This window comes from Protopterus annectens, chromosome 3.part1 (assembly GCF_019279795.1).
Source record: "Protopterus annectens isolate FY-2018-M chromosome 3.part1, PAN1.0, whole genome shotgun sequence".
NCBI lineage: Eukaryota > Metazoa > Chordata > Ceratodontiformes > Protopteridae > Protopterus > Protopterus annectens.
In genome coordinates, this window is record NC_056732.1 from 932498448 (window position 1) to 932570536 (window position 72089).

The window sequence follows — 72089 nt, forward strand, 5'->3', positions numbered from 1 at the left end:
TTAATTATTATTATCAACATAAAAGAACTCAACTAAACAGTTCTGCTTCTTTCATTATTTTTCTTTTATATTTACCTTTTATCCCCACCCTTTCTTCCACAACCATCTTTTTATTTCAGCTAATACAGTATCCTCTTCAATTTTCTTGTTATATAACAAATTCACACGTCTTTTTCCACAGCTCCCATATTGCACAGATAGTACTTTATCCCATTCCTCAATATCACATTTCTTTACTTTGTCATACTTCCCATATAATATCATATTTGTTTTATACATTTAAACCCTTCCTATCTATATTCATTTTTAAACGTTTCTCAAAATCCAGAAGACAATGTTTTGTTATTTCTTCCTCACTACAGTCAACACATTTTCTTGCCTCCATCACTTTACATTTCATGTTCTCCTTCACTAGTAAGTTGTCATTCTTGACAAAAATCTTCTGATTCATAAAAATGTTCATGCATTTCTTTCATCACATATATTTTTTTAATTTCAAGTATTTTACTACATACACAAAATTTTTACTCATGCACATCCAAATATGAACTCTTAAATTGTACATTTATTTTTTTTTAGTTGCAGCCCCAAGCTCTGAAATAGTCTTTCCATGGTACTACTGCATTTCTTTTCTCAGTCTCAGTCATAAATTGTTCCAGAAAGTTAAAGCTTTCAAATGTTCAGCTCCCTATGAATTAATGAATGAATTATGCCTTTAATTTTAAATCCTAATGGCAAAATAATATTATCCATAATGTCACACCTGTTCAAACTGCCATCACTTTTACTTTTTATTCTTACCACTGGTCATCTTGTCTGAGGCCATTGAGAAACTGCAAATGCTTGTCTCCTTTCAGTACCTCCTTGCTTTGCTGCATCTGCATAATTTTACTTCTCCTGTAACAAAACCCTGTTGCAGAGGTAAACCCTGAAAACTGTCTACTTTTGCAAGCCAAGAATACCTCCATTGTTTTCCCTTCACCAGCAGTTGTTTGTGTTTCCAATCCCTCAGTTTCTTCTCTCCACCATGTCACTCCATCTATCTTCCTGTCCTTCCTTTGGCTCTGCCTAGTTCATTAACTTTTACCTGCACTTGTGCCTCTAATCCTCCCATTTTTCCAGATGTGTAACACTTATTTCATCCCCTTCTCCTTCCTTCAGTAAGTTTTCTCCTGCTCTTGTCTCCAGCTCTGCTGCACTCTCCTCCATGACATTCGCGGAGTAGCAGCTCTCCAGTAGCACTTAGAAGCTCCAGAGAGTGCTTTACTTCAACTCCTTCAAAGAGTAGGAGAAGTTACTAGATACCGTGGTCAAATTTCCCCTTGTAGTATAAATACCACCTTGGGTCTCCCCTGAAAGCTGGCTACTAACATAGTGGGACTAGCACAGTCAATAAAGGATAAATACATTTTCTAGGATAATTCAATGAGAACCAAGTGATTCTGATTGAAGAGGCAGTACTTTCAATTTCATGACAGACTAGCCATAAGGAAAATTCACAGTCAGTTGACTTGACCTCTATGGAAGATGGATACAGTTTTATAAAATTTCATTGGGAAGATGACACATTGATTATAGGTAAATATAGCTAACGTTATAAGGAAAAAAATGTAAAAAGCTCTTCCTACTTCTTACTTATAGTTTGAGTTACAAAATGAAGTAGTATGCCAATTGTTGATGAAAAAGCCATTCAGAAATCTGCTCAACTGAGCCCCTAGTCATTGGCTTGAAGGACTCTTCGGAACAGACAGTAAAGCAAGGATCATAGCAAGGTCTTACTAACTAAAAAAAAAGTTAAGAACTTCTGTTGTGGATGCTTTGCTTGCACCCAGGTTGCATTTATTTATTTTTATTTATTTGACATTGTTTACTGGGAAAGCCTGACTGGGTCAGAAAGTGTCCATTTTCAGTGGAGGTCTGGGGAGAAAAGCTCCACAATCACAATTTTTCAAAAATCAAGTACAGATGTTTTAAATCACAAATTATCATGTTACATTGCAAAACATAAGAGTGAAAAAATCTTGTAATGAGAAAAACATAGAACATATGTTTCATAGTAGAGTGCAATGAAAAACAATAACATGAGTTGGAGAAAATATGTGAAGAAAAACTCGACAGTCATATTATTTGTTACATAGACTAATACATGAGATCTGAGACAATTCTAATAAGATATTTAAAGAGATATTAGAGATTACACGATTAGATACGGTGAGGGGACATTGAGTGATGTCTTAGTATGAGAGATGGTGTTCATATTGTGGTTATAGAAGGAAGAAGGAAGGACAGAAGGGGATTATAAGAAGAGTTCAAGGTATGGTGACTTCAGGTAGCTTAGTGAGTAGGGAGGAAAGAGAAAGAGGTAGAGGAAAGCTCTGCAAAGATGAAGTGGGTAAGGAAAGGTAGCGGGAGAAACAAAAGAAAGGAGTGGAGTAGGAGTCTGGAGAAGTTTGTGAAGTGTGACTTATGTTGAAGGGAGTGAGAGAAGTATAGTGAGTAAGTGAACACCATCTGTCATACTAAGACATCACTCAAAAAATACATCTCATTTTTCTCAATGAATATCAGAAGCAGTAGTGTACTCAATAAAACAAGTGATTTCCATGCATGGGTTGCTAACCATACCCCTGATGTCATTGCTCTGACTGAAACCTGTCTGAAACCTTCTATCCCAGATAGAGACATTCTTCCCCAAGAGTACAAAATATTTTGCCTTGATTGCCCCGCAAAAAGGGGGAGGAGTTGCTCTTATCTACTCTAACCATCTAACCTTTAGTCATCTTGATGAACCCTTCCCATCTTTCTCTCCTGCAGAAATCATGACAGCTAACTTAAAACTAAACAACTTCACTACTATTACTGTAGTAGCCATTTATATTCCTCCAGGGGAGACTACTCCTCTAGTAGAAAACGTACTCTCTTGAAGAACACTACTCAAATAAAATTATCCTCCTTGGTGATGTAAATATAAATTGGCTACCTCTAAATGACCCTAACTCCGACTCTCACATTAACTAACATGGCTTTACACAATGTATATCAGAACCTACACACTTTAACAACTCTCAAATTCCTAGTACTCTAATTGACTGAATACTAGTCTCAGACCCCACCAGATATCACAACCCTGAAACCTTATCCAACTCCCTTACTGATCACTCTCCTATAAAAGTTACTAGATTCACCCCTCACTTTACCAGACCTCATAGATACATTACCTGTCGAAAACTATCCAACTTCTCCCCTGAAGTTTTTAACACCTTTCTCTCCAGAATTAACTGGAGCTACCTTAAAGAACTTACTCTAGATGAAGCAGTCCAATCTTTTAACACTATCTTTATTGACATATTAAACTCCCTTGCACCTCTTCGTACTGTCAGAATAAAATCCAAACTATCTCTATGGCTCTCTAAAACAACCCGCTTCCTAATGAAAAATAGGGACAGGTTGTGGATAACTTGGATAAAGTATAAACTCTCTTCTGACTAGCAGAAGTATAGAGAACTTAGAAACCACACAAAAAAACAAACAAATTGCTAAGGATAAAAAGGAATTTTATTTGAACCCTCCTACAGCCCTAAGATCTAATCCCAAAAAAGTCTGGAATTCAATCAACCATATATTGCACCCTGGTAACCCTTCCTCCCCCAATCCCTACCCAAACAACACACCTGAAAACACTGCCACTATCTTTAATACCTTTTTTCTAGAAACTGTTACTAAGATGGTCAAAACAGATCCCCTCTTAACAAATGACACCAATCACTCTGTCCTACCTTCAAGTCCCAACTTCTCTAACCCCTTTTTTTTCCAACCTGTATCTATTACTTATATTAAATCCTTACTCTCCAAATTAAAACCACGCTCCACTTCTGCTGATAATATCCCTTCCTTCTTTCTCCAGCTTGCCGCTGATACACTTGCCCTCCCTGTTTCTGTACTCATTAACCGCTCTATTACTGAATCTAAAGTTCCATCTATCTGGAATGAATTCTACTCATTACCTATCCCACAAAGAGGAAATTCCCAGGAAATCTATAATTTTAGACCTATAGCCATCCTGTCTCCCCTCTCAAAAATACTTGAAAAATGCATACATAAGCAGACACTTCAATATTTACTACAAGAAAATCTACTGACTCCTACCCATCATGGATTCCGCCCAAAACACAGTACAACCACTGCACTGATCTCCTTTACTAACACTATATCCCTTGCTCGTGATAGCAACAAACTTGTCTCCTGTCTATTCTTAGACCTTTCTAAAACCTTCAATACTGTTTCTCACTCTCTTCTTCTGACCAAACTAGCTAATCTTAATTTCTCCTCTGATACTATCACCTGGTTTTCCAGCTATCTCACTGACCAATCACTATCAGTAAAGTGGCTCTCAGCACTCCCCCCTTCTCTCCCTATAACAATGGGTGTACCCCAAGGCTCCATCCTTGGTCCACTGCTATGTAATATTTTTACAGATCTACTCTATATTTCTTGCCCCCAGTCATCTCTTGTACAATATGCAGATGACTCCACAGTAATTGCTATCTCTGACCCCCCCCCCCCCGATTTTCTCTGTCAGAGTCAAGCTGCTTTCACATCAGTAGAATCTTGGCTTACCACCAACCAACTTATCTTAAACCCTAAACAAAACAAATTATTTCTCTTTTTTCATAAAACTCTTACTCATCTCAAATCTACATTTAGTATAATGTTTCACAACAAAACTCCAATAGCAGCTGAAGCCAGTACCAAACTCTTAGGTGTCACTATTGATGACCAATTTAAATTTGATTTGCACATCAATAGCTGCATCAGGAAGACTCATCAAAAACGAGGCCTCCTTTATAGAAATCAAAAGTTTCTCACCAACAAATCAAAGGTAACCCTATCTCATACCTACCTATTACCCAGTCTTCTCTATGGCTCTCAAATACTTATAAACCTCAACACCACACTTCTAGCAAAACTTAACTCAACTTATAACAAGATAGCTAGATTCTCTGCCCAAGATACTTATAAAACGCACCACTGTCTCACTTAAACACCTAAACTACCAGTCACAAAGAAGGCTGTACTCTTTGTCGATGATTTAAAACTGTATAGCTCATCAAATGAGGAACTGAAAGCACAACTGCAAGTTGTCAAAACTTTTTCAGATGATATAAGAATGTCATTTGGTCTTGATAAATGTGCAAAAGCAACCTTTAAAGCAAGAAAACTGCAACACCAGGAAAACATCAGATTGAGAAAGAACTTGAGCAAGAAGGAGTATATAAATATTTGGTAACTGATGAAGGATCAACAATAAAACATGAACAAATGAGAATAAAACTTAGTAAGGAATACTTCAGAAGACAAATTAATCCTGAAAACAGCACTGACATCTAGGAACAAAATCCAAGCTATAAACCAATTTGCTCTTCCTGTCCTAACTTATAGTTTTGGAGTGATTGACTGGCCCCAAAACATGTTGGATAGATTAGATATTAAAACAAGAAGGATGCTTCATGCTCACCAAATGATTTATAAAAATCAGTGTATAGCAAGATTATATATTACCCATTCTGAAGGAGAGATAGGCCTCCTTGATTGATTATATGTATAGATCTGCAATCGTGAGACTCCACACATATCTCCTGACCTCACAAGACCCAAACACAGTGAAGGTTTTAAAACATGAGGAGAATAAATCTAAGATGACTTCTCTGCTTAATCTAGCAGAAGCTTATCGGCATCAAGCAGGAATGGAAATCAAACTAGAAGTAGATAAAAATCAGGCAGCAACTGAATGTGCCAAAAAACAAAAGAAAGTATATAAGGTGAAGGATCAGATGAGAAGGCAAGAAATGTGGAAAAAGCATAAATATAGTTGCAAGTATAGAAAACTTCTGGAAGAACCTCATGTTGATCAGGAGCAAACAGAAATGGTTAAAGAGAGGCAAATTCAAACCAAGAGATGAAAGGTTAATATTGGCAGCCCAAGATAGTGGGCTGGTAAAAGGTTGGTTTATAAAGTCCATTGAACATGTAGGAGAAACAGACAAATATAGGTTTTGTAAAACCAAATTGGAAACAGTTACACACCTCATTGCTGGTTGCAACATACTAATGGCAAAAGGACTGTATACTAAAAGGCATAATAATGTGCTGAGACTGTTGCATTAGGGTTTGTGCAAACATTATGGTACTGAAGTGGCTGAAAAACACTGGAAACATGATCTACAAAGCATCATAGAAAATGAAGAAGTCTACATCACATGGGATCATCCATTACCAACAGTTCAAAAGATAGATGCTAGAAACCTGGATATAATGGTCCAGGAAAAGAAGAAAAAAGTAGCATTGATCATTGAAATTGCTACACCCACTGACTACAGTGTCCTGCATACAGAGAGACACAAAGTCATAAAATATCAGGATCTGCAGGCAGAAACAAGAGCAATGTGGAAGAAAGAGTTCCAAAAGTAGTAGGAGCAATGGGTCTTATAAAAAAGAATTTACAATCGTATTTAGATATGCTACCAATACATGTAACTCAGAACAAACTGCAGAAGGAGTCATTACTAGGCACATTGTGGGTGCTGCGAAGAGCACTACTGGCTGACATCAAAGATTGAAACAATACTAATTTCCTGAACTTTAATCATACTTTGACTTAGGAATGGGGTCCATTCCCGTCATGGTATTAACCCAAAAGACTTGGAGAAATTTAAAAAAAAGTGAAGGAGTTAGTGTAGAACATGTAATTCAGAAAGCACTACAAAAGGACAGAGCAATTGAACTCCAAATTAAGGGGAAACCAGTAGAATGGGAAGCAATTGGTGAGGTGCCACATGAAGGTATTTTGGAGCCTTCCACAGGAAACAAGAATAAACATTCACTTGAAGCTGGACGGCAAGGGAAGGAACAGGAAACTGTGCAAACTCTGACACAGTTAATGTTGAAGAGTGATAGGCTAGTGAGCACAGGTGGAAAAACCTAGAAGATACACAGATAAATATAAAGAAAAATTATAAAATAAACAATTTATTGATGACCCAAAAAAGTTTTATAGAGAATTGGGAAACAAGGTAAAAAGAATTGAAAGACCACTAAAATGAAGACATAGATACATTTTGGAGAAGTATCTATGAAGATCTTGTGGAAGATAAGAAGGATGCTAAATGGATAGAAGTAAAAGAAATAATAAAAAGTTTAAATGTACAGGATATGAAATGGGATGAAGTAACAGCCAGAGAGATTAAAACAAAATTAAGAAAAGCCTCAGACTGGAAAACCCCAGGCCCAGATGCAAAATCTAACTTCTGGTTAAAAGCATTAACATGTTTGCATGAAGATTTAGCCATGAGTAAGAACTGTTTATATGCTCACCCTGAACAGACACCAACCTGGCTAACAACAGGAAAAAACAATGCTCCTACTTAAGAGTAAGCCTGCATTCTACACTAAAAATTATAGACCAATAACTTGCCTTCTGAAGATGTATAAACTATACATGGGAATTGATGCCAACAGCGTCTATAGTCACTTAAAAGAAAACCCAAATATGGTAATAGAACAAAAGGTCAATAAAAGAAAGTCAAATGGAACAAATGATTATTTGTTGTTAAATAAAGTCATAGTGGAGAACTGTAAAAGGGGAAGAATTTATGTATGGCATGGATTGACTACAAAAAACATTTGATAGTATCTCACATTCACGGATAAAAGAGTGCTTAAAATGTATATGATACACACTACACTGAATAACTATATTACAGAGACCATGAAACAGTGGCAGACCACTTTGCAATTAAGCCACGATAAAGGACAAATAATTATTTCAAGGCTAAAAATTAAAAGGGGGATATTCCAGGGTGACTCTCTGTCACAGCTTCTATACTGCCTTGCCCTTAACCCATTAAGTTGTCTACTTAACAGCTTAGGCCATGGCTATAATTTGGCTCCTAGAAAACAAAGTGTAAAGACTTCTCATCTTCTTTCTGTTGATGATTTGAAACTGTGTGGCTTATCAGATGAGTAACTGAAAGTACAACTGCAAGTTGTCAAACCTTTTTCAGATGATATAAGAATGTAATTTGGCTTTGATAAATGTGCACAAGCAACTTTTAAAGCAGGAAAACTGCAACACCAAGAAAACATCAGTTGGGGACAAGAATGTGATATAAAAGAACTTGAGAAAGAGAGAGTGTATACATATTTGGGAATTGATGAAGGATCAACAAAAAAACATGAACAAATGCAAATAAAAGTTAGTAAGGAGTACTTTAGAAGACTTAACTTAATCCTGAAAACAGCATTGACATCTAGGAACAAACTCTATGCTATAACCAATTTGCTCTTCCTGTCCTAACTTACAGTTCTGGAGTGAGTGACTGGCCCCCAAATGTGTTGGATAGATTAGATAGGAAAACAAGAAGGATGCTTTATGCTCATTAAAATAATTTATAAAAATCAGTGCATACTAAGACTATATATTCGCCGTTCCGAAAAAATTATGGGCCTCCTTGAAATTGATTATATGTATAGATCTGCAATTGTGGGACATCACACATATCTGCTGCCCTCACATGACCCAAATGTAGTGAAAGTTGTGAAACATGAGGAGAATAAATCTAAGATGACTTTGCTGCTTAGGCTAGCAGAATCATATTGGCATCAAGCAGGAATGGAAATCAAATCGCAAGTAGATAAAAACAAGGCAGCAACTGACTGTGCCAAAAAACAAAAGAAAGAATATAAGGTGAAGGACGAGATGAGAAGGCAAGAAATGTGGAAAAATTGATAAATATAGTTGCAAGTATAGAAAGATCTCTGGAAGAACCTCATGTTAATCGGGAAAAAACACAAGAATGGCTAAGGAGAGGCGAATTCTAACCAAGAGATGAAAGGTTAATGGCGGCACAAGATAGTGGGCTACATACACATTGGTTTACAAAGTCAATTGAACATGTGGGAGAAACAGACAAGTGTAGGTTTTGTAAAACAGAATTGGCAACAGTCACATACCTCGTTGTTGGTTGTGTCATACTAATGGCAGAAGGACTGAATACTGAAAGGCATAATAATGTGGCAAGACTGTTGCACTGGGGATTGTGCAACATTATAGTATTGATGTGGTTGAAAAACACTGGAAACATGAGCCACAAAGCATCATAGAAAATGATGAAGTCTACATTACATGGGATTACCCATTGCCAACAGTTCAAAAGATAGATGCTGCAAAACTGGATATAGTGGTCCATGAAAAGAAGACAAAAGTAGCATTGATCATTGAAATCGCCACACCCAGTGACTACAGTGTCCTGCATACAGAGAGACACAAAGTCATAAAATATCAGGATTTACAAGCAGAAATGAGAGCAATGTGGAAGAAACATACCCAGATAGTTCCAATAGTAGTAGGAGCAATGGACAGGTCTTATAAAAAATAGTCTACTATCATATTTATATATGCTACCAATACATGTAACTCCATACAAATTGCAGAAGGTGTCATTACTGGGCACATTGCGGGTGCTGCGAAGAGCACTTCTGGCTGTCATCGAAGACTGAAACAATACTAATTTCATGAACATTAATTGTCTTTGACTTAGGAATGGGGTCCATTCCCATCATGATATTAGAAACTCAAAAGATGTGAAGAAATTAAAAAAAAGAAAAAAAAGGATCTGTTTGGAAAAAGAAGCATCTGAGGAAGTACAAAAATGTAAACAACAAAACCTAGAGATTTTTGAAAAGCATAAAAAAAGAAATATGGACATGGGAGAGAAAGAGAGATTTGATATGGTGCAATACTTAATCAAAGTCAAAAGCCAAATGAATCAATATAAAAAAGGCAGTCCCAAAGATATTCAAAGGGAAATACAGGAAAAGGCGTCCAGATATGGAAAATTTGACAATAAAAAAAATAATATCACAAAGAGAGAATGTTGAAGAGAAGATTAGTAAAGTAGAAGTTAAAACATAGAAGTTGAAGTTATGGAATGCCTGAGAAGTGGAAGATTTGGTGTAGAAGGCCTAACACAGGTTACATCACAGCATGATGGAACAAGTCCCCAAAGTAAGGAGAAACAGGAAGATCAGGAGACATCTGAAGAATAAATATGGAAATGGAAAAAAAAGAGATTTAATATGGTGTAATATTTATGTAAAGGAAAAATCAAAACTAATCAATACAAAAAGAGCAGCACCAAAGATATCTGAGGAGAAATACAAGCAAAGGAATCCAGACATGGAAAACTTTACAATACAAAAAATAAGAAAAAAATAAACAAAATTCACAGCAGCTTCCAAATAAAACTTGTAATCTACAAAATGAAGCAGCTTTTCAGGCAAAACAATAAATCCCTGAGCAGGGCAAGCTTAGAAATTTGTGAAAAAAACCACAGATGGCTCAGCACACTTCAGTTCACTTTATTCCACAGAAACACAGCACATTAACACTCCACCATACGTTTTTGTTTTAAAAATCACTTCCTCAGATGTGGGCTCTTCAAACTACTAGTGCTTTTATACCATTCACTTAATTACATTGATTAGGTTAATGAATTAATTGAAAGGTTAATTAAGTTTAAAACCAAAAACTTTTCTTGTTGCATCTCTCTGTGTTGCTACAGTTAAAACACTTTTAATGTTACAATGTTTGATGAATAAATATGTAGAAATAAAAATATGTTTTAAATAAAAATCCTTAAAACACCTGACTACAAAGAATAAATTATAAAGTTAAAATACTATTAGAAACACATTTAGTAGGACTCAATGGTTAAAATTACCAACTTGAATATTTGCTTTAAATGAACTTGATCCTCCATCTAGTGGATGATTCATGAAATTACAGGTATTATAAAAATTGCATTGTAAACCAAAGGCAAATTGTATAGCCTCACTCAGTTAAAAGAATGTTAAAAACAGGAAAATATAAGGAAAAAATAAGTTCAATACCTTTGATAAATGAGTGTAACACTAAACTAACCAAACTAAACTAAATTAACCTTTCAATTAATTCATTAACCTAATCAATGTAATTAAGTGAATGGTATAAAAGCACTAGTAGTTTGAACAGCCCACATCTGAGGAAGTGATTTTTAAAACGAAAATGCATGGTGGAGCATTAATGTGCTGTGTTTCTATGGAATTAAGTGAACTGAAGTGTGCTGAGCCATCTGTGGGTTTTTTTTCACAATTTTCTAAGCTTGCCTTGCTCAGGGCTTTATTGTTTTGCCTGAAAAGCTGCTTCATTTTGTGGATTACAAGTTTTATATGGAAGCTGCTGTGAATTTTGTTTTGTTTTTTCTTGGTTTCTGATATTCATGGAAGGTGAAACAAGCTTGAGCAGTGAAGGGCGGCATGAAAAGGAGGAAGTGGGGCAGACCAGGAAGATGATTGGCCAACTTATACAACTGATAAATCTGTTAGTGCCCCTCAGTCAATCAATGATGACAGTAGCATCACAGATGCAAGGGCAGCTGAACCAGGAAGCTGCTGCTTGCAATGGAGTGAGAGGGCGGCAGAAAGAAAACAATGTCAATGTCAATGTGATACAGAATGGACATGGTACGCGCAATATAAATGGAAATAAAAGCCCAGGTGCAAGTTTTTCAAGCACACTGAGGCTTTTAAGGAACTCTAACCAGGCTTGTGAGTCCAATAACAACAATTCAACTGGTATAATTCCAGGACAAGGTTCAGGGGCTGTTAGGGAACTACACCTAAACGGACAGACCTAAAGGAATGGTTACAGGTCAGTTTTTCAATGAATTTTTGTGAAAAAGTAGTTAAACCTGCACCAGTTACTGACTCTTACAAAACCAAACTTTATAGACTGCAAAAATTGTTATACAAATACAAAAGTTTGGATATTGAAAATAGTTATTTAAATGAATGTATAGGTGAAGGAATAGTCCCAAAGGGGCTAAGGGTATTTAAATACCCTAACAATGTGATTGAGGGAAATATATTTCACAAAGACCTTTTAGAAGTTTTTAACAGATGTGGGCTAGATATATTAAGATGTATGATTGAAGAAAATGTTAGGATTAAAGCTGAACTGTTTAAAGAGATTGATATTTTAAATGAATGCATTAAAAATGACTTGATGTTTACAATTCCTGAAGAAAGAATGAAATATGACAATATTTTTATTGACACAAGTAATGATTGTGATAATTTAGTTAAGAGAAAAATAAAAAAGCTAGAAAGGGACCTTAATTAGTATAAAAATAAGGTAAGTTACCCAAACCCAAAGAAGAAGGGAAGGACATGGGGTAACAACAATATGGAAGGAACAACAGATGATGATAACCAGGATAATGCAGTAGTTAGTGAGCGGGTTACAGACTTAGATGATGTCTCCAAATACCCCCCCTTGCATAGGTTCAACAGACTAAGGAATAGGGAGGGTTATGAACAACAATATAGGTACACAAATTTTCGGGAGGGAGCAAGAATAGGGAGGGGGAGGTACTAGGACAACTCAGTACCAATCTCCCCGACTTGGAAAACAATTCCATTCTGCAAGACGAAATGAACCCCTATAGATATACTTTAGAAGATTTTAGTATATACAATTTCAGTCATATTTCCTTAACCAAAGAACATTTTAGTCTCTTATCAAAGGGTACCAAGTTCATTCCTAGTAGAAGGGGAGATTTAACCAAAACAATTATGGATGTTAAAACCTTTACTAGGAAAATTAATTTCCAGATTATATTTGATCAGTATAAAAATTATGAACCAGGAGATCTGGTAAAAAGAAGTACATACAATCCCCCACTGCACCCCCAGATAACAAATCTAGAGAATATATTCGAGAATGAAATAAGAAAGAAGTATGGGAAAGTACACTATACAAGGAACTTAAGCCAGGATGAAAGCAGTGTTCTTGATGAATTAAGAGGGGATTCAGGCTTAAGAATTATGAAACTGGACAAAGGTGGGGGAATAGTATTGATGAACAGCTTTGACTATGAGGGGAAAATTAATGAAATCTTAGGAGACCCTAACAAATACACCACAGTTTCAAAAAAATGAAGCAAATATTAGTTACAGAAGGATAGATGTGGCCTTAGAAAGTTTATTTTTAGATGGATTGTTAGATAGGAAGACATATGAATATTTAAAAGTGGACAAACCTAAAATTCCTACTATTTTTGTAATTCCCAAAATACATAAGAATGGAATGGATCCCCCTTTGAGGCCAATAGTTTCGGCTGAGGGTTTCAAAACTTTACCGCTAGCCAAATTCGTGGATGTTAAGCTTCAGAAACTGTGGCTTAAGAGAACCAACATTTTGAGAGATTCTTGGGATCTTCTAAGGACATTGAATCATGACTTATACAATGAGAATTTATGTTTCTTAACAAATGACGTTGTAGATTTGCTCTCAAGCATTCCCCACAGTGATGGACTAAGATACCTGGAAGAACTAATTTTTGAGGATGAGACTTTAACCCACGATGAGTGTACTGTGGTGATGGAGCTTATAGATTTGGTTCTAAAGTTCAACTTCATTTACTTCAAAGGTGAATTTTTTCACCAGAAGAAAGGAGTAGCGATGGGTGCCGCTTGTGCACCCACCTATGCCAATTTGGTCTTAGCCAAATGGGAAGAGAAGATGGTAACCAAATCAATATACAGTAACAACTGGTCACTTTATAGAAGATTCCTGGACGACATATGTATCCTATGGGAAGGGCCAAAAGAAGAGATAGAAAAATTTATTGAATATATTAACAACAGTACTAATTTTCTTACAGAATAAATTATGAGAAGTTGGAGTACTTGGATATAGAAATATACAAGGAAAACTCTTGTTTTAATTCCAGGGTGTATAGAAAGAGTACCTATTCTAACTCTTATTTGCACTTTGAAAGTGCTCACCCTTTATACACTAAGAAAAATATAGTTAAAGGACAATATATTAGGGCCTGCAGGATGACGTCCAGAGATGAAGACTTTGAAATGTAAAAAGGGTTAGTAAGGAAAATGTTTAGGACGAGGAAATACCCAGATGACATGATAGACAAAATTGAGACAGAATTGACAGGAAGGAGACCAAATGACTTTAAGCCAATATTAGGATTACCAGTATTTGATACGGTAGGCCCAGTAAAAAAGGCAAATCACAATTTTGGCAGTGCACTCATCTTGGAGTATAAAGCTTGTGCAAAAATGGTAAGACAAACTATAGATAAGGAATGGAATACATGTTTAGCATTTACTGACTTAGAGAAACTAAAGAATGAAAAGCTAAGAGTAGTTTATAAGAATTCAAGTAACTTAAAACTTTTATTGGAAAATGGTACAAACCAAGAAGTTCAAAGACGGAGAAAAAGGAAGGGAACGTTTAAATGTGGACATTGTCAACAGTGTGCATGCATGAGCAATGCAGAAAGTGTGTATTTGGAAAGCAGGGGAATCACCCTGGAAGGCAAGGATTTTAATAATTGTGATTCCTTTGGGCTTGTATATTTAGCGAAATGTCAAACCTGTGAAGCATTTTATATAGGGAAGACAGAAAGCAAGCTCAGGAGAAGGGTATACGAACATATGTATGACCTAGAAACAAACAAACAGACTAATGCATTGTATGAACATAAACAAAGCTGTGAAAATGCATACTATACATTTTTTTGTGATAGAAAGGGTGGAAAAGAGTGGCAGAGGGGGTTTATGGGAGGAATGTTTGGAGTACAGAGAATTATGGTGGCAGATAAGTTTGGAGGCCAATAGGCCATCGGGTCTCAATTAACATATCTCCATAGCCCCATTATTAAAATTGAGGACAGCAAAACTGTGATATGCATTTGCGCTTTATGTGAATTTTATCACGTTTTTACCCATGTTTTCCAATAGTTACAGTAGGCCTTTAAGCTTTTTTGTATTTGTATTTTTATTAAAACGTTGGGTTTGTAATATGTTATGAACACAAGTGTTACACTCATTTATCGAAAGTATTGAACTTATTTTTCCCTTATATTTTCCTGTTTTTAACATTCTTTTAACTGAGTGAGGCTATACAATTTGCCTTTGGTTTACAATGCAATTTTTATAATACCTGTAATTTCATGAATCATCCACTAGATGGAGGATCAAGTTCATTTAAAGCAAATATTCAAGTTGGTAATTTTAACCATTGAGTCCTACTAAATGTGTTTCTAATAGTATTTTAACTTTATAATTTATTCTTTGTAGTCAGGTGTTTTAAGGATTTTTATTTAAAACATATTTTTATTTCTACATATTTATTCATCAAACATTGTAACATTAAATGTGTTTTAATTGTGGCAACACAGAGAGATGCAACAAGAAAAGTTTTTGGTTTTAAACTAAATTAACCTTTCAATTAATTCATTAACCTAATCAATGTAATTAAGTGAATGGTATAAAATCACTAGTAGTTTGAACAGCCCACATCTGAGGAAGTGATTTTTAAAACAAAAAAGTATGGTGGAGCGTTAATGTGCTGTGTTTCTGTGGAATAAAGTGAACTGAAGTGTGCTGAGCCATCTGTGGGTTTTTTCACAAATTTCTAAGCTTGCCCTGCTCAGGGCTTTATTGTTTTGCATGAAAAGCTGCTTCATTTTGTGGATTACAAAAAATAAGAAGACAAAGAGGCAAAGTAGAAAATAAAATTAGTAATGGAGAAGTTAAAGAAATAGAAACTGAGTTTACAGAGTATCTGCAAAGTGAAGTATTCAGTGTAGAAAATCTAACTCAGAAAGCACCACAGCAGAATAGAGCAACAGACATCCATATTAAGGAGAAACCAGTGGAACCAGAAGCAACTGTTCAGTTGCCATATGAAGATATTTTGAAGCCTTCCACTGGAAACCAGTATAAATATTCACTTGAACCTGAACAGCAAGGGAAGGAACAGGAAATTGTGGCAACTCTGATGCAGTCAATGTTGCGGAGTGATAGGCCTGTGAGTTCCCATATAACAGAGCAACAGATGACACAGGATGAAATTGAAGAGAATGTGCCAAAGGAAGATGCTATAGAACTTTCGATAGAATGCCCTCAGAAAATGGAGAATAAAAAATATACCCTCAGTTTAGATGAAAATGAGCTAAGAGAAGAGCTACTTGATTTAATAGAGATAGACATATTAAGATCAATGAATGAAATAGACTGCAGAAGGTCAATAAAACCCAATGCATTAGAAGTTTGATAAAACAAATGAATACAGTAATTAGGACTGTCCATAGGGATCCATGCGGTATAACAGAAATAAACAGGATATATTCCTGTGCAGCTAAATTAATAATAAATAAAATTCTACCAGAAGAATACAGTGTAGTAAGGGAAAGGAAGGGGAGAAATCGAATACCATCATGGAAGTACTGAATAGAGAAAACTATAAAGCAATTAGGACAAAAATTGTCATTGCTGGAGAAGTTTAGAAGAAGGAATAGATCAATAAAAATACTCAGAAAGATAAAAGTGATAAAAGCAATGAAAAATATTATAATAGATCAGGATTTATCATGAATTATTGCAAATAATAAACTAAAAATATCAGCACAGGCAGAAAAACTTAGAAGATACACAAATAAATATAAAGGAAAAGTACAAAACAAGCAATTTATTGATGACCTAGAAATGTTTTATAGAGAATTGGGAAGCAAGGTAAAAGGAATTGAAAGACCACCAAAAAGCACATTTTGGAGAAGTATTTATGAAGATCCTGTGGAACATAACAAAGATGCTAAATGGATAGAAGAAGTAAAAGAAATAATAAGTTTAAAGGTACAGGATATGAAATGGGATGAAGTAACAGCCAGAGAGATTGAAACAAAGTTAAGAAAAGCCTCTAATTGGAAAACACCAGGCCCATACACAGTCCCTAACTTCTGGTTAAAAGTGTTAACATCTTTGCATGAAGATTTAGCAATGAGTAAGAGTTATTTATATGCACACCGCAAACAGACACCATCCTGGCTAACAACAGGAAGAACAATACTCCTATTTAAGAGTGGACTTGCAAGCTACCCTAAAAATTATAGACCAATAACTTGCCTTCCGACGATGTATAAACTATAGACCAGAACTGATGTCAACAGAATTTATAGTAATTTAGAAGAAAACTCAATTATGGCAATAGAACAAAAGGACAATAAAAGAAAGTCATATGGAACAAAGGATCATTTGTTGTTAAATAAGGTCATAATGGAGAATTGTAAAAACTCTGTCACCATTGCTGTTTTGCCTTGCCCTTAACATTTTAATCTGTCTGCTTAACAGATTAGGTCATGGCTATAATTTTGCTCCCAGAAAGCAACAGTGTAGCGACTTTTCATCTTCTCTTTGTTGATGATTTAAAACTGTACAGCTCATCAGATGAGAAACTGAAAGCACAACTGCAAGTAGTCAAAATTTCTCAGATGATACAGGAATGTCATTTGGTCTTGATAAATGTGCAAAAGCAACCTCTAAAGCAGGAAAGCTACAACACCAAGAAAACATCAGTTTGGGACAAGAGTGTGATATAAAGTACTTGAGCAAGAGGGAGTGTATAAATATTTGGGAATTGAACAACATGAACAAATATGAATAAAACTTAGTAAGGAATATTTTAGAAGACAAATTAATCCTGAAAACAGCACTGACATCTAGGAACAAAATCCAAGCTATAAACCAACTTAATCTTCCTGTTCTAGCTTACAGTTTTGGAGTGAATGACTGGCCCCAAAAGGTGTTGGATAGATTAGACAGGAAAACAAGAAGGATGCTTCATGCTCTTCAAATGATTTATAAAAATCAATGCATACCAATATTATATATTCACTGTTCCGAAGGAGATATGAGCCTTCTTGAAATTGATTACATGTATAGATCTGTAATCATGAGACTGCACAGATATCTGCTGACCTAACAAGACCCAAATATAGTGAAGTATTGAAACATGAGGAGAATAAATCTAAGATGACTTCCCTTCTTAGTATAGCAGAAGCATATCGGTGTCATGTGGGAATGGAAATCAAACCAGAAGTAGATCAAAACCAGGCAGCAACTGAATGTGCCAAAAAACAAAACAAAGAATATAAGGTGAAGGATCACATGAGAAGGCAAGAAATGAGGAAAAATCTATACTTGCAGGTATAGAAAATTCCTGGAAGAATCTCATGTTGATCAGGATCAAATGCAGGAATGGTTAATGAGAAGTGAATTCAAACCAAGAGATGAAAGGTTAATATTAGTGGCACAAGATAGTGGGCTACTTACACATTGGTTTACAATGTCCATTGAACATGTGGGAGAGACAGACAAGTGTAGGTTTTGTAAAACAGAATCGGAAAGAGTTGCACACCTTGTTGCTGGTTGTGATATACTAATGGCAGAAGGGCTGTATACTGCAAGGCATAATAATGTGGCAAGACTGCTGCACTGGGGGTTGTGCAAAACATTATAATATTAAAGTAGATGAAAAACACTGGAAACATGAGCCACAAAGCGTAACAGAAAATGATGAGGTCTACATCACATGGGGTCACCTATTACCAACAGTTCAAAATATAGAAAACCAGATACAGTGGTCCATGAAAAGAAGACAAAAGTAGCATTGATCATTGAAATAACTACACCCAGTGGCTACAGTGTCTTGTGTTCAGAGAGACACAATGTCATAAAATCTGAGGATTTGCAGTGAGAAACTAGAGCAATGTGGAAGAAAGATACCCAGACAGTTCCAATAGTAGTAGGATCAACGTGTCTTATAAAACAGAATCTACAATGATATTTAGATATGTTACCAATACATGTAACTCCATATGAATTGCAGAATAAGTCATTACTGGGGACATTGCTGGTGCTGCAAAAAGCACTTCTGGCTGACATCAAAGATTGGAACAATACAAATTACATGGACTTTAATCATACTTTGACTTAGGAATGGGGTCCATTCCTGTCATGGTATTAGAAATCCAAAAGTTTTGAAGAAATAAAAAAAAAAGAAAGAAAGAAAAAGAATGGAAATTAAACAAGAAGTAGACAAAAAAATCAGGCAGAAACTGAATGTGTTAAACAACAAAAGCAAGACTATAAGGAGAAGGATCTGATGAGAAGGGAAGAAATGTAGAAAGGCATAAATATAGCTGCAAGTACAAAAAACTCCTGGAACAACCTCATGCCAATCTGGATCCAACACAGGAATGATTAATGACAGGTGAATTTAAACCAAAATATGAAAGGGTAATACTGGTGGCCCAGGACAGTGGACTACGTACATGTTGGTTTACAAAGCTCATTGAACATGTTGAAGAAACAGAAAAATGCAGGTTTTGTAAAACAGAATTGGAAACAGTCACACATCTTGTTGCTTGGTGTGATACACTAATGGCAGAAGGCCTGTAAACTGGAAGGCATAATAATGTGGCAAAACTGTTGTACTGGGGATTGTGCAAACATTATAATATCAATGTAGCTCAGAAGCATTGGAAACATGAGCCACAAAGTATTATAAAAATGATGAAGAGTTTATCACATGGGATCACCCATTACCAACAGTTCAAAAAACAGATGTGAGAAAACCAGCTGTAGTAGTACAGGAAAGGAATATAAAAGTAGCATTGATCATTAAAATTGCTATACCCAGTGATTACAGTGTCTTATGTACAGACAGACATAAAATCATAAAATAACAGGATTTGCAGGCAGAAACAAGGATAATGTGGAAGAAGGACACCCAGACAGGTCCAACAGTAGTTGGAGCAATGGGTCTCATAAAAAATGTATAATCTTATTTAGATATGTTACTGTTACATGTAACTCCATGTGAATTGCAGGAGTCAGTTCTGGGCACATTGCGGGTACTGTGGAGAGCACTTTTTACAAACATTAAAGACTGAAACAATATTAATTTCACCAATGTTAATCATACTTTGAGTTAGGAATGGGGTCAATTCCTGTCATGGCATTAGAAACCCAAAGACTTGGAGAAATTAAACCAAAAAAGGAGTATATAAATGTAAAGCAAAAGTATAAAACAACAATTCATTGTTGACCCAAAAAAGTTTTATACAGAATTGAAAAACAAAGTGAAAGGAATAGAAACACAAACAAAAAAGAAGAAATAGACACATTTTGGAGAAATATCTATGAAGACCTATGGAACATAAAAAGATGCTGAATGGATAGAAGAAGTAAAAGAAACAGAAGGAAGTTGAAATGTACAGGATATGAATAGGATGAAGTAATAGCCGGAGTAGCTGAAACAAAATTAAGAAAAGCTACTAAATGGAAAACACCAGTCCTAGATGCAGTTTAGCCTTGAGTAAGAGCCACTTATATGTGCATCCCAAACAGACACCAACCTGTTTAACAACAGAGAAAACAATACTCCTTAACACTGAACCTGCAAGTTATCCTAAAAACTATAGACCGATAATTTGCCTTCCAACAATGTATAAACTGTACACTGAAATTGATGCCAACAGAGTTTATAGGCATTTAGAAAAAAAATCAATCATAGCATTAGAATAGAAGGGTAACAAAAGAAAGTCATATGGAACAAAGGATAATTTGTTGTTAAATAAACTCATAGTGGATAATTGTAAAAAGGGAAAGAATTTAAGTATGTCATGGGTAAATTACAAAAATGCATTTGAATACATCCCACATTCATGGATAAAGGAGTGCTTACAGATGTGTAAGATACACCTTACATTAAACAATTACATTACAGTGACCATGAAACACTAGGAAACCACTTTGCAGCAAAGCCATGATAAAAGACAAATTCTTATCCCAGGGATAAAAATTCATAGGGGATATTCCAGGGTGACTCTGTCACAACTGTTCTTTTGTCTTGTCCTTAACCCTTTGAGATATCTCATTAACAGATTTAGTCATGGTTACAATTTGGCTCCCAGAAAACAATGAAGTATAAAGATGTCTCATCTTCTTTTTTGTGGATGATTTAAAACTGTACAGTTCATCAGGTGAGGAGCTGAAAGCACAACTGCAAGTGGTCAAAATATTCTCCGATGATATAAGAATGTAATGTAGTCTTGATAAATGTGCAAAAGCAGCACTTAAATCAGGAAAGCTGCAGCATCAAAAACGTCAGCCTAGGACAGGAATGTGATATAAAGGAACTTGAGAAGGAGAAAGTGTATACATATTTGGGTACTGATGAAGGATTGACAATAAAATGGAAACAAATGCCAACAAAACTCAGTAAAAAAGATTTTAGAAGACTAAAATTAATATTGTAAACAGTCTTGACATCTAGGAACAAAATCCAAGTTAAAAAACAATTTGCTTTTCTTCATCTAACTTACAGTTTTAGGGTGACTTATTGGTCCCAAAAGGTATTGGATCAGTTGGAAAGGAAAATAAGAAAAGTGTTTCAGGCTAATTAAATGATATATAAAAATCAGTGTATACCAAAATTATATATTCCTTATTCTGAAGTAGGTATGGGCTTCGTTTAAATTGATTACAAGTATAGATTTGCAGTTGTATGACTGCATTCATAGCTGTTGACCTCACCAGATTCAAATGCAGGAAAAGTTTTAAAACATGGAGAGAGCAAATCTAAGATGCCTTTCCTGCTTAGTTCAGCAAAAGCATATAGGTGTCAAGGGGATAGAAAAAAACCCAGAATTAGACAAAAATCAAGCAGCAACTGAATGTGCCAAAAAAAGAAATAATATAAAGAGAAGGATCAGACAAGAAATGTGGAAAAGGTATAAATATAGTCAAAGGTACAGAAAACTCCTGGAACAACCTCATATTGATCAGGATCTGATGAAGGAATGGTTAAGGAGAGGTGAAAGGTTAATATTAGTGCCCTAGAACAGTGGACTACATACACATTTGTTTACAAAAGTCCATTGAACATATGGGGGAAACAGACAAATGTATGTTCTGTAAAAACAGAACTGGAAACTGTCACACATCTTGCTAATGGGTGTGATAACAGTAATGGCAGAGGGCCTATATATTTAAAGGCACAATAATGTGGAAAGACTGTTGCAATGGGGATTGTGCAAACATTGCAATACTGAAGTAGGTGAGAAGCATTGGAAATGTGAGCCACAAAATATTACAGAGAGTGATGAAGTTTATATCACATGGGATCACCCTTTACCAACAGTTCAAAAAAATAGATGCTAGAAAAACAGATATACTAGTCCATGAAAAGAAGAGAAAAGCAGCACTGATCATTGAAATTGCTACACCTAGAGATTATAGCTACTTACATATAGAGAGACACAAAGTCATAAAGTAACAGGATTTGTAGGCAGAAACAAGATCAGTGTGGGAGAAGGATATTCAGACAGTTCCAGTACTAGTATTAGTAATGAATCTCATTAAATAAAATTTACAGTTGTATTTATATATGTTTCCAATACATGTAACTCCATCTGAATTACAGAAGGAGTGAAATACTGGGCACACTGCAGATGCTGCAAAGAGCACTTTTGGCTAGCATCAAAGACTGAAACAATTCTAACTTCAGGAACTTTAATCATAACCCAAAAGACTTATAAAAATTAAACCCAGAAACAATATGAACATGAAAGCTGCCTCTAGAATTGCATCTTATCTAGTTTCCTGTAATTTCAGACAAAAATATATGTTTTTCTGAAAATGTACATGTGCATATGTGGAAGAGGATCTGGTCACAGTTATAATACATTAGTCGCCACCGATTTCAAGTGATTACTAGTGCTTATCAGTTAACACCAAGTACATGAATGAAGGTTTCCATATGTGTACCCATAATTTTTCTAAAGCAGAAATCCTTTTGAAAATTTCCTGTTATTTTTTGTTTTTCATAAAACATGGAATAAGCATGATTTTCAAACACAGAATAAATACATTCACTGGAAAACCAAAAAGTTGTGCAAAAGAGTGGCAACAACCACTAATAACATCCAATGAACCACTCCTTGAGCCAAAAACCTACGACCATCATATAAGAAACACCTTTATTCAGGCCACATAAAATGATCCACTGTACACAAAACGAGTCAGCAATCCAACAATCCAAAATGGTAAAATAATCCACAGGATAGGTCAAGCGCTTTCGTCAATTGGATTGTTGGATTGCTGACTCGTTTTGTGTACAGTGGATCATTTTATGTGGCCTGAATAAAGGTGTTTGTTATATGGTGGTCGTAGGTTTTTGGCTCAAGGAGTGGTTCATTGGATACATTCACTGGAACTTACTTGAACTTAATATATACTATTGATGAACTACCATCCTATATGTCAGATTTGCAGTCACTGGTTAGCCAGGAATTGAAACCTGAATCTTCTGATTTACATAACTCAAATTTTTTTTTTATTGTAAACACAAGAAATTTGGTACCTTTAATCATTTCAGCGATATAACAGCTTATTATGTTTAACTGTTTAGATTGCAACTCTAGTTAATAAATAACAGAAACAAGAGTTTTAGTATTACAACCCTTTGTTCTCCTCAGTTATTACTGATTTATTTTAACGGTATTTAGAATGATTGCTTTTCATGCCATACAGAAGTCAGTGAAGTATTTGCTATGCTTTAGTAACTAAATACCTTTACACATGTATATGCAGATGTGTCCCTCTTGTGATGCTGATTACTTAAATCCACTGCTGATTTCAGATTAACTGGGATGTTTACTTTGTGACAATAAGAACAAATTTGAACTGAGTCAAAACAACATTGCCAAAAATACTTCATGCACTTGAAAAGTTACATTTGCATATTTTCTTTCCCCTTAGTAATTATGTTACTTTGAACAATCTGGTCTCTGATTATAAGTGGCATAACATAATATTCAGGTATTTTAAAAACTTTCAAATCACTCTCTTTGTGACTACAGCTCCTTACTAAAGTATCACTGTGAAACACTTAGCCCACTTGTTGATTGTTTTCCACTAAAGAAATGCAATATGTAAAAACATCATTACACCAAGAAATCATTAGAAATACAAAAAAATAAAACCAAATGTATTTTGCAAATCTAAGGTCCAGACACTAAAACACCTCATTTTTCCCACTGAATTTTCTTGACAAACATTTTGATTTCCTATTGATGTTTACAAACTCTCCATTTTACACATTGCATATGTTTAACAGCAAACCATATGTTAAATATACCTGGACTTCTGTTAGAAAATACTTAACAGTCTTGTATGTATGCGTTTTTGCAATTAAATTACATGGTTCAAGTCTCATTAAAACATTAATCTGTAGAAGTAACTTATATTTTCTTTATAAAACCTTTAGCCTTAAAAGTCCAATATAAAATAAAACCCAAATATAATTGCATAAATCTTACGTTACCTTTTTCAATACATGCAGAAATATCTTGCAACATTGTGTGTGTGTGTGTGTGTGTGTGTGTGTGTGTGTGTGTGTGTGTGTGTGTGTGTGTGTGTGTGTGTGTGTGTGTGTGTGTGTGTGTGTGCCTCTGAATGTCTTTATAATTACTTATGCACAAATCTGCACATGCCTTTTTAGTAAAAAATATCAAAACATATTACCTTCCATGCAATACACATTTTTCCTGTGTTTGAATGCCATAGTAAAATACCTTTTGCACTCTGCAACTGAAGTGCTGTCATTAAGACAAAATCAGCACTAAATAAATGTCCAAACTGTAACTTTATAGAAGTATGAAAAATTAAATGTAATATCATGTAATGTCACATTTAACCACCCCAGAGATTAATTTTCTTTTAAATTCATAAAATGTTACTGGCGATTTATAACTGTAACATTTGGCATACTGCTCACATCTGGAACTCGTTACATTAAAACCAAACCATCATTGTTGTATTCAGTTTTCATATCAACATATTTGGAATTAAAACCTGTTTAAGTATGACTGCTTTTAAAATGTCGCAGCACATATCATCTCCCTTGCTTCAGAATGCAGTATCTGCATCTGTCTGGAGCATTAAGATTAGTGGCAAGTGGAATGTTATCGGTCTCTTGCAAAAAGAAATGCAGAATGGATTCTTGATTTTTAAACTGTCCAGATACAGTTCGGTAAGAGCACCTTATACTGCAGTCTTTATCTAGGAGATGAAGCACTGAAAAACATTGCCAGAAAGAATACTGTTGTTTATTTTAAATGATGACATATTTTCATCGTTTTCCTTGGGCAACTCAAAACAATAAAAATCATGTGACAAACTCACAGATGCTATTTTAAAATACTTTTAACAAGTTAACAGTGAAATGGTATACTTCTAAAAAGTCAAACTTTGAAACCATTTTTTGCAATAATAATGGCAATGACAAAGAGTTTTGTCTACATGACAGTCAAAGATTACCTTGTGTATTTTTTTCTCATTGTTCCTGTGTTTGGCAGAGATTATTTTACTGTTTACTGTAGTAGACCATATAGCATGTCATTAATGCTTTCTAGGACTGAAAGACATTAATTTATTGATTTCTTATATTTTAGGAGAACCTCTAAAGAACTCAGAATCACAGTCCACATATCTCATAACAAAATACTGAGGCTGGTACCTGTACTGCAGTTCCACTTTTTCATGATATATAGTTTCTTGAGCTGATATCCTGCTAACCTAGCCCCATCCCATCCCATTTTCATTCACCAAAGATGTTTCAGGGTCTATTCATTTGGCGAGTTTGAACAGCTGAGATTCCATTTTCTTTTGTTTTGCCACTACTTTCTCTGACACTTCTGCTTTTTGTGTCAGATTTGTATAGGTAGATGACAGAACACATTGGAATGTTTTAGAAAAACTGGCTGAGCACACCATTGTTGAGAGGTTCCTTATTAGCATCCCCTTCAGTAAATTCACTGAGATGTAAAGCAGTTTGAGGCATTGTTCTGAACAGATTAGCAGGACATCTGAACTACACTAACAATGTGGCAGAACAATAAAAACTTGGTACATGAAAAGTGGTATTCTAGAATATTTTTTCCAGTCATAATTCACACTGTTCATTGACAGCAGAAATATGCAGTTATCATTTAGAGCCTGTACATTTCAGCACTTTTATGTTACTGTCTTGATATTCATGACTTTATCCATGCAATTAAACAAACAAAGCTGTTTCCATTGCAAAATGTGCAACAAGACAAGGTCAAAGTATAATAGTCCTTTGCTTCATAACAAACCAGTACTATGAGCCTTACCTAGCTTGTTGAATGCAGTTGCTGTAAACATTTTTCTGGTCTGAAATACAGAAATCTATTTTTGTAAGCTGTAACATCTGAAGTAATTCTTCTGGAGAAAATCTATTTTGACACATATTTTTGATATTTTAATATTATGCTCAGCACAGTCCAGTGATCAAATGCCTTTGACAATTGCATTTGAATTCCTATTGTAATTGTCATATGTACAAATGTATAATTATGTAATCTTCCTTGGAGATTTTCCCCCCGGTCTCCACTTAAAATGGACTTCTGACCCAGTTGGACACTACCCAGTTATCAAATGAAAATAAATTCAAGGAACAAAGCAGCAACAGCATTCTTACAGTTCATTTCAGCATGTATATATTCTTTAATGTCAAGGAGAAATGTATAATTTTTGCAAAAGGAAGCAGGACTATTTTTCTTGCTCTGTTGTTGCCACTGTTATGTAATTTGATTTTGGTTGATATTGTACACGCATATAAACCAAACCACATGGTAATAAAATCACACAGACAAACCATTCAGTAAAAAAACTGCAAGAAAGCCCAAGTCAAGCAACAGCTTTTACTATGTAGTAACTTAAACTTCCTGTCGTAGAGGCCCATGGAATATATGCAAATGACTCCTTAAGGACATACAGTGTTTCAGCTGCCTGGCTAATGAATGTCCATGACTTTTTACTTTTCACTTTTTAATTCTTTATGGGTACATTCAAGCCAATAAAGCTGAACCCAACTTGCTGTATTATATATATATATATATATATATATATATATATATATATATATATATATATATATTTATATATATAGAGAGAGAGATATATGTATAAATATCTTTCAGTATATATATATATATATATATATATATATATATATATATATATATATATATATATATATATATATATATATATATATATATATATATATATATATATATATATATATATCTCTACACACACACACACACACACACACACACATAATGTCATCAGTATTTTGTTCATACAGCTGAGAGATTTCATGTGAGACTAAGTAGTTTCTCTATGCTGCTTGGTTATTAAGATAGTTAGAAAAACATAACATTTATGACAATTTCAATAAATATTGTACAAACAAATTATTATCTCTTTACTTCACACAGATCATATACTAATAAAGTTATATTTGCCATTGTGTAGGCTCTAAGATGGAATCTTTCAATACTTTATATGTATCATGGTTTTGGAATTATTAATGCAGATATGAACAAACAATACTTGACACCTAAAGGCATCAATAGGACATAACTGTAGAAGCACTTGGAGGTGTCATTCGGCTGTAATGAGTTAAGTATTGTACTGTTGCAATTGTAATTGCAGCTAGTCAGGACTTTGCTGGGAAATATTTACCTGACCCCCTGTTTGGGAATATAAGTGAAACCATAAAAAGTTTATGAAAATATATTTCAGAAATGCATTAACTCTCAGAATTACTAAGAATACCTAACCAGCACTGGCCAAAACTGAATTATATGATACAGACCATGTTTTCCTGACTGTCAAGAAAAAAATGCCTGATATGTGGCAACCCTGATGGTAGTGTTTAATCTTGCATTCCAGCTTTGATTATTACATGTATACTCCATTTTTGACTGCATTTGATTCTGTATCGTTTTGAAATGCATTATTGTTATTTTACTGCCTCCTTCCAACCTTGGTACTACTGTTGCTTTTTGTATTGTGCACAGTTCTTATTCTGATGGAGCCTGAAAGTGGTCCACTGTTCCACTGTGATCAGTGCTGCCCCCTAGACAACAAATGGAAATAAACAAACAAACAGCAGTGCTAGTGGCATAACAGGTGGAAGAAGGGTTCTATTCCCACAACATTTAGTTGGACTGCTGACACTGCAGTACAGCATAAGGGGGTACTGTACTCCTAAGACTATTGGGCTTTGGACAAGATGTTAAACAAAGGTCTAATCTGCTTGACTTAGTGGCAGCTCAGGTGGATGTAAAAGATCCCACCGTTCCTATTAAAAAAGAGTAGGGGAAGGTCCTCGATGCCCTGGTCAAATTTCTCCTAGTAGTGTAAATACCACCTCAGGTTTCCCATGAAAAGGGGCCCCTAGCCTAGTGGAGGTAACCTGGTCAATAAGAGGATAAATAAAAATTTAAAAAAATGCATACATAAATAAAAGGTATAGAAAGAGCATAATGCAGGCATGAACCTCAAGAGTGCACATAAATTATGTTAGTTCTATAGGGAAGGTGTGCATGTGATTTCAACCACAACATTATAATACATACCTCTGAAACTGGTAAATTTCATCCTAAAACATTTTAATGAATCTCCAGACATCAGTGACACCAAATGAGTTTTGAACTTGAATGAGAAGAATATGACTGAAGTATGTTAAATTTAGCTATATTTATAAGGTGGGGAATTCACATAATTCTGAATCATTCTTTTTCTCTAAGACAAGTCTTCCTTCTCATTTCTAACATTCTGAAATACAGATGATTATTATTCATAACATTATGTAAATATCAAGAAGGAGCTCTCACTTGTTGATTACATTTCAGAGGATGTATGTCATTACATGTCAGTGCACATTTTGTCATACATATCTGCATTGTGTATGACATGTTTCAGGAGACATTTTGTTTTTACCATGTACACAATGAGCTACATGTGTTGGGAGTGCTTGTATGTTTATATGTACATCATTAGGGTCTCAGAGAAAGGTCATACATCATGCTAGGCATAGATAATGTGTTAACTAAATAAGCAGTAATAGCAGCAAGGGGAGATATTTTCACTGTTGGATGTAAGGGAGGAGACTTTTGAGGAGCCCAACCAGGTCTGCCATGGTCTGGTGCTACTGGATTGCCTTGTACAGATGTCAAGAGTAACATCAGCGAACACTCTGCCTGAAACTAGTTGTGAGCCCTTAAGTTCTGTAAAAAAAAACATGTACAAAATTCCCAGAGATAAGCCTCAAATCCAGAGCCAGCAGGGCAAGGCTACCCACAGTAGTATAGTCAAAGGCACAGTCCAATGTTCAATCACTAAAAAAGTTGCAGAGACCGGTTAATTACCAGAAACACTTTATTCAAAAATAACCACAAGTGCTTTCATCTCTGTCAGTTCAGACACTTTATCAAGATAAGAGACAGAACAGGAAGCACACAATATACAAACCCAACCCCAATTAACACCTCTTGCAAGACTGTTAGATCAATTAGCCCTGCAGAAGCATTATACATCACCATCTAAAACATTTATTTAAAAGGATTTATCTTGATAAAGTCTCTGAACTGACAGAGATGAAAGCACTTGTGGTTATTTTTGAATAAAGTGTTTCTGGTGATTAACCAGTCTCGGCAACATTTTTAGTGATCGAACATTGGACTGTGCCTTTGACTGTACTACTGTGGGTAGCCTTGCCATGCTGGCTCCTGGATTTGGGGCTTATCTCTGGTTTTAGCTAGTGTTTTTTACCTGGTTTCTCCTGTGGATGTACAACATTCCCAACAAATTGAGCTAAATGAGAGTGCTGACCATTTATCCTTGACTTTTACCAGCATCTGAACAGCTCTTTAGAAAAGTCAGTACCAATCTGCTTTAAGTATAATGACAAAGTCAGCAATAAACCTCTTCAGTGGAATACCGATATGAATAAATTGTATAATAAAACAAAGAAAATACTGACAATTTGCAAGAAATTCGTATCCCCCTACCTCAACTACACTGAAACATGCCACCTAGAAGCACTATTAGAAAATGTAAAGCAGAATAAGAACTTAATGTTGTCATAGATACCAAAGGAAACTACAAATATTTCTTCAGCTATGTCAAAAAATGGTAGTGTCCAACAATATATCAAGCTCATTCATAATAATAACATGCACACTCTTATCCCAACCATATAGCTGCTATATTAGCAGGCAAATTTATTTCTAGCTTTACCCCCACAATATTGCCCTAGTATCCCTGAAAAAAATCTAGTTTTCATTGTAATTACCTTGGAACAAGTCTTAGAATCCCTGTCAGACTAAAAAAATACTTCCATAGAATGAGACAATACACCAGGTTTCATTCTCATCAGAGCTAAGTATACACTTTCTGAGCCTATACTTAAACTGTTCAGTCTCAGTGTGTTTACAGTGTTTGTGGCTAATGACTGGAGAACAGCCACTGTTACTCTTCTACATAAAGGAGGTCTTTCTTCAGACCCAGGTAATCATAGGCTTATCAGCCTTTTCAGCCTTATATGCAGAGCCATGGAACATATCATTACAGAACTCTTTTATGCAGACACAGGCAACTTCTCTTTTATGCAGACACAGGCAACTTGCCTGAACTAGACCCCACTTAGTTTGGTTTTGTGAATGGCAGGTCTAGTCTCCAGAACCTACTAAGCTTCTTTGAAAAGGTGACACAGGCTGTGCACAGTTGTCATTCTGTGCACACTGCTTATCATGACATGACCAATGCTTCTGATACTATTCCCCATGCTGGAATTACAATAAAATTAGACAAACTTAATGTAAACCCCTACACTGTCTTGTGGGTTGCAAACTGGCTATCCAACAGATTCCAGGTTGTGAAAGTCGTTGGTTCCCTCTCCTCTCTGAATATAAAATTGTAATTAGTAAGGGGCCACAGGGATCAGTTTTTGACCATCCCCTGTTTGGCATTTATTTTGCAGAAATCCAGGAAAATATCAAGAAGTGTGGTTGACCAAATTTGCTGAGGGCTGCAAGCTGAATACTATAATCAGCTTATCCATTGATATTAACAGCTTCCATAAGAACTGGAATATGCACATGTGAGGTGTACAGAAAATGGTTTCAGGTTAAATGCAAAAACATGCATCACCATAGCATTCAGCAAAAATGCTGTTCCTATCTTACAGACAGAGATGGTCACAAGAGACCTGGGTATTTAGGTGGACAACTCCATCTCACTCAGTAATGGTGTATTCACTACTGTCAGGAAATCCTTTTATCTGGCCCAGTTAACTTATCAGGGAAATATTTTCAGGAGCCAAAGAATATATCCTACCACTCTATACTTCCCTTATCTTACTCATCATAAAGTACAGTGCCCCCTTTGGTATGTACAAATCCAAGCCTATCGCTCAACTGGAAATGACCCAAATATTTCTAACCAAACAAATTAAAGGGCTTAAATCCTTCAGCTACTCTGAAAAGATTAGCATGTCTCTCCTTATACTCTGCCGACTACCTGTTGCTCTGAGGTGATCTGCATCTAGCTTTCTGAGCCGTGAAAGAACCAGTCTTATTTTTCCTCCGATTTCTTCTTAAGTCCAGTGCCTACAAACATACACAAATTAGAGATCTAAATCTGCAATAAAAGATGGTGGGATAAGTTCCTAACACAGTGCATTTCCAATTGCCACTGCAAGTCGAACAAAGCATTATTTTAGCTGTCTTTAAGGCCACTCTTGATGACTGGATAGCGAGACACAAATTTATGCCAGGCTAATCCTGCAATGCCCTGCTTGATTTGGAAGATAAGCAGTATTAAGTGCTTGACAATGGTAGCACAAAGTTTTACATTTTTGGATCATACAGTTGACTGCTGATAACCCACCTGGGTTAAATAGTTCTGTGCCTTTAAAGCCAGCCCTAAAGTAAAGGCGGGTCAAGTATAGAAAGTGACTGGTTGTTTTTAAAATTGTTTAAGTATTTAAAGACTTCATGGTTATGTGAATTTTGTCTGATGAAGGGTTTTTTAACCTGAAAGTGCTTACGTTTTATAATAAAAGATTACGGCCAGTTTGGACTCTGTTTCGTTTGTTTTTGGAAAGTTTTACATTTGTCTTCTTAAAGGTGTATATGGCTAAGGATCTCATGTTCCACACAACTGCTTGCCTACTATCATTTTATTTTCTTATAAAGGAGTGAGAACCTACTTTTTGTTGACCCCCTCATTAAATGATGTTCAGAACTTTGCAGCTGGAAGGTCAATGAATTGTGCTGATTGACATCTTAGAATGTTGGTGCTTGCTAGTTTGCAGACTGAGTGCTGTGTTAGGGTCACAGAGGAATGAAACGTTTTTTTTCCACTTTCTGCCTTTTCTATGAGTTTATGTGAACTCAGAGATGGCATGTGTATCTCTCTCTCTCTCTATATATATATATATATAGATAGATATAGATACAGCTTAGGGGTATGGGTGCTTGTTCCCAGACTGAGGGGTACAAAGGAGCTTGTTCCTGTTGTCTCTATACAAAAGAAAAATATTTTTGTGTGGTTTGCACCCTTTGAAGTGCCTTTGAGATTGTACCCACCCATGATTTTAGACATTTAGTGTCACTTAATTATGTGCTGATTAAATGACACATTTATACACATTACAAAGACATACATCTGGAGTGTTTCTCCCCGGGCCTCCACTGAAAATTGGCTTCATTCCAAGTTGGACTTGTCCGGTAAACAAATGTTAAATAAAAATAAATAAAATTATTCATAAATTTGTGAGTCAGTGGTCTACATGTCTGTGGTGATATGTCATAATGTAAACACATATGATGCGTGCATACATATAATGTCCTGAAGTATCACAATAGGTGAACTATTCCTGCACTAATGTACTCATCCAATGATTCTTTGACTTCATCAGTTCTAACGCACTAGACCAGCTTGTCTCATCCCCCACAAAGAGAGATAACATTCTGGACTTGGTTCTCACCAACATGGGTGACCATTGCAACACTCCCATAGTAAGTTCTTCCCTGGTGAGATTAGATCATTGGTCTGTCTCATTCGAAGTTTCTATCCCAGCCAAACCCCCCCACCCCCCACCCAGCTGTAACCAGGCTAAAAACCTTATCAAAAGCTGACTACAACCTTCTAAGGGAGGGTATCAGTAGCTTCAAACCACCCCCTCCCCAGGATGCAGACAACTATGCTGAACAGTATGCCAGTGCAGTATATAAGCACCTGTACAATAGCATGGACTCAGCCATACCCAACAGACATAAAACCTGCTCTTCAAGGAAACACAAACCTGTCTGGTGGAAATCCTCTATCAACAGGCTATACAACAAAAGGACTGTTGTCCAGGAGTAAAAAGGCACAAATTTCCCAATTTAAAAAACTCCCTTCTTAGCCTTAACAAGCAAATCAGATCACTAGTGAAAACATCCAAAGCCAGTTATGAATCTAAACTAACCTCCTAAACAAAGGTTTGTCCCAAATTAGTACATAACAGTACCACTTACACTAAGCCTGTTGACTTAGCCAACCTGCTAGCAGATAGGTTCAGTGCAAACTTCACCCCCTGTCTCCCCAAAGGCCCATTCAACATCCCTGATACTTGTCCCACACCTCACATCTCCATAGATCAAATGTTAAAGGCCCTATCCAAGGCAAAGAACACAGCTTCCATGGGACCTGATAGCATCCTAGACTGTATTCTCCACCATCTCCAGCAGGAACTAGCTTCGCCATTGAGCACCCTATTCAACCACAGTCTAAGTATAGGCTTCATTCCAGAAGAGTGGAGAATTACCATTGTCATTCCCTTGCACAAAGGTGGTGTTACTACTGACCCTGGAAACTATCACCCCATGACCTGTAAAGCCATGGAATGTATTATTATGGATCTCATAAACAAGGACATAGGCAATCTCCAATCACTTGACCCCACCCAATTTAGATTTGTCAAGGGCAGGTCTTGCCTGCCGAAACTGGTTAACTTCTTTGAGACTGTCATCAAGGCCCTGGATGAGGGAAAGTCAGTAAATACAGTTTACTTTGGCTTGGCCAAAGCCTTTGACATGATTCCCCACTTGGGCATCATCAAAAGCTAACACAACTTGGTGTAAATCCCTGTCTTATCAGATGGATAGCCAACTGGCTCACCAATGGGGCCCACAGGGTCACAATAGGCACCTCCACCTCTGACCACAGACCTGTTACTAGTGTTGTTCCACAGGGATCTGTCCCAGGACCCCTACTGTTTGGCATCTATTTCTCAGAGGTCCAGGCAAATACAAAAGGCCCATGGCTGACCAGGTTTGCAGACTACTGTAGGTTGGGTACTGTCACTGACTCCCCAAATGATGTTAACATACTACAAGAGGGTTTCACAACAACAAATGACTGGTGCCAAAGTCATGGCCTTAAATTAAATGAAAAAAAAATGTATTATCATATAATTTGGCAAAAACATGTCCGCTACTGATTACCATATCAATGGTAACCCCCTAAGCACACAACCTGTGGTGAGAAACCTGGGTACACAGGTCGACAACAATCTCATATTCGACCATCATGTAGCAGCAGCAGTCAGAAAAAACATTTACTTGGCTCATCAAATACGTAAAGGGATTACATCCAGAGAAAAGGAGGTTATTACCTCTCTGTACTCCTCCCTCATTAGGCCGATAAGTGAGTACAATGCCCCATTTGGTATGTACCACTCCAAACACCTGCACCAACTAGAAAGGTCACAGAAATACCTCACAAGGAGAATACATGGCCTCCAACACCTGTCCTATGCGGACAGGCTCAAATCATTATCACTCTACTTGGTATCGTACAGATTGCTCAGAGGTGATCTGTGTCTTGCCTACAAGACAATCTCAGACCCTGCCCTACTAGATATGCTCCATATCCGTAAGTTTAACTTCTCATGCATTACCTGCTCAAAAGTCCTAAATCTAATATGCGACATTAACAAAACCTGCTGGAGAGATAGGTTTGTCTCCCAGAGGCTGCCTTGTCTCTGGAATAGACTTCCCATACATGTCAAACTGAATACCTCTCTGACCCTCTTCAAGTGCAGCCTTGATGAGTGGATGGGAAACCACAAATTTGGCACAAGGGTTCCACCTGTGTCCCTCAATGACAGGGGCAACAGGTGCTGACTGAGGTTTCTTTTTTGGGGATAAACTCTTGGCTAGGCTTGTAAGAGCTCCAAGGCCATTAGCCTAGTAACTTCCTATGAGCCTATAATCTCAGAAGCATTCATGCGCTTGTTTAAGTACAGGCATGCACTGAGACATAGTGATATGATGCATCCAACTACACAAATGTCAAAATATTTCTGAGTCACACTCAGTGCATTATTATCCATACACAAAGCTACATATGCTGTATACCTTTCTATATATTGTGAACTCCATCTGTCTCCATTTTTATTACAATTAGTTAATTACATATCACATAACATGTGTCATATGCCTGCATTAATGCTGTTGATGAATGTCACAATCAGCCATCACCAAACTGCTAAAGTTACATATGCAGGAAAAAATGCAAGGCCACAGGTACACATGCAAAGTACAGCATTACTATACATCAAACTATCTGTGCTACCCAAAGCATAGCTTTGTGTAATCCTGACAAAATAGCAGTGCATGGACCACAAAATGTATTTACTACTATTTAACAACGTCTTAGTGACAATAATGCGCAATAAGTGCTGGCTTTTACATGTGCTGCATCACAGATATTCATGGGCATGCATGCGTTTCTCAGTACAGTATGTATAGAATACATGTACAAAGCACACATGCACAAAATGTAACAGATTGGTTCCAAACAATTAATTAAGTGCTATCTCCATTTTCAGTGAGTATGTAACATAACAATGAAAATAATGCACATTGGCTATGCTTACAGTATGCCTATTATTGGTATCTAGTATGCAAAATGTAATAAAAGTGATTCACCCACAAATATTTATAGTATATCCTAGTAAAAAAAGTTATTTTGATGTTGTTTGGAGAGTACACAGAAATGTTAGCAGACTTGTCTAGCACATTTATGTTCTTTACTCGTCACCATTCTGTCACAAACCCCTCCAATAACTCATAAAATCCACAAATAACGCCTCTGGACTCATCTGGATACTCCAACCACAACTTCATTTAATAGTAAAAACATTTGAAACAAGCACTTTTGCCCTGTTGCCTACAGGACTTCTTCAGATAAGAGATATAAACTATTCTCTACAAACATTTTTAAATATCCCTCTCTAAATCATGTGACTCTTCAAATTCCTTATTTTTAAAGAGGCAAACACTCTTATTTATAACAATTAAATCAGCTTAAACACAATCAGTCTAGGTAAAGCAATGTAAATATTTAATATACTAAAAACCTTTAATGTGAAACAGCCAAATAAAAATATTTTCTGTTTTCTGTAAAATGATTGTGCAAATTAAAAAGAGTTAACTCATCAATGCATCAATATATTAGACCACAGTTTTTAATTCTATTAAACAGCAAATGTAAAACACAGATACAGAAAAACCCTGCAGTCCAGAGTCTGTTTTCTTGTCAGTGTGACAATCCAATGTTTGCAGCACACATGCTCATGTTGTGTTTCTTATCTGAAGTCATTTTTCTTAAATCTAAGCATTGAAAGTTAAGTAAACACGTCTGACTTCTAGATATGCAGTTCATAAACTCTGACACCATAGTTCTCTCTTCACTATGTCATTAATATGTAGAGCTGCAGAAAACTGGGGAAAGAGAAAAAGACAGTAGGGGCTCAGGTTATGAGGAAATGAATTACGACTAGGGGGAGCAAAGGTCCAAGTAACATTTATCATAGATGACAGAGACTGAAGTACCACTAGCAAAGAGGGACACTTGCTCCTTAATCAGTTGATAAAAATACCCAAGAAGTCATGATTGTGCTATGTTTCAATATTTTTCATAGCAGGACATTAGCCCATGGTTGACATCCTTATATTAATACAGATTGCTCTGTGGTTGCATCCTGTGTAAACATTCATTTAGAAAAGCATTGCTCCATTTCATTTCATGACAGCAATATAATAGTTGCATTCAGCTACTAGAAATCACCTGCCATAGCTCAATGTTCATATCTTAGAGTTAAACACAGACATATTCAAATCACATATAAGCAGTAAAATTTGTTTTCCATCGCTTCCATTACTGGGCAGATCTAACCAAATGTTAGGCAGTAATATATTCCACAGCTTGTCATGACTCTTGACTTGTAAGTGAAGGGTTTTGTCATTGTGTAGTTACTGATGATTATGCAAACACCAAAGCATGAAAGGGAAGCATGTAATAGAATCAGTATATCTGTTTTTTTCAGCAGTGGAAAAAACATCATGCTGACAGTAAGAACAGATTTGATCACAGTTTGATGGTAGTTATAAAGAAATCACTGTGGCAGAAAACAATCTTGTTGTCTACTAGGATTATTTACATATGTATTTACTCATGCTGAGATCATCTGCTTCAAGTGCCAGTATGATTTCTGTCTTTGGAGAAGCAATGAAAATGTTCATTCTCTCTAAAGGGTACAGCATTTATTCTGAAATTGGTTTATGGCTGACTAGTTGAAGTGAAATACTTCTACATGCCATAGTAAAGCTCTGCAAATATTTCTTTTTTTATGTAATTCTACTGCTCTGTATTTCAAACTGTGTGTGGTGATAAATCCAGAAAATGTTCTAAACTGCACATTAAGAACATACTATAACGACTGTAGATGTTTATAAAGTTTTTGCTGTTACTACACTGCAGTACAGATCTGCAGTTATTACTAGGATTGGCGTTATCAGTTCCAAGCTACAAATGTATGAACAGTGACACTACAGGTCAAAGGAATTTAATGCCAAATGATTATGAGCCATCTAGCAAGGAATGAGCAAGCAAGATGCAGAAAGTGTCCTTTCAGTTGTCACACAAGTATGCTATGATGCATTTATAGTAATTGATAGCACCATTAATATCACAGTTATCATCAAGCAATTGGAATGGGCCCACTAAGAATAACTGCATCTTGTTTAATTGACACATTTTTATTCACATTCAAATAATCTAAAACTCTGAGAAGCCACTAGTCAAAACAACAACTCTCCCATGGACAGAAAACACAGTTTTTAAGAGGGTACAAAGTCCCCTGCACCACATGACATGAGGCAAATCCTCACAGCCCTGAAATGTATATATTTTATAGTTTCTGCTATATGTTTGCCCTGTTTTATTTTGTCAGTTCAAATGCCAATTTTAGTTTCACTTGGGGAAAGGGCCACAGTCTTAAAGAGATACATGTGGTCAACAAAATGCTATAGAACTAATATTGCTAGAAATATTACTATTAATATTACTACTACTGTTGCTACTGTTACTATTGTTATACTGCTGCCACTACATTTTCTACTTCTACTACTATTGCTACTACTTCTACAGTTACCAACTACTATTGCTAGCACTGCTTCTACTACCATGTCTGCTACTGTTGTTGCTACTACAGCTACTACTACTATTACTACTACTCTACAGCTACTACTACTGCTATGTAACCAGTACTACTATTGCTACTGTCACTACAGCTACTTTTACTATGCTACTAGTACTATTATTGCTACTATTAATCATGTTAGTACTACTACTACTAATACTGCCCACACTGCTACTGCTATTACTGCTACTGCAGCTACTGCTGCTAATGCTATCACTACTACTGATACTAATACTACTGTGACTATTGCTACTACAGCTACTACTGCCACTGTTACTATTGCTTCTACTGCTATAGCTGGCACTGCTTCTACTACTGCTATGGCCATCACAACTACTACTGCTACTGTTGCTGTTACTATGGCTAGTACTACTGATAATGCTAATACTGCTACTACTACCTTTACTGACACTGCTACTACTACTGCTATTATGACAATTAATACTATTACTGTTATTACTACTGATGTTGTTAATGCTGCTACTACAAATGTTATTGCTTGTATTTCTACCTGTAAATCTACTGCCATTACAGCAGTTAGTACTGTTACTACTGTTATTGTCCATGCGGCTACTGTAAATGTTACTGCTACTATTACTAATAATGCTACTGTCATTACAGCTGTTACTGCTACTGCTACTACTACAGCTACTGATACTATTAATCCTACTATGGTTTCTGTTGCTAATGCTGTTACTCCTACTGCTATCACTAATACTTCTACTGATAATTTTATTGCCACTACAGCTATAATCCTGCTAGTGTTACAATTATTACTCTTAGTACTATTGCCACTGAAGCTTCTTTACAACAATGTTTTCCCTTCTACAATATAAATCCGTTTACTTCCTGCAAAATGTAGAGCTACTAGGACTGTATCAAATTATGCATATTGATGTAAATACTTTACTGTATATACCTGTCTTGTAAAGCTGTTTGTTTTTCTGAGAAATGTGACTGTTGTTTTTTCTGAGAACTGTCTGAACTTTGCTTGTTAATAGAAATGTACTCTGATGGAGCTTTTATCTCTGGCCGTCCACTGAAAATGGGCTCTGCCTAGTTGGACTTTCCTGGTCAACAAAGACAAACAAATAAACAAATAAATAGATAAATAAATTTGTATTTAGACTATGCTTCAAATGAAGATGTCAGTAGACTACATTCATATAATATTCATTATACATGAGAATATGTGACATATGTGACAGTCCATTCCTGGCTGCAGTGACAATGGTGATGAATATGTCTGTAAACACAAAGTAGTAATGCATGGTTGCATGGACTTACAGATAGATCTACACAGATCTACACACATGATAAACAAATGAGCCAAAAATTTCAGCTTTTGCACCAACAGTTGGAAGGCATCATCTATAAACTAGGAATTTCTACTGAGAAACTTTTTCCCTTTAAAATAAGTCATTGTTGGCTTTGTTGTAATTCTGTGGAGTATTCATAGGATGATACTAGGCTTTTGGCTCAGAAGCCCTTATAAGCCTAGCCAAGAATTTTATCCATGTTCCCACAAAGTCAGCACCTGTTTTCTCTGTCCAGCAGGGACACAGGTGGGATTCCAGGGGTATATTTTCTATTTCCCATCCAGTCGTCCAGGTTCCTCTTAAAGAGGACTAGTGTGGTACTCTGCTTAAAATGGAGAGGAAGTCTATTCCACAGATGGGGGAGTTGTTGGGACACAAATCTATCCTGCCAACAAGTTCTATTAATGTCACAGATCAGGATGAGACCTTGCATGTGGGTTGCGTGAGTGGAGTTTGACTTACAGATATGCAGCAACTCCATCAAGGCTGAGTCTGAGACAGCTTTGTATGCCAGACACAGATCACCCCTGAGCAGTCTGTATGAGACTGAGTAGAGGAACAGGGCTTATTAGCCTATCTGTATAAGATAGGTGTTTGAGACCCTGGATTTTCTGGGTCAGGAACCTCTGTGTTCTCTCCACCTGCTGCATGTGCTTGGCAAGGTACATGCTGAAGGGGGCATTGTACTCGATAATGCGTCTGATAAGGGAGGAGTACAGGGATGCTATGACCTCCTTGTTCCTGGATGAAATACCTTTACCTATGAGGTGGGCCATGCAGAAAGGCTTCCATACAACAGTGGCAACATGGTGGTCAAAAGTCAGGTTGCTATCAACCTGGGTGCCAAAGTTCCTAATGATTGATTGAGTGCTTAGTACCTTGTTATTAATGTGATAATTAGTGGGGACACCATTTTCCCCAGTGGAGATAATGATGCATTTCTTGGCATTCAGTTTGAGGGCATGCATCTGGCACCAGTCATTAGTTTGGTTAAGGCCCTCTTGGAAGATGTTCACATCACTAGGGGAATGTATGACAGTGCCCAGCTTGCAAGCATCTGCAAACCTGGTCAGCCACAGACCACTGGTTTTGGATTGCACCTCAGAAAAGTATATCCCAAACAGTAGAGGCATCAAGAACGATCCTTGGGGTACGCTGCTTGTTACGGGTCTACTACTAGAGGTGGCTTCCTCTATTTTTACTGAGTGGGTTCTATCAGTGAGCCATTTAGCTACCCACCTCGTAACATATGGGTTGATGCCTAGCTGGGAGAGTTTATCTATTATGCCTGAGTGGAGAAAAGCTCCACATACATATGGTTAACAGAAAAAAAAATGCACAGACATAATAAAGTCATAACATTCAGGTACAAATATGAAAACAACACATTAGTTTGTCAGAATGAGAACTTAAAAGACATAATAATGTCATAGTGTTCAAGCATAAATTATATGGAATGCTACGTATTCATTAAACTGCTGCTGTTCATTTTGGACTTCCATTAAACTGCTGCTGTTCATTTGGAACATACTCCGAGTTGGATTACTTATTTTTATAGCCCTAATTGTGGCACTTGCTGCTGAGTCTTTGGTGCATCCTTTTCATTTATAAATTATATGGAAAGCTTGATAATAGGAAGATGCAGCATTATTTACATAATAGATGATTATCATAATGATTATTTATATTCTAGAGGTCATGAAAAATGGTAACAGATTATACTGGTGAAGGCGTAAGATAGTACGAGTAAAGAAGGGTTTGGTATAACAGAGGGGATAGTAGAAATAGATGTGAAAAATGTATGAATGTAACCTCAAGGGAGTATGTACAGAGGAAGGGAGGGTAGAGTAAATTAGTACTGGGGACAGAGAAAGTAGAGGTAGAAAAAGGTATAAGAGCACCTCAGCCTGGCTCATACAGGAGCAAATCCAAGCTTTGTTGAAGTATTCTTTTATAGAGATTTTGAAGGAGTGCAGGTTAGTAGCAGCTTTGATAGTTAAAGGAAGGGATTTCCATAGTTTTGCCACAGAGCAGGAATAAAGGCTTAGGCCTGGGGTTTTGTTAGGTTTATAAGTTGTGGGGAGATGTTTGTCTTCAGATCTGAGCTGTTTATTTTGGATATAAAAGTTGATTAATGGGCTTAGAGCAGGACAAGCTAGTGGGTTGTGAAAGATTATGTATACCATAGTAAGTTGTATGTATTGGAGGTGGAGGGGGAGTTCAAGCCATCTTAGGGAATGTAGGGCTTTACAGTGATGAGTTAGAGGGGTTTCATTTACGGCAAGTTTGGCAATTTTGTTATAGCAGCTTTCAAATTTTTTCTTAGGGAGGTCTTTAAGTTAGTTAGAACTGGGGTCCCATATAACAGTGAGGGCAAGAAGTAGGTTTTGGCCAAGGTAATTTTAGTAGCTGCTGTGAGGACGTTTTTTATTCCTGTATAGCATGCCTAGTTTCTGGTGTTTTTTTATACTGTTTTGCATGTTTAATGTCAAACTTGAGATTATCGTCAATTGTGACACCTAGTAGTTTGGTATGCTGAACCAATTCAATTTCAGTATTGCTGGCTGAAAAGATCTTGAAGTTTGTTTTGTTGGATCTATGGGGTTTGTGGGTGAAGAGATGGAACTTTGTCTTCTCTTGGGTTCAGTAGGAGTTCACCATTGGAGAGCCAAGTTTCTATGGAAGTGAAAGTTTGTTGTGTTATGTGTTGTAGGCAAGTTAATGTGTCTGATATGCAGATGATAGTGTAGTCATCTGTATATTGGATTAGAGTGCCTTCACAGGAGGATGTATGTAAGTTATTGATGAAGACATTAAACAGTAATGGGCCAAAGATGGATCCTCGAGGTACACCTGTGGGGGTTATGTGATATGGGAAGATAGAGCACTGCCATTTTACTGCTTGCTGCCTGTCAGCTAGGTAGCTATAAAACAACTGAAGTAAGCAGAAGTATAGAGCAATGCTGGAATGTTCTTTAAGGAGCTTGAGGTGAGATACCATGTCAAATGCTTTTAACAAATCTAGAAATACTACAGATACTAGTTTGCCAGAGTCACAAGCTTTGTTGACAGAGTCCATGAAAGATAGTAAGACTGTTGAGGTACTGTGTGCAGGTCTAAAGCCATGTTGAGTGTGGGAAAGTAAGTTGCTGTGTGTAAGATGGTGGAGAATTGTAGGTGCACACATTTTTGTAAACTCTTAGACAGGGGGGACAAGATTGCAATAGGATGAAAGTTTGTGATGTTAGTGGAGTTGCCTCCCTTATGTAAAGGGATGATCTGTGATCTTTTCCATACATTAGGGACATCTGACTCAGCTATGGATCTATTAATTAAGATGGTAACAGGGAATGCTATTGCCTCTGTAGCTAGCTTTAGGCATTCGGTTGGGAGGTTATCTGCTGAGGTTGTGCAAGGTTTTAGTTTTTTTAGTAGTTTTATTATTTGAGATAAAGGGATGGGCTGAAAAGTAAGCTGGGGATGGTTTGATTTTTGTTATGAGTGAGTGGTCAGTTGTCTGTGTGTAATGTGTGGGCTGTGTAAAGGTTAGTATTGGGGATATTAGTAGAAGTAATGAGTTGGTGTGGATGAGCTGGGTTTACTTTTAAGTTGGATATGGAGAGTCTATATTATAAACCCGAAAACCATTTTGAGCGAATGCTACAACAGTGACACATATAGCCTGAACCGCAAATATGCGGAAACCCCTAAACTGCGAAATTTAAAATCTCGAATCGTCATAGTCAGCCAACCCCACTGCGCTCTACATACTATGTACCCAAACATAATAAATAAACCACATACATACACTAACCAAACCCTACTTCTAACCCTACACTAAACCTTACATATGTTACTATCTATGCATTTACTTTAACCTGCACCCTAACCCTGAGGTCTGTAACTATCGCACACTTACCCTACGGAGATATACCCAAACAAAACAAATAATCCACACACATACGCTTAACAAAGCTCTACTTCTAACCCTACACTAAACCTTGCATACATTACCTAACCCTAAGGTCTGTAACTATCGCACACTTACCTTACGGAGCTATATCGCAGACGAGCCAACCATAACAAATCGACATTTACACTTTTTCAGTTTTGGACATTCGCCGTTTCCGTAGTTCGCGCAACATGTGTCACTCTTTTTGGATTCACTCAAACGGATCTTCGGTCTTCTAATATAGACCCAGATAGGGACTCTATAAAGTATGTGTAGAATTTGTTGGCTGTTTGAAGAGGTGGTATATTGGGGTATGGACTGGGATTATTTTTATTTCCTGGGTTGAGTACTGACATTACAGAGAACCAGAATTTCTTAGGGTTGTTTTTGTGGTTATCTTGAATATAGGAATAGTATGATTTTTTATCATGCAATAGTTGTCTTTTTGTTTGATTGTGGAGTTGTCTGTATAACTGAAGATTTATGTCGGTTTTATTCTTTAGCCAGGCAGTCCATGCTTTGTCCCTGTTTTTCATTAGAATTTTACATGATATGGTGAGCCATGGGACATGGTTATTTTTTATTATTTTTGTTCACTGAGGTGCTAGGGAGTAAAGAATGCTTACAAAGGTGCGGCTGAAATATTCAGCTACATCATTAAGGGGAAGTCTTTTTAGGATAGCCCATTCTATAGCTTTTAGAGATTCATCAAATACCTCATTGCTGAATTTTTGTCGGTTGTGTATAGTTTTCATCTTGTATCACTTTGTGAGTTGAGTGATAGTCCTGTGAGTATAGACTGGTAGGTGGTCACTTAAGGAGTCAGGGAGCATGCCTGAGGATGTAAAGTTAGTAATTTCAACCACACTAGCAAATAATTTACTGCAATTCAACAAAAGTACTAAAACTTCAATTACAGTTTTTCATGCTTTAATGTATAGTTTAAGCTACTAAGGCATTGTTGTATGAATTATCATAGCCACAGGGGAAGACAGCTAAAAAAGCAGAAGCACTTAGAGTAGGTAAATGAAAATACCTAGACGCAATTTAGACAGTGGAGATAGAGAAATAGGTTTATGCACATAGAAAATTGTTATAGCAAAGAGCAGAATGGACAGAGCTGTGAAGTAAGAGTGAAGATACTGTATATTTTGGTAGTATATCAATGGACAAAGTTGTGAAATAATGAGGTGGAGATATATTTGAACATCTATAGTTAAAGGCTTATACTTGTGTTTTTAGTGCTTGAGGTGTTAGCTTGTATGTAGGTGCTGTGTTTTATCTAGGTAAAAGAATATTTCCACTGTACAACAAAAATGCATGTTTTTTCTAAGCTTGATTTAAAGCCATATAGGCTCTTTATTAATTTAATATCTTGTGGAGTATTATTCCCAAGTTTTCCTATTTTTACAGAGTATCAAGCTTGTCTGTGTATATTGCTTGCTTTCTGTGGTTCACTTTTACTCTTATCTTTGGAAATTAAGTTTCTTGTTGCTGTATACCATGTTAAAATGGAGGATATAGTTGGCATCATTGTAAGGTAGTATAACAATGTGTGTGTCCTCTTTACCTGTGAAAGACAAGAAGCCAAGGAAGTCTAAGCCAGTTTAACTAGTTTGGGCTACACAATGATGGGATCAAAATGCCATGTTGGTGGCATATTAGCTATTTTGTTGTAGCATTTTTGAAGTCTGGTTAGCTGAGTTTTCAGAAGGTTATTGAGTGCTGAAGCATATGTTAAGTTTGTATTAGATGGGTGGATGCAGAAGCTTTTCTGTCTTGGTCAGTTAATAAGCATTTTGCTTTATACTGGGTTTCTAGTTGAAGATTTGTTTTCTAAATGGCGAGGCTAACATGTTGGTCAACTTTTAGCTTGTCATCAATTATAACTCCTAGTTTAGTAGTACATGATACTGTTACACTCCTGCTCCTGTCTGCTTACAATACTTGACTGTGTTCTCCTTTTTTGGGTGTTGGATATGAATTAATTAGTTTAGTTTCTTGGGGGTTAAGTAGAAGATGGGAATTTTTCTAGATCTGTTTTGACGGATATAAAGGATTCTTGGGTGATGAACTGCATCTTGAAAAGTGTTGGAGCACAGCAGACAAGTTTGGGGTTATCTGCTTATTCTATGAGTGAGGCATGTTTGCAGCACTATGGATATTGTTCAGAAAAATGTTGAACATTAGGGGAACCCAGAATGGAGTCTTGAATGACTCTTATACCAGTGGGGAGACAGGATGAGTAGAAGTCTTTCTTTATGCTCCCCCTTGTTAACAAAGTGATGAAGTTTTTATTGAAGACAAGGAAACTGTAGCCTGTGCAGTATTACTTTGTGGTGAATACTGTATCAAATAAGAGGTCCAAGTAGAATGTGGAGACTGAGTAACCTAGGTATCTTTGTCAGTTAACATTATATAGAATGGAGAAGAGTGCTGCGTCTGTGCTGGGGTTAGGGTTAAAGCCATGTGTTGAGTCCAATAACATATTTTTGTCTAATAGGTATGTCAGCATTCACTTGTCGATGCATCTTTCCTAAATTTTGGATAATGTGGAAAGTGTGGCAGTGAGTTATTAGTTTGACAGCTTAGTTGAGGTGCTCCCTTTATGAAGGGATATTATGAAGGATGTTTTCCAGGTGAATGGAATGTAGGATTTCTTTACCGATTGACTTATCAGAATTGAGTCTGGGTTGCATATTACATATGAAGCAGGTTTAAGGTAATCCACTGGCAGGTTGTCTGCAGCAAATGTAGTTAATTCATAACTTTTGTGGGTAGTTTTTACTGTAAGGATGGTATTGTGTCAGGGACGAAGGTGTGAGATACCCCTGAGTTGCTGAAAGGCTGCAACAGGAGGCTGTCTTCTTCTACTGGATTATTTGGTTTAGATGTGATGATAATTGTTATAAAGGCTATGAATTGTTTGCTGAATTTTATAACTATTGCACTGTTTGCTGTGGATGGCAAAGGATGTGATTATATATTTGTCCTGGCTATACGAGGTTGTTTATGGCAATCCATAGTTTCTTGAGGTTTGTATAGTTGTTAAGTTATGCAAAGGTATAAAAGGCTACTTTGTATAAGTGCACACATTTATTTATTTATTTATTTTATTTATTTATCTGTCTATTGTTTTTTTTTGAGATTTCTAAAATACCTGTAACTCTGGTAGCTACTTTGTCTTTTGTCTTTAGGCCAGGTGGACCACCTTTATCTCTTTACTTCATTGATTGTTTTGTTGTACAAGTTTGCCAAGGATCATAATTAGGTTTGGTTCATTTTGTTTGTATTGATTCTCATTGGCTTAGATTGTTCAAGTATGTATAATTAAAGTATTCTACTGCAAAAATCAAGCAAAAGGGTCTGGAGTGGTGTCCAGTTGAAGTGCCTTAGTGTTTTGGTGAAGGTTGTTAGATTTCTTATATTATTTCAGTATGTGTTTGGATATTTTCTAATGTTCTCTGGAAATGAAGGTAGGGTGGTGATCACTCAGTGAGTCTGGGAAGATTTCAGCTTTTATGAACTTGGATGGGTAAGAGCATATCTAGTTTGCTCCTTGATAACCTGGATTAGGCCATATAAATTGATACTATGGTGACGTGCATTAGTTTCTTGGGAAAACAAGCTGACATTGAGGTCAGCTAGTATCAATAGTACTTGTGTAATGCAAGAAGTTGCCCAGCTAATAAAGATTCCCATGATGGTGGAATTGTCTTTGGAAGGTGACAATAGGTTACTATATGGCAAAAGGTCTTATATGTGTTGATTTTAAGATTATAGATAAGTAGTTCTGCTAAGATGAACTTAAGTATTGTAAGAGGGGGAATAGAGATGTGCAGAGCATTTTGGTACAAAAGTGCAAGCAACTCTCCTGTCAGCTTAGCCCCTCTGTCTTTTCTACTTATGCTGTAGCTGGTTTGCGGAATTTCTTCCTCTTTTATTAAATGGCTTTAGACAGGTTCCAGTGACTGCTAGTATTTAGGTGAGGATCTTGGCATTCCAGTTAATTTACTTTAAATCCATTGCATGGAGAGAGTGCAGTTTGGATTTGATTTGGGAAGGTGAATGCAAGAAGGTAATGCATTGTTGTTTATTTGTGATGGAGTCAAGCTAGCAGTAGTATTTAGAGTCTGGTTGCTTTTGCAGTAGGTTGGAATATGTGTTTGATTTTTGTTTCCAGCCTGTAGGTTACTTTTGGGTAGATATCTTCACATTGTAGCATAATTGATACAACTTGGGTAGATAAGTATATGAGGGTATAAGTTTAGATTTTTTAATTTATATTTAGAATTATTGTGATTCTCCATTTCTAACAGAATCAATAACTTTTTGTTAGGAAGCAACTAAGTACATATAAGACAGTGTTGACAGAGTGAATGAAATTGTGTGACAGGTCATGGGGGTATGTGAGGTGAACTAGGTGGGTGGATGAGATTGCGTAGTGGGAATGTGGTATTTAGTACATTCTAGGAGTATCAATACCATTATAATTGATGTAGTGTGGATTTTTCTTTTTTTTCCTTTCTTTTCTGTGTGCTGGGTTAACTAACTGGGTTAGGCTAAAACTGAGGGGGGTAAAACATTATGCTGTTTCAAACAAATAATGAGAATTGAGTGACAGAGATGTATTTATGGGGGGTGGAGATAGTGCTGTGGTCTTGTCTAACTGTAGCTGGGTATGAATGAGCTGTGGAGAATGTTTGGGATTTGTTTTGACTGATTTATTATGGGAGTGTGGTTTTGTATGGTGGAGGATAGAAAGTATAAATTTCTTGATATAAGGGGAAGGAATGAGGGCTGAGGTGGTGAATGAAGTAAAGCCATGCATTGTACACTACAGAGGGGCAAACATGCTACTTCTATGTAACAAGAAAAACAGTCAGTGGAACAAGAGAGTATTTTAGGACCCAAGGGTCAAATTTCCCTACCCTTTTATACTATAACAGTACTCTTAATTAAAAAAAAAATAGTGCAGTATAGGGTTTGGTAAATTTAGCCTTAGGAGAAACTGTGGATTGGATAGTGCATGATGCAATGAGTTTAATTACTAACAAATGTTAGACACTATGGGCTGGATTCACAAAGGCTTGACCGGAGTCTAAGAGTAGAGTAAGACTCCATGCAGCCAACATGTCCGCCGAGCGATCCAGGAACAGCCGGTAGGGGCGTGCAACAGAGCTCTCAAAACGAGTCCTACATGGACAGGGCTTGGATATGCAAATTACCTCAATTGCAGGCGAAAGCTATGCAAATGAGGTAAATTTGTGATCCAGGAAACCTGAACCTGTCCGAGTAGGAGTAGTGTTATTTGCAGAAATGTACTTAGTTGACAACTGAGTACGGTTCTGCAAATAGCAAAACGGAGCCGTGACAGCTCCAAAAAAAGGATGCATTTACATGAGGAAGCATGCCAATGGCCAAAAATATGGCCAATGGCAACGTTCAGTGATGCAAAATAAAAATAAAATAACTTTTTTTTTTCATCCCGATCTCCGGGGTTTAAGCATAGCACTGCGCAAATGCGCTGCGCCCTAAAAACCAGAAAATCAATAATTAAGATCCACAAATGTGGATTTTATTGCTAATATGAATTTACAATGCAAGGAAATGGCAGGCTGAAGACAACATGGCCACCGAGAAGAGGTTGCTAAGGGGGGAAGCTCAGTCTAAGAGATGTAATCAAGCATTAGTAGGCAATCCTATGCATATGAGGGTTAGGATAGTGAATCGCAAGTTTACATAGCAAATGAGCACAGTCAGTGGAGTGTAGGAGTAGGATAAGGGTAGTAACTGAGTAGAAGATAGGTGACATCACGAGGGGGGTATGAATGAAAGAAGTGAAGCTCATTGGAGCAGAGTGGCATGTGTCAGCTGTAATTTACACATCATTGAAAGAGGTGTGTCAACAGGTAGGCTAGCTAAAGGCAAGAAATCGAAGGTGTATGCCATGGATAACACTAAAGTTTCTTGCTGAGCATGTATGCGTGCGGGTACGCGCCTGTAAACCTGAGTAAGACTGTGTGCATGCATGTAAGCGTGAGTGCACGCGTTTAAGCTGGAGTAAGCATGTATAAGTCTGTTTAAAGAGTTGTAAGCAGAATAAGCAAGTTTTAGTCAGTGTAAGCATGTGTGCATGCATGTGAGCTGCTGTGCGTGTGTTTGCGCTTGTGTGTGCGGCGCTGCCCCCCTGAGGAAACAGAAAGGAAAAAGGAAGCACAACAAATAGTAGGAAGTTACCAGGGAGTACTAGCAGAGCTAGCAGGTGAAAACAATCAGAATCAGGCAATTACACAGGCAGTACACTAGCCCAGCCCAGCCCAGCACTTAAAACTCTGCAAACAACATTTCATTATGTTTCTCTCAAGAGACACTGCAACACTGCAGTAAGCTAATAGAAGTGAAAACTGAAAAAGCTTTACTGAGACAAAGAAATGTTAGGGGCTGCCATTGCTGTTATAAGGTGACATATGCAATTTGCTGAGGGTGGTGACAATGCAAATGCTGCTGACAACCCACAGTGAGGAGACGGAGAATAGTGTACAGGCCCAGGGTAACCTACCGGGGCTACATGAACTGGAGATAGTGGAGCGCTATAGAGTGGACAGAGACCTCTTGCAGCAAATTGTTGAGCTGTGCAGGCCATGCCTCACACACAGAACCAACAGAGGGGAACCCATCCCAGTGGAAACCAAGGTATGTGTCGGCCTGAGAATATTAGCAACAGGTACCTTCCAGAGACCAACTGGTGATATGATGGGGATATCACAGGCATCAGCATCCAGGGTACTGCACCAGTTCCTGGATGCCATGTCAGCACATGTCGGAGATCATATATATTTCCCCAATTCCCGTGAGGTATTGGCCAGCAATATGCGTCTCTTCCAGCAAATAGCGGAATACCCTGAGGTAGTGGGTGCAATAGACTGCACGCACATACGCATCAAAGCACCAGCTGGTGAGCGGGGTATGGTTTACTTCAACTGCAAGGGCTTCCCCTCCATCAACTGCCAGGTTGTTTGTGATGCCCAGGGCATAATACTGAATGTGTGTGCTGGCTGCCCTGGAAGCTACCATGATTCCCATATCTGGCATCTGACGCAGCTGTACCAGACATTTGCCAATGGGGACATCCCACATGGTCACCTAGTGGGGGATGCTGGCTATGCACTGGAGCCATGGCTGATGACACCCATCAGAAATGCACACGCACCTGAACAGGAATGCCATAATGAGGCACACGCACAAACACGAAATGTAATCGAGCGTGTGTTTGGCCTGCTCAAGTCACGGTTCCAGTGCCTGGACACATCTGGTGGAGCCTTGCAGTACTCACCAACTACATGTATCCAAATTGTCATGGTATGTGCTATGCTACATAATATGATACTGTGAAATCAGCTGCAGCAGGACCAGCATAGGCCCGGGCCAAACAGCCCCCCACCATTGCCAAGGCCATCACAGGCAGACCGTGACTCGGAGGAGGAATAACCTGAGCCTGCCCCAGTAGGCAGAAGGAGGCATGCCCAGTATGCTTTGGCCTTGGCAAAGAGGCAACGCATAGCACATACACTGGCTCAGTAGGAACTCTGGAAATGATACCTCTCTCTGACTCACACATATAGTAAAAGGTATGCCTAACTTGACACTACCTGTTTTCAAACATGTATAGGGAGTGTAGTATGTGCATCTGACATAGGCAGCCCTGCAGCACCACCTGAGACATGATTGCCATGTGTTAAGCAATATAAAGCAGTGCTAAACAGCATTTACCACCATGTAGTATATGTAAACAAAATCGCACCCACCATAGCACAACTGTGGTCAATGTTGAGTAATATTGGGCAACGTTCAGCAATGTTGGTTAACGTTGAGCAATGTCGGACAAGCTTGGTCTAAGTAGGACATAGCTGAACAAAAGCCAACGTTCTTATATTTGCTCTACTGGCCCTTAAGCAGTCTAGTCTGCTCAGTATGAAACTATAAAGCAGTGACAGGCCTCGAACCCAGGATACTGTGCACTATAGTCATAATACTGAACCACTAAACCATGACACTATTGCAGTGGTCATCCTGTATGAAGAAATGTTGATAAGTCTATGCAAAGTATCTCATGGAAACCCCTGCAGGCCCAGCATAATCCCTGTCGAGTTATGACACAAATGTGAGTCCTGCAGTAAGAATAGAACCTGACTTTCAGCACACACAGTATAAATGTTAATATTGTTCATGCTCACACACATCAACAAATGTAGTGGACCTCAGACAGCAACATACTGAAAGGTCACACTGGGCATACTCACACACACGAATAAATGAGACAAATGTCATGCAACAAAACACTGAAAGTCTGAACTGGGCATGCTCACACACTTAGGCCATTTTTGAGTACAGCAGTGGGCCACACATATCCAGCAGTTGCATGTGTTAACCCAGGAACCTCTCACTATTCAGTAATCCACCCTGTGCACACAGTTATATGACAACAGATACAGTGGAACCCTGTCATAATCAAATATGTTCTGCAGATACTTAAGTTGTTCATAGAAAGTGGGAAAGCAAAGAAGATAAAAAGCCTGCAATCAGTATCATCAATAAATAATGTGCATCCCGAACATTATCATAGGTTCAGAGGTTGATACTAGGCTATCTGCCCTAGTGCATGTACAAGACTAGCCAGAGTGTGTTTGGCTTTCGCAACCCTGTCAGATTAGTACACTGTAGCTGTAAATAGTAGGTCACACGAGATAGCCCATTTACGTTTAGTCTATTGTGCCTCTGTCTAGCAGGGACCCAGAAGATATCCCAGGGGTAAACATACGATTGCACATCCACTTGTCAAGATGTCTCCTGTAAGTGTTCAGTGGGTGGCTCTGCTTATGCGAAACCGGGATTACATTCCGGAGTGAGTTGAGCCTCTGGGATAAGAATCTGTCCCTCCAGCATGTCCTATTAACATCTGTGCTGAGGTTTATGTCCCTGGAGTGTGTAGCTCCAAGGGATTCGGATATCCTGAGGTGGAGCATGTCCATTAATTCTGGGTTGGACATTTCCTTAAACAACAGGCACACATCACATCCGAGTAGGCAGTAAGCGTCTGAGTAGAGCTGGAGTTACTGTATCCAAACTGCGCAGGGCATCTGTGTGAGTCCCTAGATCTGCTTGTTGAGGAACTTTTGTGGCCATTACAGTTGCTGCAGGTGTCAGGTAAGGTACATCCCAAATGGGGCATTGTAACCAAGTATGGTCGTGATGAGTATAGGGGCACACTGACCTCACTTGATCTAGATGTGAAACCATATGGGATAAGGTGGGCTATATAGAAGGTCTGTCTAACCACTTTGGCAATGTGATTGTCAAAGGCGAGAGTATGAACAAGTCGTGTCTCCAAACCACTAACAACTCCTACCATACGTAATGGATTACCACCTATGTGTTAATGTGTGGGCATGTTGTTATTCCCAAAGGGGATGACTATGCATCTAATGGCATTTAGCTGTAGGCCATGGCTCTAGCACCAGCCATCCATCTCTGTAAGACCCTGTTTGAGTATGCGTGTGCCAGCTGGAGAGTTGATTATGGCACCAAGTTTGCAGTCATCTACGAACATGGTCAGCCATATTCCTCCTGTGTTAGCCTGTACATCAGACAAATATATACTGAACAAGAGAGGTCACAGGACTGAGCCTTGTGGGATGCCAAGTGTAACTGGTGTATAGTCAGACATGGCACCTGCATACTGACCATGTGGGTGCTATCCCTGATCCAGTTAGCAATCCATCTTGTGAGATATGTGTCGATATTGACGTTGGTGAGCCTATGTATAATGGCCGAGTGGGGTATTGTGTTGAAGGGTTTTGCAAGGTCTAGGTAGGCTGTGTGGACAACCTTCTGTACGTCTATGGACCTGGTAACTGTTTAAAGAATATGAACAGATTCAAGAGGCAAGATCTGCCCACAACAAAGCTGAAATGTGTAGAACCCAGTGTCTGTAGGTTCCCGATGTCTATGTGTATGAGTTCCATGACAATATGCTCCATAGTTTTGCAGAACAGGCTAGTTAGGCTTATAGGGCGATATTGTCCAGGGTCCGTTGTGGCACCACCTCTGTGGAGCGGGACCACTGTTGCTGTACACCATTCCTTGGGTACATATCCTGTAGTAACTCTGATATTGAACAGTGACTTAATGTGAGGGTTACGTTCGTCATGAAGCTCGTGTAAGACACAGACCGGGACACCGTCTGGTCCCATTGATGCTGTGTTGTCTGCTTTGGGGAGGGCAGCACTCATCTGTTCATTTGTGATGTCAGGGAGGTTACAGTCTGTTGGGATGGACAGTTGCTCCTTAGGGGGGATGGGGGGGGGACATCTGCACTGAACCTGTTTGCCAGGATACTGGCAATGTCTGTGGGTTCAGGGTACATTTAGTCAGTATGCAGTAACTCACAGCATATCAGTGAGTGTCCACCCAGGTTCCTGACATAACTAAAGAAGGCCTTGTGATTGTCCTAAGTGTCTGGTGCAATTGTCCGTTAGAAGCAGGCTTTAGATGAATTCATGAGTTATCGTAGCTTTCTGCTAGTACAGATCACAGATGCCTTCCCTGTGTGGGATTGTGCTCTGTCATGTAGTAGCCTCCTCCTTTTGTTGTATAGCTTATTAATGGCCGGGGTCCACCAGATAGGTCCCCTGCCATTGGAGAAGTGAGTCTTGTTGTTATTTGGGATAGCACGATCCATGCAGTCCACCAGGTGTCCATAGAATGCGTTTGTAAAGGATTCAGCGATCTGAGCCATATTTACCACTGTCCCAGGGTCTTTGAAGGATACCACCTTGGTTTGGAGAAGTGTGACGTTTGCTTTTGAGAAGTTCACCAAGATTACCCAGGATGGGTGTGGGGATGGGATATGGATGTCCAGTGAGATAAATGTATGGTCTGACCTTACCAATGAGGGGTATACCTCTGGTGTGGAACATAGAGTCCCCATGTTGGTGATGATCAGGTCCAATATGTTTTCCCCTCTTGTGGGTGTGGTGACCGGTTGTGCCATAGCATTTGAGTTTACAAATAGTAGCAACTGTTGGGCGAGGGTGTTGGGGTTTCAGTAGTATCCCCAGTCAATGTTTGGGAATTTGAAGTCACCCAATATAATGGTGTTTGGGGAGACCTTCATATTCTCCAATGTTCCCAGGAAAGCCGAGTGTGGTTCCTGAGTTTGGGAGGGTGGTCTGTAGCAGGCTACAAACTGAAAGGCAGTTTTGCACACTGTTGGTTGCACATGTATGGTCTGTGATGCTTCGTGCAGTGCTACTAACCTGGAGCTGTGTGCGTCTGTGATGTATATGGATACTCCCCCTATTTGTGTTGTCCCTTCTGAGTCTTGTGGTCAGAAAGCATGGTATGAAGTATAACCTGGTAATGCTGTTGTGCATTTGGGAGCCTAAACCAGGTGTCTGCTACTGCACAGATATCGATATTCTCCATACTGAAGAGAGTCCTGAGTGGGCACATTTTGAGGGTAACACATCTGGTGTTGAGCAGCATTACCCTTAGTTTCTTTTACCCTGTAATGTCTATGGAGGTGGGTTTGTCTTTTGAGCCTCGCTTAAAAAAGGCACTATGGGGTGGCAAGAGCCTTAGCCAGTATTCGAAAGTCCAAGGGTGACAGGTGCAAGCTGTCCATAGCGAAGCTACGTGGCATGTTGAGCACGTCACCCCAGGCTGACAGACACTGGATCCCCTTTGAATGACACCAGTATGTTAGCCAACTGTTAAAAGTGATCAGTTTGTCTGTATACTGTGACATACCTGACTGACAATGCCAACATCCTGTCAGACAGGCCCATATATACATACCCACCTCCCACTGACGAAAGGCCCTATCATCATACCAGAAGATATCACATGTAGAATGGGTAAACAGCTCCCCCCAAAGCCAAAAGCATGGCAGCCTCTGGATTACATTGTTTACCTATATGTGTCATGAGTGAACTACAGAACAAACAGACCCTGCACCTGAACAGTCTGTTGAGCCTCACCCTCTCCACAGGATCTGAAACCGTTGAATGTATTACAGCAACATATGGCACTCCCCATAAGTGTTGGTGCACAGGAAAGTCCAATAAGCCTATGAAGTCTGATCTGCAAGGCCATGGAGTCCATCATGATTGAAGTCATAAACAGAGCTATTGGAAGCTGAAAACACACAACCCTACCAACTGTGGTATGTTCATGAGCAGATCATGGTTCCCAAACATGCTAGACTGTTTGCAAGGCAGCCACCCAGGACATACATCACTGAATGGAGCTACACGTCCCACATAGACTTTGAATAGCCCTTTATCAACATCCCAGACACATGTTGTATCCACAAAATCAACAATCTGTGCATAAATATGTGTTGTCATATGAAGGAATGGCAATTTATCCACAGATAGATCATACAAGCTAAGAATTGTGGGGTCCTGTTCAAGCTGTTAACACCTGCTGACCCACATGGTTCATTCCTGGGATTGCATAAAACAAAGTGTACACACATTGCCATGTCCAGTCTGATGATGTCAGCATCCTACAAATATAGCAGGTTAATAACAACCACCCAGTAATACATATAGCGGGTTGTGTTAATGCGTGTATTTCTAGTATCATAACATAGTTAAGTAGGAGTTTGAATCTTGCTGATAGTGTATGTGTGTGAATACCTTTGAGAGGATTGCCCTTTTTGGAGATGGGGAAAACACAACAAAAGAGGTACATTCCTCTTTGGAAAGTCTGATGATGTCAGCATCCTACAAATATAGCAGGAGAAAACAATGCACCCAGTAACGCATATAGTGCGTCGTGTTAATGTGTATGTCTCTAGTATCATATCATAATTAGGGAAGGGTTTGAATCCTGTTGGGGGTGTGTGCATGTGTGTGAATACCTTTGAAAGGAGTGCCCTTTTTGGAGACTGGGAAAACACATCAAAAGAGGTACATTCCTCTTTGGAAAGTCTGATGATGTCAGCATCCTACCAATATAGCAGGAGAAAACAAAACACCCAGTAAAGCATATAGCACGTCGTGTTAATGCGTGTCTCTCTAGTATCATAACATAGTTAGATAGGGATTTAAATCCTGCAAATGCTGACAGTGTGTGCATGGGGGGTGTGTGTATGTGTGTGAATACCTTTGAGAGGAGTGCCCTTTTTGGAGACTGGGAAAACACATCAAAAGAGGTACATTCCTCTTTGGAAAGTCTGATGATGTCAGCATCCTACAAATAGAGCAGGAGAAAACAATGCACTCAATCAAGCAAATAGTGTGTCGTGTTAATGTGTGTCTCTCTAATATCATAACATAGCTAGATAGGGGTTTGAATCCTCTGAACGATGACTGTATGTGTGTGAATACCTTTGAGAATAGTCCCCTTTTTGGAGACTGGGAAAACACATCAAAAGAGGCACATTCCTCTTTGGAAAGTCTGATGATGTCAGCATCCTACAAATATAGCAGGAGAAAACAAAACACCCAGTAAAACCTATAGCGTGCTGTGTTAAGGTGTGTTTCTCTAGTATTATAACATAGTTCGATAGGGGTTTGAATCCTGCAAACAGTGTATGTGTGAGAGGAGTGCTCTTTTTGGAGACTGGGAAAACACATTAAAAGAGATACATTCCTCTTTGGGGGGGTCTGTGTGTATGTGTGTGAATAATTTTGGGGGGGTATGTGTGTGAATACCTTTGAGAGGAGTGCCCTTTTTGGAGACTGGGAAAACACATCAAAAGAGGTACATTCCTCTTTGGAAAGTCTGATGATGTCAGCATCCTACAAATATAGCAGGAGAAAACAAAGCACTCAGTAAAGCAAATAGCATGTCATGTTAATGCGTATCTCTCTAATATCATAACATAGTTAGGTAGGGATTTGAATCCTGCAAATGCTAAAAGTGTGTGTATGTGTGTGAATACCTTTGAGAGGAGTGCCATTTTTGGAGACTGGGAAAACACATCAAAAGAGGTACATTTGGAAAGTCTGATGATGTCAGCATCCTACAAATATAGCAGGAGAAAACAAAGCATATAGCGTGTTGTGTTAATGTGTATCACTCTAGTATCATAACATAGTTAGGTAGGGGTTTGAATTCTGCAAATGCTGACTATGTGTGTGAATACCTGTGAAAGGAGTGCACATTTTGGAGACTAGGAAATCACATTAAAAGACATACATTCCTCTTTGGAAAGTCTGATGATGTCAGCATACTACAAATATAGCAGGAGAAAACAAAACACCCAGTAAAGCCTATAGCGCATCGTAATAATGCGTATCTCAGTAGTATCATAACATAGTTAGGTAGGAGTTTGAATCCTGCAATTGCTGAGTGTGTGTGTGACCCTGTTGGTCAATGCGGTGTGGGTTTTGCTTTTACTATGGTATGTCATATCAGGATTAAAACAGTATGTGCATTGCACACATCAGGTATCTGTGTGGCAAATAAATATACATACATGTGACCTCAATTAGTACATAGGTGTGAAGCCTGCATACTACATGAATACATTTGTTTCCTTTGACAGATTGTGCCACTCCTTCTCAGATCGTAGGTCACATATGTATGTATGTGACAAGGCCGGCCACTGTAGTGATCTGTGGCCAAGGTCATCTGTGCCACACACACCCATGACAGTTACTATAGAGTAGTGTGAGTGAGGGTACATGCCTGGGATATATGTCAGACATGTTCCTACACAACAACATCTGGCAATAACGGACAGTCATTATAGGTGTACAACAGCCTTGTGGATATGCATACAGGCCCCTAATGTCTTATGTGATACACTGAGGGACTCCACAGTACCTCTGGATATGTGGATACCAAGGGACAGATGACATAACACTTGGCTGTATGTACACATTGGTACCCGACATACATGTTGGGGGCTACCACCTATATGGTACTGTCGGGATAGTATGTATAGTAAATGTGGATGACTATGCTATAGTTGGCGTAGAGCTATACAGCATGTGTCAGACAACAGGTATCTGTCTGTATGATACCCTTGTGTAGGATATGTGTCCCATCCAGAGAAAGGGGTTGGGAGGGTGGCCTAATGGTTAAGGTGTTTGCCTTACAAACACAAGGTACAGGGTTTGAATCTCAGGGATGGGACTGCTGGCTAGGCATGGCTAAAAAATGGTTAGCCTAGTTAGCCTAGTACTAACCTATGAACCTATGAACCTATGCATTGTAGGCCAATGCATGCATTTACAGATGTGGATGGACATATCCCTAGTGTGTTTGCATGTACCTAAGAGGGCTATATGCCAAACAGGTGTGGTCCCAGGAATGGGTGGCGGTCAATACCACTGGTTACTGTTATAGTATAGTACCGGAAGGATCCAACTGTTACTGAGTTCCCTACATCTGTGTGTCAGTTGTCAGGACATCATCTAATGATTGGTTATAGTCATGCTGTTGAGGTTGTGTATATTACCAGAATGCAAAACATTGACAGATATTAACAGTATCACCCACAGCATAGTGTCAAACCATGTCATACGCACACGTGTACCCATGTTAGAACATATCTGTAGTAGAATGCATACTGGCCATCGAGAGATACTATGAGATGTTAACAATGTGTAATACAGGGTATGTCACACGTCCCATGTGTCCACTATGCACGTACATGCAGACAGTGCACACCCACCATGTTCACAGATGTAGACCTGCTAATCTGTACTGCACACATCACACACATACTGTCCACTCACTAACACATGCTGGCAACACTATACACTTCAGCCAAGTGGCACATGGGCGGACAATACATACTCAGACTTAACACTGGTGTAAACAATGCTACATTGACAATCATAGCTTTGATGCATCATGCCTGCTCAGATATACCTACAAGGATATCATTACACTTTCCTGTTGACAACATGCTAATATTTCTACACTGCTATAATATCACCCTGTGCATCAGCACCATGTTAGCCTGTTCCTGCATCAATGTTACAGATGACAGGAGGTGGCACAGATGTCATCATATGCACAGGGTGTGTTGTTGGTTTGCCAGAGCCCGACATTGACCCATCCAATCGACATGTATGTGTGTGTGTGTGTGTGTGTGTGTGTGTGTGTGTGTGTGTGTGTGTGTGTGTGTGTGTGTGTGTGTGAGGGACAACAGTACAGCATGGGTCAATGTTGATGTAATATGTGTGTATGTGTGAGCCCTAGTTGTTTGATTAATGTGTGTGTGTCTGCATGCACACAGCTCCACCATGTGGCTGTCATATATGGGAGGTTGTGGGACAGCCACAGACTGTACCTGCCAGGCTGTACAGATCATTGTCTCTGGCCATGGACATGGTACCTGTGCCTGGCAGGGGTGCTACGGACAGTATCAGGTACCAACCCTGACTGGGTACTATCATCAGAGGCAGAGGTATGTTAACTGGACCCATGTCCCTGCTGGGACTGGCCCGAGCCACCTGCACGTGGTCTACTAGGACGGTCAATCGACAGGCTAGCCCCAGCATTGCTGGGGCTGGTACTGCCACTACGGGAGCGGCTGTGATCTGAGGGCCGTCTGTGACGACTGCCAGCCGTTGATGTTGCTGGCGTACATCTGTGTCGACATCTCCACCGTCCAGCATGGTCCTGGCTCATGGAAAACACATTGTGGATGGCATCTAATGTCTCCCTCCAACGTCTATCAATGACCTTGGTGTAATTCCATATGGCACTGGCAAGGTCACGGATACTGTCATTGATAGCGGTGTAATGGGCCCCCTGTGCCCTTAGTCCCTTCCTGGTGTACCGTTCCATACGTGCCTGTGCCTGCATTACAGCCCGGAACATACTTGAGGTTGTAAGACCTGTGAGGGCACGTCTGCTAGGGGCATTACAACCAGCGGTGCTACCAAGAGAACCCCTGGACATCCACCTATGTGGTACCATTCCAGGAATCTTGGTATGGCTGCTGTGAGGGGACGCAAGTGACATAGATGCCACACTATCCTGGTCAATGCCAGCTGTATTCTGTCCCTCGGCTAAGGCCATTGGTGATGAGGGATGTATTGGCAGTATGAGTGTGCGCATAGATGGGGTGGAAAGCTGCGTACTGTCGATTGGCGGACCAACGACACACCCTGTCAAACCTGCCTGTGCCACAATACATGTCTCATCATCTCTACTACTTGTGGCAGTGACTTCAGGTTCCCTGCTGCATTCAGCCAACCCAACCTCAGCACCTGTGAGAGGAAGACAGGAAACACACTTTACAATCTGTACATGATGTTAGCACACATGAACACATGCACACATGCACACATGAACACATGAACACATGAACACATGCACACATGAACACATGAACATGAACACATGAACACATGCACACATGCACAGATACACACATGCACACATGAACACAGGAACCCAGGAACACATGAACACAGGGACACATGAACACATGAGTACATGAGCACATAAGCACATGAGCAGATGAACACATGAACACATGCACACAAATACACTCCTCACTACAGCAGATACAAACACACACCAGCAATCCAACACATACTCAATAGTGGGTGAAGGTGGGTAACAGTATCACAAGGCAAACAGTCACCTCACACATGCCAGCATGCAGAATATGTGTTGCTCAAGACCATGCAGTGTGAGTGTAGATGGCCCTAGTTAATAACAGCATACATGGCTTTGATGCATATGTGTAGTTGTTCAGTGATTGGCTACACCCTGGAACACAATGTGTACATGGACACAACATTGTTGTGCAAGTATTATCACCTCTGCAATGTCCTGTGCACCATCACTCACAGGTATACATGCCATGGCTGCATGTGTTATCTGTGTGACACATAGATTTCCATGTCTGATTACAGTGTCTGTGTCCATAGCAGATAATAGTGGGCACAGGTGTAGCACATGCATGCAATGTACACACACAGGATGAGTGGTGCATGTAGACATGATGGAATCCCAATGCTCAACATGGCCATTGTATAGTGGTTATGGTGAGTGTGGGACATATTGCAGATATGTCGGTGCCAGCCATGACATGGCATGCTACATGACTGCAACATTAAACACCACACATACCCAATGTGTGTCATGTGACCTATACACCCAATAGCATTCCAGGACATATATGTGTCACTTTGTACAGATGGCGACTGCTATGCATATTGTGTATCCTGGCATATGTAAGCATGCACACACCATGCTATGCATATTGTGTATAGGTGCATATGTTTGCACACACACAACATTGAGGTGCAAAGCAATGACTGCTATGTGTAGTACTGTGGTCACTGTAACTGGATGGGGTGTAGTACCATGAGCCATCATCATCATGCATCATGTGGTCACTCAAGGCTACTAATGTGTGACAGACCACCGCCTAGCATGCTGTACCTGAACTGCAGTGCTGTGGCTACATTCACAATTACACAGCCACTTTGTACAGTGAGGTGCCCAATAGGGAGCATTGCTTAATATGACTGTGTTATGTGTTGAAGAGTGTTGCACAGCCCCATGATAGGCCTCCACCCCTGAGGTATATAATGTGTGCTGTGTGGATGACATGTGGGATACTGAAGTGTGACCTTACAGCGGGTGAGTGGTAACGCCATGTGTAGCATGTTGAGGTGTACTGCATATGATAAACGTGTTATGTTGTGTACAGCTGTAGCAACTATGCCTATCCAATGTGCAGTACGGTGTTGCCACAAGTGTGTCTGATGCTCTGTGTTTTGCATGTCATTGAGGCAGCTACTGACATTACTGAGCTGTGCAACGTCTTACAGCAAACATGCACAGCATGCATTATGCATAGGTGTGTTACGTGTACACGGCCTACACCTCACCTATGACATGCACATTTCATTACCAATATTGCAGTTATACCACACTCACTAGCATGGATCGTCTGCCCTGCTGTCACACCAGAGGGACCTACAAGAATATGAGAGAGTTCATCAGTGGCCACAACTGTGGCATTGCTACTGTGGGTTTGCTAAACTACAGTAGAACAACAGTTAACAGTCACTGGTGTACAGATAATATTCTAAATATCAGTATTGCACAACACTAGGCAGCACAACTGCTAAACACACAGTACACATCTCACGTATACATAATCTAACAATACAGGTAGCTGTAGTCTACAGATAGGGCATGTTACCTGCACGCTCCATGTCAACATGCTGGGTGGCTCCGGCTTCCATGATGACACATGTCTGTGGCAGTTGCTGTTGTTGTCCAGGAGCCACCACACTTAGGAGCAGCTCCTCCACTCTGGTGAGGGGGGGGATGAATGCCCCCCCCACCATCTGTGGCAAGCTGTTGTCTACGGATATCAAACGCACGCCGCCGGACATGTCTAATTAAGTCACTGCAGTGATGGCGTACCTAGTCATATGTCTGGTTATGCATGCCTATGTCATTTACCCAACGAACAAGATCTTGCCACAATGCAGTCCACTCATGCTGGTGCTGGCTGCTTCTGGAAAACAGCAGTGAGTAGTGTTGCACCAGGCTGTGGTGGATTTCCTCTTCCTCCGCTGCTGTGTAACAAGGATTACGTTGGTGGGCCATCAGCCTGAAAGAGAAATGAACAATATATGTGAGTGAGTCCTGTGGCACACTTTACACCCTTAACCACAGATATCACTTCACTGCCATATATACCTTCCGTTTGTCTGTCAGAGGATACACACATTCAATACCACATATAGGTTCTCAGGCCACAACTGACTAACAGTGCCTGGCACACTCTATATATCAAACCACTATACAACAGTACCCGGCACACTGTTTGTGACACAATGCACAACCTCGCCACAGGGGTATATATCAGTCTAATACACGAACAAAGATGTCATCCATTGCAATGAATGTAAAGTACAGTTACAGTAGTACCAGTAAACCACCCTAGTCGTTGATGCCATACCCCTGCCTAACATATGTGCACAGTTGTTAATATAGGTGGCATACTGCTGTAACAGAGTATATATGTTGCTAGATACACACGTATACCCTGTAACACACATATGATTGTGGGCATGGTACAGGCATAATTACACACACATCAGACAAACATACAACACACCACTGTATGCCAACACAGATGAGCTTTACCTGTGTACCATACAGTACTGTGTGCAACTACTTACAAACCCTTATGCCTGAGGTATGTACTCTGTGCAGACTACAAGAAACACACAAGACAGTGTTTCCAAGCAATGTGAACATACACCATAATGTGCTGTTTAGGCCTACAGCTTCAGGTAGTACTACAGTTCATATGGGAGTTGGATTCACCAGCAGTAGCACTCACTAAGCATACATGTATTGCTTTAGCCAACAATAGGACACCGCAGTCATCAACAAGGAACTACGTCACAACGTATGCCATACTACTATGTCTGCCTATCAATAACATACACATCTTTTGCTGGCCTCACAGCTAGGACAGACACTACCATGTCAGATACAACTTCACACTAAGCTATCACACCTTTACAGACCATGCACACATTCAGCGTTACACTCATTCAACCTCACATAGCAGGTATTGCATTGAGTACATGTTTGAGTGCATAGTGTCATAGGTAGGTAATATGCTATTGGCCCTAGAGCCTACAGCAGCCTAGCCATATGCTACTCTGGCCTTTGACATACATGTACTTTGATTTCACTTGCTCCTGTCAACCAGAACCACAGAGGTGATTCCCTGGGTGTAATACCTATCTCCCAAACAATCATCAGGGGTATTTATGACAACTGCTAATGAGGAGCCTTGTTTGCTATTGCTAGGTGGTTTATTCCAGAGTATGGCATATCTCTGAGATAGGAACCTATCCCTCCAGCATGTGCTGTTTAGTGAGCTGACGGAGTTTAGGGCCCTAGAGCGTGTAGCCCAGAGGGATTGTGATATGTTGCCATGGTGGTTGTCACACAGCTATGGGTGTGACATACCTCTGTATGTCCGGCAGAGGTCACCTCTGTGTGGGTGGTATGCAATACAGTCTAGCTGTGGTTTTGTGAGTCAGTCTATATAGGGCATCTGTTTGAGGCCAGTATTACCCTTTGTGAGGTATGTCTGTGGCCTTTCCACTTGCTGTAGTTGTCAAGTGAGGTACATACCACACGGGCCATTGTGATGAGTAGAGGGGAACACTGACCTATATTTCCCTAGATGACACACCTGTTGTGATGACACGTATCACATAGACAGATTACAAGTCTAGTGTGACACTGTCTTTATCAAAGGGGAGGCTACTGTCCACCTGTGCCCCATGTTCTGTTATCACACCTTCAGTGTTAGGTAGATTTCTACCTATGTGGTAGTTAATGGGTACAATGTTTTGGAAAGGAGGGATGGCACTGCAGTATTGACACTTGTCTACAGTCCATGCCTTGGCCACCACACACCTGTTGCGGTACATATGACCCTGTCTCTCTCTCTCTCTCTCTATATATATATATATATATATATATATATATATATATATATATATATACATATCTATACACATACATGTACACATCCATTGCTGTACATATAGATGTACATATAGGCACATGTACAGTCCACCTTTCATGGTGGGTGTATCACTTATGCGACAGTTGTGAGATGTACAGTTATGTGATTATATTGCACACTGTTGTGCAGAATGCATTTTGGTGTCCTCAGCCCATGTAGCATTAGCAGGCCTCACTGGCTGTAACACAGCAGATCTGACAAATCAGTCCTACAGCGTTTAACCACCACATGACATATATCAGCACTGCATGCTGTTTTCTATGCCACACACTATGACCTACATAGATATATGCACATAACAACCTTCAACAACATATATGTGTCCTCCCTTCACTAACAGTTGCAGTATGTCCCTTGCCCTATGCACATGTGCAGATACAGATAGATACGTACTGCTGCCACATATGGATGATTTACAGTGTGTAGAGTACTCTTCAGGAACAGCTACTACATACTGGCACATACATATGAGTTACATACCTTACCTTTGTATTTCTCTGCTCCGTCTGTTGTTACTGTTTTGTTGTTTATTTTTATTTTTTTTTTTGTTTTTTTTTTTGTTTGGTTGTTTTTTTTTGGGGGGGGGTTCTCTGTCTGTTTCTGTTTCTGTCTCTTTTGTCTGTGTCTCTGTCTCTGTCTGTGTCTCTGTCTCTCTCTCACTCTCGCTCTCTATCGCTCTGTTCCTGCAATGATATTATGGAATGTGTGGACAGCAGGTACGGCCTGCTTTTCTAGGTATCTGCACATGTGCATGTGACAGCCTCTGCACCAGTTGGTGCCCACCATTAAGTAATTGCATGCAGCCTGCTGTGTGGTAATTACAGTACTCACTGTGATTGCAGCCCACTGCTATAAAATGCTAGGTTAGGTAGGCATAGCCCTTTCAGCTTTCCAAGGTGGGGCCCATGCTTGTTTGCTCTGGACACCGTTGTGTCAGTCAGAAGGTTGGTATATGTCTCTTATCTGAAGCTAGGGTTGTAGCCAGTGATATGCATGTTGTACTCAAACCTGAATGTTGCTGCTTCCAGTACACACTTCTCAGTGTAGACATTTACTCACCCCAAATGCTAACACAGGATACATGGGAGTATGTACTTTCTTTCTGAATTATACAATTAACTGCCATACAAATGTAGTTATTGCAATGTATTCCTGTGGCACATGCACTGTTTGTGAACTGCTATACTGTAATTATTAAGTTACTCACTTCTGAACAGTTTGTGGTTTGTTTGTGTTGACATTAGCACAGGCTGCTCAAGACAACTGGACATATTTCAGTACTGAGTATGCCTACCTACACCCTTGGTTTTGCCTGAATACACAGGTATGCTATACCTTTGGGTAGGGGTGCAGAACTGCAAATAGCATTTTTTATTATCATGTGAGGTTTATCTTGCTGAACATACAGGGTTGCTATGTACCGGTTAGTCTATCAAGGCAAGTAGTCTGTCTGTGTAGCTCCCACCTGTGGACATATCCAGATGATAACTAGAGGTTAGCCTATTATTATTTGTCTGTGCACCACACCAGTCTTTTCAGCACTGGCACAATGGCATTGTCATAGTTGGTTGCTAGCAGTACATGGCTACATCCTGTTATATTTCGGTGTTGTACTTCTACATAAGGGCATGCTTGTGGAACTCCTTCCAAAGCTATTTGCAGAGTGTGTAACAGCAGGAATGCTGATATGCCTGTGTGTTTCTGCCTCTGCCAGGCCTCAGATACACTCAGGTATATATTTGAACAGCCTCAGTGAAAGGTACATATAAGTGAGATACACCTGTAATATATTACAGGCATATTTCAGTTGAGACTTTCTTGGGAATTGGAGCATATGTATTACTGCACCTTTTCTGACGTGCAAGCAGTGTCTACTCTCACCTATTGACATTATTCATTAAGTGTGATTCCCCACATTTCTGCCTAATGTTAGTACTTTTCAGAGTGATTCAGAGGGGCACAGCTAACATTTGTTTATGAATCAGGGACATCCCTGTAAAGCAGTCACAGTTGGGGAGTCTGGCCTCTGCCTATTCAACTTTGCCAGTGTTTATCCTGGTCTGATACTGTGTGGTGTTTGTAAGGTGCTACTGTAACATTATTCCCTGCTAGAATGTCTGGTTCTCTTTTCACAGTCATGTCATGCAATTCCACAACAACTGCTGATAAAGACCCACAGAACAGGATTTGTGTTATGCCATTCCTAATTTCCATTTCCATTCCCTCATTGTAATGCATGATATATTTATTTAAGCACCAAGCTAGTTGTATATCTGTTGTGGCTTAATGGTAATTCATGCAGTCTATTGTGTCAATGGTCTGGGGTTCGAGAATAACAGAGGTTTTTTTCTTTTGCTACTGAGCAGAACAAGGGCCCTGACATAGAGTGACTAAGGCACTTTTAAGCAGTTGTAAGCGGGTTTGTGTGGGTTTGCGCGACACTTAGCGATGCTTAGCTAAGTGCACACTCGCTTAAACCCGCTAACTACTGCTTAAAAGTGCTTACTCCCGCTAACCCCTGTGCTAATTTCTTTGAAAGAAAAGAAAATGGGGAGATAGGAAAGTGGTGAAAAATGGAGCACAAAGAGGGACAGACAGTAGGTAAACAAGCTCGGGATGTGCAGGACGGGTGTAAGGAAGGTCCATAGCTGCCCATTTCTTTACCAGCAACAGCTGTGCATATGCAGTAAATTTGGAGTGAAATTTGAAACCTTCCACCACTGGGAGAGGGGTGAGGACAACAAAGTATGTTGTACTGCCAATTATAATTATCAGTTTACATGTCCAGCAGACATGTGTGCGAAATGGGCAGCTATGTATGGGGCGTAATTTTTTGTGGGTACAGATTGCCTTTTTTTTTTATTTTTTTTTCAGGTGAGAGTGGAAAGTGAGGTAGAGGAAGGAGGTATGTTTGGGGAGGTAGGTAGGGGAGGTAAACAGACAAGACAAACAAGACGCATACAGGGGAGGTGTATGACACATGGGGTGGGTGAACACAATTGACGAGGATGGATGTTTGGAAATCGCAAGCCCATGAGCCCACAGATGGTAACAGTGGAACTGAGATCCCCACCCATGGGCAGTCACCACTGCACCTTCACAGCCCTGAGGGTGGCTGTGCTGGGGGCTGCATAGGACAGACAGGCTCACCCATGAGACTTGCCACTCTCGCCTTGAGCTGGCATAGGGGATCAGCGACTGAACGCTGGATCTCCCTACGCACCACAACCCAGACTCTTCGAAGGGTGACAGGTGGCCCTTCTCCGCCCATGCTTGCATGGGGGGGACGAGCCCCATCCCCTGCACCGCTTCCACCCAAAGGTGGCACAGGACCAACGGAGGAGGGGAGCTCAGGCTGGGCACCGCACCTGCTGGTGCCAGGTGCACTCGCCAGCTGAGGAGGGGCAGGTGGGTCTGCTGGGACCAGCCTTCCCATACGTTCTGTGATTAGGTGTGTTTAATTACAACATAAACAACAGCATTCAAGATTTGTTGTAACAGCATGTAGTAATAATCCCATTAACCCAACACTCCAAGGTTCCAACAGTTGAACAGCAAGCACAACACATGCATATATTGAATGATAGTGGACATTCCAGCAGCATGCAGGGAAGATTGGTAGCAACAGGCCACCATGATTGTGGTGTTTGAAATGGGCACATGCATCAAAGTGAATGCAGATATTTATAGAACAATAGGACATATGTCCCAACAAATGTTTCAGATTACACATACCCATTGAGGTGTGGAATTGCATGGTTTATGCACATACAGTAGGGTGTAGAAAGAAACCTCAATTAACATCTTATAAGTACTTTTAGTCTACACTACATTCCTAGTGACTGCAGGTGTATATCCCCTACATGTATTATTACACTTACCAACATGCTTTAGGCTGTGTAATGGGTTTGGCTAGTTCATTATATACCTGTCCTATATCTGACATACTAACTGTCCAAGATGCAGATGTTACTGGTACATATTTCTTGCTTTTATTTATATTTCTTTATCTACATATCTGGATGTGTTCACATGACATTTTCAGTTCAATTTGTACAGAACCCTGTATTTCTTGTAGCACACTCACATTTCTGGGGAACAAATTAACAAGCTACTCGTGTGCCAGATTTACTTATGCATGCCAGCCAGTCACTGACTGTTGAGGACTGTATATATGCTTCACAGATACTAGCACTTCCATCATCCACTTTAGATGGGACTGCCCAACTGTGGGTTGCCAGCAATTATTAAAACAGTACTATTTGTATAATGCAAGAGTACAACAACATTTCAAAGTAAGTGACACAGACACACTCCAGGTTTTATACCGTTATTAATTACATTACACACTTTTCCACAAGCTCTCTCCTTTATTTGACATTGCAGTGCATATGGAAGACATATTCAGAACATATTATACCTTTATTAATAGGTTAGAACACTCTTTTTCAGGCTTACTCACTTATTTTATATGACAGTACCTGCAGAGATATTATTTCAGACATAGTTTACCTTTCTTAATGGGTTACTACACTCTTTTTCTGGCTCTCTGACTTTTGTATATGACAGTACATGCAGAAGACCTATTCAGGGCATTTTATGGCTGTATTATTGGACTACAACACTTTCTTTCATGCTCTCTCCCCTATGTTATATAACAATACATGAAGAATAATCACTAACCTGCCTGGTGGTGCAGCCTTAGTAGCCTATCTGCATAGGCTTGCTGATTCGCAGAACGGTCACCTGCAGCTGTGAAGTAAATGCAGGGATATTGAGACATACCTATCCATTATACAGAATCAATTATCAATTCTTGCATACTGCATTCCAAGGCTACCTATTCAGTTGTGAGGCATCTTGCATCCCATGGGCCTCCTGTTTCCATTGGTTCAGTAGGTCTTGCTTCCATCTCTTCAGGTCTACATGGTGGTGACGGACCTGCTCACCAGTCCGAGGAATGCCTGTGACACTGGTGAGGTCATGAGCTAACCAGTTCCAAGCCTCTGCCTTGTACTCCATCCCTTGGAACTGGCCCTGCAGGAGTCTTGACTCATGACGGTGGACAAGGAGCCAAACCACGTATTTCGACTCCTCGATGCCCCAACGTTGTGCTCGGAAGCATGTACCCTCTACAGCACCAGCCATTCTAACTGCAGATGTGAGCTACAATCAGTTATGGTGAGTATTCCCACCTATGGGGCTTAAATATGCTGCATTTCCCACACTTTTTTGTGATTGGCCATTTTTGAAAATTCTCGGCTGACTGCAGACCTGCTTAGTAATGGTTAATCTACCATTTCTAAGTATATGTATGTTAACAGTGGCTGTTTCTCCTAAGCTGTCATGGCTTAGTGGTTCAGTACTTTAGTAATAGTGTACAGAGTCCTGGGTTTGAACCTTGTCATTCATTTTATTTTAATACTGTCCAGACAGGCTAGGGGGTGTGGCTGTGTTTAAGCAACTTTGCTCTACGTTGCTCCACATTGCCCTACGGTGCACTGGTTGGCACGGTGCATACATCCACACAAACTGATTGTGCTGGGTAAAGCGCTGTTTAACTATGGGCAACTCTATTGTGCTGGGTAAAGCGATGCTGAACTACGGGCACCTATATTGCACTGGGTAAAGCGCTGCTTAACTGCGGGCAATTATATATTAGGATCCTTTAAAAATATATATTTTGTTCACTGATACATAGGCCATTTCACTGCTTTTTAGTAATATTTTAATCATATATGTCAGGTATTATTTCATATACTAATTTAAAGCATAAATAGGAAGGAGAGTGGTGGGACTCAAACCATGAATTCCTCTGCTTTGTGTGAATGCTCTACCATTACGCTATTGCTATTTGGTGTGATTTGCATAAACATTCTTTCTTATGCTCTTCCATGTCGGGATTGCTAGCTGCAGCTAAGCAGTGGGCACACCCGCGCACACACGCGCAAATACGTGCAGCTATTTCGAGAATAAAAAAAATAATAAAATTAACGTTTTACTTTTTGTAACTGTGATGGGGGTTTATAATGTCAGGGAGTGTGGTGTTTGGTGAATGGACATTTGAGTGGACTCGCTCTTCGGTGTTTACATTTTTCTTTTTGAACCCTTGCAGGGGCGTGGACATTTAGACTGCTCGGCAGTTGGACACACCCCCTGCTTTCCTACACGGTCCGTGTTAGACTTGCGGTTGAGTCAGCATGCCCTCATGAATATTCATGGCATGCTGACATCATACCATTCAACTACAGCCTCCGAGTAAGGCTTATTTAGTCTTACACGGAGGATTCGTGAATCTGGGGGTATGAGTTTATTATTAAAATGTTAGCACAACTAACTGAGTTTTTGGCCTTCATTATAACAGTTGTGGAAACTTCTTAAATTTTGTTAGTTACATAAGTGAGCTTTTTCAGCTCTGACATGTTTCAACCATTAACCGCACCACAAGGACAAGTCTAAATGCAGTAAGTATGCAAACTGTAGCATAGCTAGTCACAGAGTACATTTTTGGGGTCCTCTACAGATGATCAAACTTCCAAAAGGCCAACTTTCATATGGCCGAGACCATATGAGCAACTTTTGGAAGTTTGAACATTCTGAACGGACAGTTCCCTATAGCGTGGAACAGGAAAATTTCCATTTTCTGCACTGTAGTGCAATCTAGGAGTTGGTATATTTAAATAGCAGGGGGTGTGGGGGGTGCATGCTAGCAGCGTCTAGGTAGTTTTTTTTTTTTGTCATTTTTTTGTTACATGTTCAAAATTTGAACATATGGTCTCAGCCATATGGGTATTGGCTTTTTAAAATTGCGATCATGTACAGTAGACTCTATTTCTGAGAGGTGTGGAGAAACTACAGTACTAAGAGCACCCCACACAG